Genomic DNA, 72089 nt, shown 5'->3' with positions numbered 1-72089 from the left:
TTCTCACTGTCAACCGTCTGGTGTCAGGTAGGTCTGCACCAGCCCCAGATTGCTGCAATGTGGGCCATTTCCAAACTAAACAGTTTTAAAAGCCCACAGTGACCATTTTGTCACCGTCTGAACTCAAGTGGTTTTCTTTGATCTCTATGGCACTGATGAGGACAACGGGCTGGAGGGTCCATATGCAAGGAGAGTGAGGGTGGCCCTGCATACTCAAGTTGGAACCTGACAGACAGACCCTGCTGTTCTGACTGTGCTGCCCTTGCTGGGACATGACTGCTCCCTAGAGTGGGCAGAGTTTGGAATCAAGGGGCAGGAGGGGGCAGGTTATCCTGCTTGTCTTTCCTGCTATACTTAGCAGTAGCCCATGGATGAGATCTCCTTTATTTATATTCCTTTTCTTTCCTGCCCTCTCTCCTTTCTCTTATTCTTCCAACAAATATTTAAGTGGCTCTAACAGACTAAGTTCTGGTCACTCAGAATATGGAAGATAGCTCTGAACCTTCATCTGGAAGATTCTATTAAAAATAAGTAAGTGAGAATACTTGCCAGATGGTAGTAAGAAAAAGAAGACAAGGGAGGTTAGCACATGCTAGATTGGGAATAGACTCAGGATCGTTGTTATTTCCAAGAAGAAGTCAGGAGACATCAGGGAAGAAGCATTTCAAGTAGAGAAATAGCATGTGCAAAGGCCCTGGGGCAAGTACACACTGTTATGTTTGAACAAGTTCACAAAAGCCAGTGTAGTAGCAACAGCCAGTGGAGTAAGCAGATATCCACAAGGGATTTTATATGGTGGTATCACCTAAAATTCTTTGAAATAATTCTGTGATTTTATTGTATTCTAGAAACCTTACAAACATCCTTGAAAGGACTTGAGGAATAGAATGACCAGACAGTGTGATTTGCCTATGATGGTTCTAGTCTCTACTTATTATCTTCACGGAGAATTAACTAAAGACCCCTCTAAACTCCCAGCACCCTGAGTGGGATGGCAGAGGAAGAAACTGGAGGCATAGAGACCATAAATGACTGACTTACCCAGGCAGTGAGTGAGGGAGCTGAACACTAACTGGAGTCAGCCTGTGAATGCCCAAGTCGTTTCTTCCAGAGTTTTCTGTGTCAAAAATGCTTCCCCTTCACAGTTATACCCTGGGGAACTAAACTCCTTGGGGTGGTTTACTGTCTCTTTGATCACTCTCTAAACTTCCTTCAGAATGGTGCTTAGATAATTTTGTAAACATTGAAGAAAATGATGCTTGGAGATGCGAGTCCTTTAAAGGGAGATTTCAGTTTTTGGCAACAGCCTGCAGGACTTTGGAGTCGTGAGTGAGCTGGGGAGATGTAAGCTGGGGACACTTGTTAGGGCTGAGGTCAGGGTTTGAATTGTTGATTTGTTCCCTGACTGGGCAGCGGAACTTGAAGATGAAAAGCATTCTCAGAGAGCTGTATCATAAATGCTCTGGCAGTGACAGTGTCATTAGAATGGGTCTAACTTCACCACATTATCCATCTTTGTGTCTCATTTTTCCGCTTGGTAGAGATGACATACTGTGTCTAGACTTTCATTGCTAAGCACATTTAGCTTGGAATGAGCGGGTGTCTTTCCTGGCTGGTAGACATGGTTAACTCTGGATGAAGAAAATAAATCAACCCTTCCTCCAAACTCAGGTTGCTGTCAGCTCAGTGTTTTGGCCTCCATCCTGTAGGGTGAGCCCCAGGAGCTTGGTATTTGTAGTTGTAATTCTTTACACTTATCTCTGAAATCATGAGCATTCTCTTGAATGCATTCATTTAAATAGTCGTCATACATTTAGTCTAAAGAGCAGTATTGATTCTATGTTTTCTTTACATAAATTTAAAACAACCCACAGAATATAAAGTAAACCAGATATCACCATTGCATTTTGCAGTAAGGCAAAGGTTCACTGGCTCCGGCTGCCTCTCCCATCACCAAGCATCTCTGTAGCATGGTGGTCTCAGAGGAGCATCAGGCACTAGCCTGCCTGCATTTGAACCATGTAATTAGCCCGTAGATAAGCACAGACAGGCACTTAAACCTCTGGGTTACTCTGTTTTCTGTAGCATTTTAAAATCTCTTTACTCAAATCCATTTTCACATTTTCTTCTATATTGTAGTTATTTTTTCCTCTGACTGCATTCTATTTTTTTTATTTTTGAAAATTATTAGCTTGTTTGCATATTTATCTATTTATTTATGTGTTTGTGTGCTGGCTAGTTTTATGTCAACTTGATACAAGCTAGAGTCATCTGAAAAGAGGGAACCTCAATTGAGAAAAAAATGGCTCCATAAGATCCAGCTGTAGGACATTTTTTCAGTTAATGATTAATGGGAGAGGTCCCAATCCATGGTGGGTGGTGCCACTCCTGGGCTGGTGGTGCTGGGTTCTGTAAGAAAGCAGTGTGAGCAAGCTGTGAGGAGCACTCCAGTAGGGACCACTCCTCCATGGCCTCGCCATCTATTCCTGCCTCTAGGTTTCAGCCCTGCTCCAGTTCCCCATCCTGACTTTCTTCAGTGATGGCCTAGTAAGCCACATTAATCCTTTCCTCCCTAACTTGCTTTTGGCCATGGCGTTTCATCATAGCAATAGTAACCCTAACTTGGATAGAAATTGGTACCAGGAGAGTGGGACATTACTGTCAGCAGATCTGACCATGTGGTTTGGGGGAGGATTGTAGAAGGACTTTGGAACTTTGGGTGAGAAAAGCCCATTGGATGTTAAAAGACTGGTGAGCTGTTCTGTGGGAGCTTGGAAGATAAGAACATTGAGAGACATGCTGTACTGCCATGGCCTGGCTCCTGAAATTCCAGAGGGAATGTTGGGAATCACTTAAAAAAGCCTATAGGACCTCATCCATATTTTGAGTTAGGATTCTTTGGTTCTGGTCAGCTGGAGCTGCAGAATCATCTGTGATTACTAAGAGACTAACACCAATAAATTAAAACTTTTGCTTTACTAGAATAATCGATGCTAGTTAGCTAGAGTTGAGAAATAAATAGCAATTAAGAATAGACTAGCACCATTGAGGCGAAATCTTCTGGGAAGTGTTTTTCTCAGAGTCTTCACACAGGAGCTCTGCTTCAGAGGTGGCCAAGATTGTACCTTACACAGGCAACCGAATTTCATAGTGTAAGAGTCACCCGGGTGGTATTGGTTTTGAAGGCATGAAGGCAGCTGAGGCTTGGCACTGAGAGGCCAGGATAGGCTGCTGGAGATGGTTTAGCCTCAGTAGTAATTGAAGGCCCAGAACTGAAGGAGTCATGGAGAGAAGTTTCGGGTTGGCACCACGAAGAAAGCCGCAGAGAGGTTACTGGGAAAAGTGCAGCTCAGTTGCAACAGAAGGCCCCAGCATTTTGGAGATGCTAGTATGCTGAGATGTCCACCATGGATAGCAGCAGAGGTGGCATGGAGTCAGCTGGAGGCTAGAAGACAAGCAGTGCATGCTGTAGAAGGCAGAGCAAGAGAAGAGAGCCAAGCCCTGTGGATAAGCCCCAAAGATCCTGAGTGGATCCCAGACACTGGACATTGAGTATTTAATACAGTTGCACTTTGGTTTTGATTTGATTTGATTGTGACTGCGCCTGGATCTTTCCCTTCTTGGAGTAAGAAGTTTTATTTTTTTTCTTCTTTTTTGTTTTGTTTGTTGTTGTTTGTTTGTTTGTTTGTTTTTGTGTTTTGTTTTGATTTTACAGGAGCCCACAGTTGAGAAACCCTGAATTTTTAAAGAGATTTTGGAATTTTACAAAGACTTTGGATTTTCAAAGAGACAGTATTTGAAAGGTACTAGATTTTCAAGTGTTTGAATTTTTAAACTGTGGGACTTATACAATTTGGAATGTTTCTATTCTAATGTTGAAATTCATGTACGATCTTGGGGATGGACAAGAAAATAAAATGGCTTAGCAGTGGTCTGTTTGTGTGTCACGTTGATAAGGGGTCAATTACAATACTTGTTCTGTGTGAAGCCAAGCTAGAGTTATCTAGAGGAGGGAACCTTAACTGAGAAAAGGCCTTCATAAGATCCAGCAGTAGGGAAGTTTCTTACTTAGTGATTGATGAATAAGAGCCTATGCCATTGTGGGTGGTGCCATCCCTGGGCTGGCAGTCTTATGTTCTATAAGAAAGCAGGACCTGTAAGCCAGTAAGCAGCACCCCTCCATGGCTTCTGCATCAGCTCCTGCCTTCAAGTTCCAGCACTGCTTGAATTCTTGTCCTGACTTCCTTCATGATGGACTACAGTGTAGAAGTTTAAGCCTAATCAACCCTTTTCTCCCCAGCTTGCTTTGGTCCTGGTGTTTCACACAGCAATAGTAACCCTAACTAGGATAGAAGTAAGTACCAGGATAGGGGGGCATTGCTGTCAGCAGACCTGACCGCATTGTTTTGTGAGGACTATGGAAGGGCTTTGGAACTTTGGGTAAGAAAAGCCCATTGAATATTGAAAAGCTTGATGAGCTGTTCTGTGGGAGCTTGGGTGATAAGAGTGTAGAGAGACATGCAAATAACTAGGGACAAGGTGCATATGTTTGTGTGCACACATGAGAGTACTCTCATGTCATACTGCACCTGTGGAGGTCAAGGCATAAGTGTCAAGAGTTAAGTCCATTATTTCTTTCCACCATGTGGGTCATGGGGATCCAGCTTAAGTTGTCAGGTTTTGGTGGCAGTATCCCTTAGGTGATTACTATATTTGAAAATGGTATACACAACTGCGTTAGAGTCCAGCTAGATAACCTAGGTAATCCCTTTACCTCCAGGTACTTAATTTATCACCCCCTGTTTTCAACATCCCAAACCCAGTCTAACTGGGTATATTTGTGTCTGTTTGTAATTATAGCACTCAGAAGGCAGGGCAAGAAGATCATGGCAGGTTCAAGGCTAGCCTGGGCACTACACAGTGAATTTCAGGTCAGCAGAGGCAACATAGACTCCATCAATCTCAACATCACAAGACACAAAATGATTTTTGGTTCTGAATTTAGGTTATCTGGGAGAGGCATTTTCACTTTACTAGTCTTTAAAGATTTAAACCCATCTAACATATACAGTGTGCTCAAACAACACCCCCAAAGTCTTGGTCACTGCAGTCTTCATTGCAGTTCAAAAATCTTAGCTAAATCTTATCAGCTCGGAGTTCTGAGTCTTGCCTGTCACCTTCAATCTCAGTACCAGAGACTGGAGGAAATAGAGGCTGGAGGATCAGTCCAAATTCACCCTGGCTGAGGTCATCCTGGACTCTATAAAATCTTGTCTCAAAACCCAGCAGATAAAGATGTACAAACACAAGTGGAGACATTTCTTTTCTAAGATGGAGAGGTAGGCAAGTAGGGAAGGAGGCAGTCACTCTAACCAGGTTGGAAATCCAGAATGGCAAGTTCTCTGAGATCTCAAGGTATTAGAGAGATGTGTTCCATCCCACTCTTGATTCTTCCCATTCACACCCAGTCTCCAGCTCTGCATTAGTTAAGTTTCTCATTGTCACTCTAACATAATACCTGACAGAAGAAGCTCACTGATGGAAGGGTTTGTTTTTGATCACCATCTGCAGGGTACAATTTATCCTGCTAAAGAACGTAGGGCAGCTGAGAGTTGGGGCCACAAGAGCTCTAGAAGGCCAGTCATGTTTCACTCTCAGTCAACACGTGACGTGGGATCCCAACACGTGAGATGGTGCTGCTGCCCCTGCCCCTGTTCAGAGTTGGGCCTTTCCTGCCGTGCTGGATAGTTTCATGTTAGGTTGACATAAGCGGTGGTCACTGGAGAGGAAGACGCCTCAAAAGAGAAAGTGCCTCCATGAAATAGGGCTGGAGGCAAGCCTTTAGGGCATTTTCTTAATTAGTGATTGATGTGGGAAGGCTGGCCTGTTGTGGGTGGTGCTATTCCTGGGCTGGTGGTCCTGGGTTCTATAAGAAAGCAGGCTGAGCAGCCATGATGAGTCAGCCAGAAAGCAGCACCCCTCCATGGCCTCTGCATCAGCTCTTGCCTCCAGCCAGGTTCCTTCCCTGTTTGTCTTCCTGTCTGGATTTTCTTCAATGGCAAAGAGTGATATGGAAGTATAAGCCAAATAAACCCTTTCCTTCCCAACTTGCTTTTTGATCATGGTGCCTCATTGCAGTAATAGAAGTCCTAACTAAGGCACCAATGAATTAAGCTTCTCTGGAAACACCCACACAGACAAACCACAGACATAGAACTGAATCTCCAAATGATTCTAAATCCAGTCAAGTTGACCATGAGAATGAGCCATCCCTGCAGCTTTTCAAATAATCAGTATGTTTGAATAGTTGTGTAACCCTGTTTCCCACTGTAGAATTCTGGAAGCTTTATAATTCCTTCACTTGATCATCTTTCTCTTTCTGTCAGACAAAGCCAGCTAAGGTTTTACGGTTTCTTTGAGATAGTTGAGAGAACGAGAATATTACCATGCCGAATTTCTTCAGTGTTATGCAAAGGTTTCCCATCATCCCTTTGGCCTTGTCTGTAAGTCTTGGGTTCACCACAGTCTCTCCTTTTTTAAATCTTCAACAGTCTGGATAAGCTGAGAGATTCCCAAATCATCACATTATCTGTTTGCTTAAAGGAATCATTTGATTTCTTTCCGTTCATGTTTTACTATAAACAATAAGAAAAAGCAGCACTGTGGTTTTGAAATGTTGCTTAGAAATTTCTCTAATTGAACACTGAAGGTCAATATCAAGGAACCATGCTTTCCCAGTAGCTTAGCATTCTGCCATGGTGTAACAAAGGCCACTCTGCTTCAGTTTCCAATGTTGTGCCCCTCTCTTCCTTCTAAGGTTTACCCACAATGTCCACCTCTCTATCAGTAATCTACTTAAGGCAAAGTAAGTTTGTACTGTAACAGTTTCCTGTTTCCTCCAGTCTCTCTACTCACTATCCAATTCCAAAGCCCTTCTCATATGTATGAGTTCCCAAAGGTTGCTATAACAAATGACCTGAAGCAAGATAAATATCTTCACATAAACTTCTGGAAGACAGTTTGCACATACACTCTGCACCAAAATCTAGGGTTGCACGTTCTCTAGAAGGTTGAACCTCTTGAACATGGTGTCTCCTTTGCCACTGTCCTTTCAAGCTTCTGGGACCTGCTGACAGTTCTGGGCTTGTACCTATATCGCTCCAGTCTCTGGGAACCCAAGAAGTGGGAATGTGACTTAGTCCAGCTGTTCTAGAAAACTACCAGGCATCACTACAATCTGCATGCCTTTGTCCTCTCGGAAATTCATGTAGTAACATGGTACTTAGTCCCTCAGTATTGGGAGGCAGGGCCTGCCTAGTGGGGAGCATCCAGGGGTGAGCATCACAAACATGGTGTTGAGATAAAAAGAGCAAGCAGGGAGGAGCACAGGCTGTAAGATTCTGTTTCTATGAAGTTCAGAGACAGAAGAAAAATGATCAGTATTGACAAAGAGCATCTTTCCAGAAGAGCGTATTACTGGTGGGGTCTTGACCAGATGATTCTGGGTATTTGGCCTCCTACTCAAAGTATTGAAATAAAGACAAAGGCATACATAACTAGCAAGGAAACTTTATTCAAAGAAAAGTTATGGTGTGGATTAGAGAGGGCCACACCATCAAGAGCTACAGCAGGCCACAAGAATGAGGGTACTGCAGGGCCCCAGTTAGTGTTTGGTGCTTCCTTTTGTTGGGTTTAAGAGAAAGAGGAGTTTGGTTATTAAGGGATTCAGTAAAAGTAGTGGTTCTCTGTTTTGATTGCTAGAATAGATCATATAGTCATTTTCCTACTTTGCTGCCCTTCCCATCATGCATCTGATTTTGATAATATGCATGCCCAATTTATGCATAGACATAAGAAGGCAAATAGGGAATTCTATCTGAAAGTTCAACCCAGGACACAGGGGTCTTACTGTACCCCAAACCAGATTGGGTTGGATTGGTCTTACTGTTCTTTGTACCAGGATGACCTGGGAATGTGTTTGTACCTAAATCGTCTATGTTTGAGTTCTTTGAAAATTTAATTTATAAACTTTATCATTAAAAAGAACATGCAAAATTGTGGGAGGAAACTTACTTCATTGTTTAGGGAGGGCTACATGTATAGCCCAATGTAGGTTGGGGTCCAAGATTGTGAAGTACATTGTTTGGAGAGGAACCTTATTCAGTGTGTGGGGGAGGGGGAGAGAGTGTGTGTATGAGAGAGACAAAGAGATAGTTTGTGTGTGTGTGTATAGTGTGTGACCTTGTGTGTATGGATATATGTGTGTACCGTATGTAGTATGTGAGTGTGTGTATGCGTGCTTGTATGTATGGTGTGCAGCATGTGAGTGTGTATGTGTGTGGCATGTAATATGTATGTGGAGTATGTGAGGATATATGTGAGTCTGTACATATACATGTGTGTGTATGTATGTGTGTGTATATGTATGTGTGTATATATGTGTGTATATATGTATGTGTGTATGTATGTGTGTGTATATGTATGTGTTTATGTATGTGTATATATGTGTGTGTGTATGTATGTATTTACGTATGTGTGTATGTATGTGTGTGTATGTATGTGTGTATATGTATGTGTGTATGTATGTGTATGTATGTGTGTATATGTATGTGTGTATGTATGTGCATGTATGTGTGTATGTGTGTATGTATGTTTGTGTATGTATGTGTGTATGTGTATGTATATGTATGTGTGTGTATGTATGTGTGTGTATGTATGTGTGTGTGTATGTATGTGTGTGTATATATGTGTGTGTGTATGTATGTGTGTGTATGTATGTATGCACAGTGGTAAAAGAGCTAGGCTTCCAAGTGCATTATTAGAAGAATAGAACATGTATAATGTAAACTAAGTAGAGCTCCATGGTACTTAAATCTTCCCTCTGTTTGTCTACCTTGTGGTAGTGTAGCGGGAAAGAGGGGCCTGAAAGAGGATTCTGGGTGCTGGGATGTGTTCAATTTCTTGATCTCATTGCTGATATATAAGTGCTCACTTTGTGAAACTTCGTGTTTCTACTCTATTCAATCTGCTTGCAGAGTCCATCAAAATTAAATTGGTAAACATTTTATTTGATTTTATTTTTCTTGCTAGGCAGACGTCTGAGTCAGCTCTTTCTGCTCAGTGCTAGTCCCCTCTTTCTCTGATTGAAAATAGACTTTTTTTTCTCATACAATATATCCTGATTATAGTGTCCCCTCCCCCTACTCCTCCCAGCTCCTCCCTCCCTTCTTTCCCCTTCAGATCCAATCCCTTTCTGTCTCTCATTAGAAAAGAACAGGCTTCTGAGAGATAACATTGATAAGCATTAAAAAAGTATTCTATCAAATACATTCTTTGAGAGCAGCTCAGCTTGAGGGGGGGGGTAGGGTTGTGTTACTCAGAGACCTTCTGTGCACTGATCATTTAACTTCTGGTACTAGTTACTTTTTTCACTGCTGTGAGAAAATACCTGGGAGAAATAACTTAAGGGAGAAATGATTTATTTTAGTTTACACTTTGAGGATATAGTTCACCCTGGTGCGAGCAGGGGAGCAAGGGGGTGGGGGAGAGGGGAGCAGGGGAACAGGGGGTGGGAGAAAGAGGGGAGCAGGAGCCCAGGGGTCACAGTAAGTCCACAGCTGAGAATGGTAAATGCTGGTTCTTTGCATGTTTTTTTTTTTTCTTTTGTCTTCAGTCCAGGCTGCCAGTTCACAAAGATGGGCAATGCTCATATTTAGAGTGGATCTCCCCACTTCAGTTAGCACTACCTAAAAACTGCTTCACAGACATGCCCCAAAGTGTGTTTTCTAGGCGATTCCAGATCAGTCTTCACCAACACCCTGATGAAAAACCACATTCAGAAAATCAGAGTGACTTAAGGATGTGTGGGTGTGTCCTGCTCTGCTTTCCCTGCTAGGGACTTTTCCTTTGTACCATGAATAGCAACTGAAATAATCTGGAGCCTTTCAACATCTCTCCCCACCTTTGGGGGAGCCTGACCAGCTCATTTAGGTATAGTTCAGTTCAGAAGACACAAAAGCCAAAGCAGGGGGAGTGAATACCATCAGGGAACAAAGAATACCCCCCCCCCCCCATACAGATGCAATGATGAAGGGAAAGCAGGCACTTGTATTCTCTTTTGCCCTTTCTCAGTTGACAGGAATCTCCATTGTTGAAATTCGACAAGCAGCTCTGAGCTTGTCCCTCCTACCCACCCCCAAAAAAAGTATTTGAGAAAGGGGGGAAGGTATTCATCTTGCCTTTGCCCTTTCATGATCTTTGTGTTAGAAATCTTCTCTGTGGGAGGCTCAGGAGGGGAGAGGGAGTAAGCTCCCTTCTCCTGACCTTCACATTATCACGCTATAAAAGCCCTTCACTCACAGGCATTTGCTTCCCTGTCCTCTTCTTATCAGGGTAGAAAGTAAAGGGAGCTGCTGTTGAAGGTTCAAAGGCTCACACGGAATCTCAATGGGTGGAAGCACAGGATGCATTTAAAGAAGGAGCCTGGCTTAAGAATTGGGCTCCTGTAGTCAACAAGCTGCCATGAAAGACTTCCTCTTGAAATAACCCAGGGTGGGGGGGTAGGGGTACAAGGACAGGTAAGCTGTCCCATACTTTGGGACATAGAAGAGATCTCGCATAACTCAGCTGTATCAGCAGCTTCCCTTTTCCTTCAAGACTAGTAGGTTTTGTGTGTCAAAATCAGCTGCTCCATAGAAAGAGGAATTGTGTGAAACGGTAGTGGCAGCCTGTCATTTTCATGTGCGGATTGTCACTGACCTTATCTATGCCCTAAAGCGATAGATGCATGATCCCACAACACAAATATATTAGCTGTATCACTCTTAGGTATATATTGCACAATACATAATTATAACACTTTAATATTTGAATTAGAAAGGGATCCCTGTGAAGCCAGGACACCATTGTTGATCATTGTGGATTAGGCTCACTTTCTCAGTTACATGATGCCAGTTGTGTACACATCAAAGGCCGCTTGGGCAAGCGAGTGCTTATTAGATGCTAGACATTTTCCCTCTTCTTGTAAATAAATCTTCTTGTAAAGATTGCTTTTGAGCCAATCTTAAACAACTGATGGACATCCCGATTCATGCGTCCCGGCCAGAAGAGTGATTACCCATGCGTCTCTGTCTTTCCAGTGCTTCTAACTCCAGAATAGCAGTCTCCAGAGTCACCCCTTAAAAATGATATATCTGATTTCATTACTCCGAGGCTCACAAACTCTTTGTATGTTTTCTTCCATACTTAAAAGTCCAAGCATGTTCTACTAGGCTCAGTATGATCTGGCTTCTGCCGGCCTTTTCTATCTATAATGGTTTGAACGTTTTTATCTCCTTCAAAATTCATGTTGAAGCTTAGTGATTAATGTATCTGTGCTGGAGATGGGCCCTCAGGAGCAGACTAAGTTATGAGGGTAGAGTTATCCATGACTGGGATTGGTTGTCCTTCTGCTGTCTACCAGGTGAGGACATGTCCTTTCTTCTCTCAGGACAAGGCAGTGTTTAAGGCTCTATCTCAGAGGCGGAAGGCAGACAGTAAGGATGCTGATGCCTTGATCTTAGACTTGGTAGCCTCTAGAACTGTGGGAAATAAGTTCCTGCTCTTTGTATGTTACCCCAGTTATAGTGTTTTATCCTAACAGTCCAAATGGAATAAGGCACTGATTCACTCTCCTGCTTAGTTTTAGTCAATTTGACACAAACTAGAGTGACCTGGGAAATGGGAACTTCAGTTGAGGAAGTGCCTTTGCTTTATTAATGATTCATGTGGAAGGACCCAGTCCATTTTGGGTGGGGCCACCGCTGGAAAGCAGCTCTGAGTCTGGAAATTGTATTGGGCAGAAGTCAGTCTGTAGACATGTTGGTTCTTGCCTCCAGGAGGTCATGGAATGTAGTGGAAAAAGCCTTGGCCAGGTCAGAAAATCCAAAGATGAGAGCAGTTACAGACTCAGAGAGCCTCCAGCCCAGTGGAAGCCAATTAAACCTCCTTCTTACAGTTTTATTTTTCTTATAGAATATACAGAAGTCAAACAGTTAAAACCCAGTGGACCAAAGAAAAATAAAGCTTTGTAAGGAGTGAACTGTGCTTACCAAACCATGAGTTGAAAATGGTTTAGATATTCCTGCATTGAGGAGAGAATTCCTCCCAGGCACTCTGCCTCCTGTTGCCTCACTGTTGAAGGTTTCTGGCTAGAAAGCAGCTTTGTAATATAGACTCCCTACTTTCCCCTCCTGGTTTGGAAGCATTTCTACAGTATTCATTCATTCATTCATTCATTCATTCATTCATTCATTCATTCATCCAAAACAAACCATTCACATACTCAATCATTGGATTTTAACTGTTTTGGGGAGGGAAGGCTGATCAGTAGTTTTGATGGCTTACTAGGGTGTGTTAGTCTAAAAGTGTACTTCGTTTTCAACTAACAAATGAGACATGATGCAGGTAAGATTTGCTTGTAGAGCTGGGGAAGGATTTACTTCTGTGGTTTATAGATGTACACAGACACTACAGTCTATTGTGGGACTGGGAGGAAAAAATAGGAAGGTGCTTTGAGTGTTCTGTGGCCCTCTGGGAGGAGGACTGGGAGGACAAGTGAAATTCATGGTGTTTTTATTTGCTTCCTGCCTTCTTAAATTTTCTGCTCAATACTTGTATTACAGTAGAGGTCAGAAACAAGGCTATTATTAAATGTGCTTTTCTGTAAAACCATTTCAAAGACTAAAGTCAGAAAGAAGGACATTTTTGTGAGTCTAGGTTTTTTTTTATATATATATATATATATATATATATATATATATATATATATGAAAAAAGCACCAACTTAGAGTTTGCAGGGCCCTGGATTTGATCCCCAAGACCACAGAGAAATGGAAATAAAGGAATTCTTTGCAGTAGTCACCAAGTATTGCTTGCCAGGAGCCTTGTAGGAAATCATTTTTTTTCTTAAAATTCTCATTACTCAATACTTGTCCTTGTGGGTGACAATCTGCCAAGTAACTCCTGTTCTTCCTCCCTGTCTTCTTTTCTCTTCTTCTCTGTCCTTTTCCTTTCTCTTTCTCTCCCTCCCCTTTCTTTTTTTTTGATTGATATTATATCATGAGGAATTTCTCATTCTATTAGATCTTCTTGGAAAGTGTTTTAAATGATTAAAACATGTCCCATCATAATCCATTTTGTCACATGGCCCAAGACTGATTTTTGCTACATTAGTGGTTGTGTTTCTCTGACCAGTCCCACTGTGTCTGTTTGGGTTGTTGAGGTAGATAGAGACCGAGGAGCACACCAAGTAAGGACTTTTACATATGAAGGGAGTGCTGGAGGCTGTAAGGACTGCCTCTCCAAATGTTTTTCTTAGCCTTGTTGATAAAATCTCAAAAATCAGGAGCCATTTGGAAGGGATGGATATAAGTAAAATGTCTCAGGCTTCCTGCAGAATTAGTTGTGTGTCATAATGACCACAGCTGAGAGAAACTGCATAGGGAGGACATATTTGTTTTAGCTCACGTTTCAGTCCATCATGGTGGGGAAAGCATTGTCAAATATGAACACTGTGAGGACAGATTGTGGTAGAGGGCACCTTATAGTATCCTGACCAAGAAGTAAGGAACCAGACTACAGTAGCCTACTTCTTCAGGTCATCTCATAAAGGTGTTAATTATTAATACAGCCTTCAGGGGCAGAGACTTGTGCTAATGCACTTTCAAAATATTCTTTCTTTTGCATTTAGTTAAAACATGGTACAAGCTGAGCATGTTCTGAAGCATTTTTGTCCACCACAAACTTTAAATCTCCACGACTTTAACTGAGCATGCTTATAAATGAATATGAATAGGAAGCCTTTATAAATATGTATAGGCTTCCTGAATAAAAAAAAAAATCCCCATGAAGATGTTATTCCAAGAGGACTTTGTTTCAGAATTAGCTTCCAAGCTCATCTTGCCTGCTGCAGGTAGCACATCTTTCTCTCTTCTATCTTAGCTGTGCTTAGAGTTGGCTTTGAACCCTTCACCAAGGTAGGAACCCATTGTGCCCAGGGGCGTAGGTTCAACAACTTCCTCCGATAGCACTACTAGTTGGAGCACAAACATGAGCCTTTAGGGAGGTTTTCAGATATAAACCGAAGCACAGGTCCAAGTCACTGCCCACTCTCACCTTAGATAGGCTTCCTCAGTCATCTATGGAATGAAACAATGACAGTGGCCTTCCAGATTGTTGCTTACCTCAGGAATGACCTCTTAAAGGTCAGTAGTTGTACTATGGGTCTGCACAGGGTCCTTTCCATTGGATCATGAAACAGGTGTGAGATGTGGCATAGAAATTCATATGCATGCGCGCACACACACACACACACACACACACACACACACACACCCATCAGCACTAGAAATATATACATATGAGTAAGACCAAATGGGTGTAGCAGGTTGTATTTATGTATTAATTTGTGTGTATGTATATAAGAATAATAACTAAAGAAAGAGGTATAAGTTTGAGAGTGAGTGTGGATGTGTGAGAGGACTTGGAGGGAGGAGGGGGAGGGGATGATGGAAATACAGTGCACATATTAAGTTAAAAAATCAATACAGTATTTTGTATATAAAATAAAAATGTCTGGCCTTCTGCAAAAGGTATTAAAACATAAGGGCCTTTTCTGGCACAATCTTCAGAGATTTCTTTTGGCTCAAGAAAGTGTCACTGCAGCTTTGGGGACCAGCACACAATACATGGTGTCCCTTAAGGAAAATGGGAAGACATGTGTTTGGAAACAGCCATTAACTTTAGGGCTTCTAGTTTAAAGCAATTAAAGCCTGACTTTAAATCACCCATTAAGACATTACGGATACAAGGCTTGTGATTTTTATTAGGCTTTATGATCTCGCTTTTCCCTTCTGAGGGAGAAAAGTTCAGAACTGTTTCCAGTTCCTTCCTCTACCAAGGGTTCTTTGAGATGACTCAGAGGCCCTGGAGCATTGGACAGAATAGCCACCTGAAAAGAAAAGCTTGCTTTCCTCACTGAAATGAAGTACGCTGATACTGATGTCTCTGTTTCTTCTTTTCCCTGTTTGCTTGGTTAGCAGAGAGTCTCCCGTAATCAGCTAGATTCAGCCACAACTAGTATTTTGCTGTATTTGATTCATGAATTAATTTAGAGTCCTGGGTACAGATACAGAATACATAGTATTGGGTTTCACAGTGTATAATTTAGAACTTCAATTTTTGAAAACGGATTTTATTTTATTTTATGTATAGGTGGGCATGTGTGCAACAGCCTGCATGTGGAGGTCGGAAGACAATCATATAGGCTCAGTTCTCACTCTCTCTCCTTTTCTGTGATTCTGGTATTGATCACAGGTTCCAAGTTTATACAATAAGCATCTTTACTTTCTTTACTTGCTGAGTTCTCATACTGTCCTGGACCTTGGTTTGTTTGTTTGTTTGTTTGTTTGTTTGTTTTCACTAAATTTAAAACTTAAATACTTTGTGGTATTATTAAATATTATTCAATGTAGTTTTCCATAGGTATGGAAGTTTTATTCATTTATATTTATAATCAGTAGAGCATACTATGAATTGACTGTTTGACATTTAATGTTCCAGTCTTTTGCTGACATTAATGCTACAGTGCCTATTCTGATATAGAAACTTCCATAGGTATGTCAACAGAAATGGGAATTGAACAATAAAGATATATTAGCCTGCTATCTCAGTTAGCTTTCATTGTCAAGTGGACACAACCTAGAGTCATGTGAGAGGAATTCCCAGAGTGAGGAGTTGCCTAGATCAGATTGGCCTGTGGGTGTGTCTAAGGTGGGTTGCCTTGATTGTAAATGATGAGAAAGGACCTTCCCCAATGTGGCCTGTACCTTTTCCTATGAGGATGGTCCTGGCTGCTTACAAAAGGAAGCTGCAAATAAGCCAGCAGGCAACATTCCTCCGTAGTAGTTTCTGCTTTGAATCCCTTCCCCAACTTCCCCCAGGGATAATCTATGACTTACAAACTGAAATGAACCCTTTCCTCCCCTAAGTTGTTTTGGGTAGTGGTATTTGTTGCAGCAACAAAAGGAAATTAGAAGCCCCGCCTTACTTCTTACTCCAAGCTCTGTCTGGAAACAATGCCTGAAACAGTTGTCACAGCTACATCTCCATCAAACCCACGTGTACACTCAGTAGCCCTTTAGAAACACCCCTTCTCATTCCATGTGAAAACACTGTCTTCATTTCTCTCTTCTTTTTCCTGCCTGTCTTCTTCCATCCTCTGGGGATGCCCTGAAGACATCAAGGGGCTGCCTGCCTCTTGCTGGATGCTGGGTTTAGCCCATGGGAAGCCTAGACAGAGATGAGAAATAGAGAGGGAGGCTCATGAGACTCAGGTTTCTTTCCTGGTCTCTCCTCTACACTATGTGGTCTCCTGTGAAGAGAGTCCGTGGTCCTTCCCCTTAAGCTCACTTTCCTTAGCTCACATTCCCTTCATTTCTGGGACCTAGCCCTTGCTTTGCTTTGCCTTTCTTTGTTGCTAGGTACCAGGGTAGCTGTGCTGTTTCAGACCAGGTGCCTGCACAATCCTTGAAGGTTTCAAATGGATGTCTTCAGTAAAAACCCATCCTTGAGTTGCCATGAGCATTGCATACATTTCTGGCTGATCAAGATATCAATACTTGGAACAGGCTTCATCTATTTTACATGGCATGGTGTTCAGACCCAGAGAGCTATAACTCTGAACTCTAACAGTTCCTGTGGGTTACGTTGACAGAGGTATAAAGAATGGAGGCTTCACTACTAAGGGTTTTTCTGAAAAGGTCTTTGTTAGCTTTTAAATCTGATTTTCCGCCAAAGAAACACCCATTGCTTTGTTTGGTCATGAGTAACAGAGTCTTCCAAGAGCTGCAATTATTTTGTGTAGCAAATACAAGAAGCAAATACAGTCAGGAAAGAGTCACAGCCCTACCTACCTCTTGGCCCTATGATTCTGAGCAGATTATTTCCTCTCAGCAGGCCTTGTGTATGGATTCATTTCAAATATCAATTTAACTGTCCTTTGGAAATTAAATGTGTAGTGGGTGCGTGTGTGTATGTGTGTGTGTGTGCATGTGTGTGTATGTGTGTGTGTGTGTGCGCGCGCGTGCGCGCGTGTGTGTATTGTTAGGACTTGGACAAGCAACTGTTACCATGGAACTTCTCCATAGTGCTTGTGTTACTATCACCACTGAGAGAGTTGGTAAGCATTTTTTTCACCTGAGGTGAGCATCAGTGGACTCAGTCAACTAAATCTTCCTTCGTAGTGTGGGTAATTATTATGTCTTCCGTGGTGGTCCTCAATAGAATGGAAAGTGCAAAAGAGCAGGAATCTGCCCTCGTCGCTCCCTCCCTACTTGTGGGGCTCTGGACTTCTGCTGTTGGACTTGTACTCACATCTCTGTTTCTTTTGGTTGCCAGGACTTTGGACTTAACAATGCAGTTAAACCAGCAGGTTTCCTAGGTCCCTGGCTTGGACATGGCAAGTCAATGTTATTATATAAGTCAATTTTTAAAGCATAAATCTTTCTGATAAAGAGAAAGGATGGGGGAGAGAGTGCATGTGCATAGACACTCCAACTTATGATAAGGTTTTTATGAAATCAATCTACCCTGAGATGACAGCTATGAGCCAAAGATACTAAGACACCAAATATTAGCCTAACTCATGTTACTGTGTTTAAGAAGCCTATGTAACCTACAGTTTGGCAAAAATCAGTGAACACAACTTGCTTTCTATATAAGGTGTAATGTATTAAATACTGTAATGGCAGCGAAATAGTGAACAGTCCACACCATTGTAAATGGAACCACTCATAAGTTGAGATGTCGTAAGTCAGAAACTCTGTGTTCTGTGAAATGGGAGGAGTAACAGTAGTTGGCTTGGCTATTTTTTATTTGTGTTCCCTTCTCTTGTTTGAGAGGATTCAATTTGGTAAAGCCTGTGAAAGGAAAGCGATCAAACACGGTAGATAGGACGATGATAATGATCACATTGTTTTTATTACCTCTCCTTTGGGCAGGTCATTGTGTCTGCTAAAGGGAGAAGTCAAGTATGAATATTCTTCATTGCAATGCCAGAGTCCACAGCAGGGTGTTCATTTGATCCTGGGACCCATAAGATTTTATGAGTTCATCTAATTCCTTTTTTTTAAAATTTGTACTTTTGTTTTTAAACAATAAGATAAAAATGCTATAGTTTTTAAAGATTTAAAAATTTTTCTTCCAACAAAAACAAGACAATATAAGCCCTCTTTTTAAAAAGAAATATTTATTTATTTATTTATTTATTTATTTATTTATTTATTGTGTGTGTGTGCGTGTGCATGCGCACAGGCATACATGGTGGAATATACATCACAGTGCATGTGTGGAGGAGAGAGGACTTTCTGTAGTTGGTTCCCTCCTTCACTATGTGGGTCCCAGGGATAACTCAGATTGTTAGGCCTGGCAGCAGGCACCACTATCCCCTGAGCCATTTTGCCAGTCGCTCAAGTAAGGCCTCTTGATTGTATTTCTTCCTAAACTAGGTGAAGAGTCGCAAGTTATCCATGTGGCAGCTCATACATATTTAGATGAGTCAATCATTTAGTGTTTGGGACTTCTAATATTCTCAACATGAGACTTAACTTTTGCCTAGAATGTCAAGCGACATACTGTTTCTTTATGGAGCACCTGATTCATTGAGTGGATAGATCTCTGTCTTCTGAGCATCTGGCTCAGAGTTTCTCATCCACAGCAGCATTGCTATGGTGGTCCTTCTCCACAGAGAAGGACTGTTGTGAACACTATAGAATGTCTAACTTTGTATTAATTTTGTACTAGGTGCTTTGGCAAACACCCATGTGTGAAAACTTTATCAAGATATTAGCAAATATCCTCTTAGATATTAATACCACCCTGATGCAAAGACAGCGGCTCTAAATATCTGCATACCTTTTCATTGCTCCCACGGGGCAGGGTCTGAGCCGGGTGAGGACTTGAGTGCTTTTTATTTTGCCAATAGGTTTCTAGTGATGAACAAAGGCTTTTAGAAGCTACTGCAGTTGGGTGCATTTGAGGCATGGACCAATGATCTGAGAAGCAGCATGAATCTGTTCAGCCCATGCTCCAGTCACACTGGGGCTGGATTTTAGTTTGCTTGTTTATTTATTTCTCACTCCATGAACATCTTTGACTCTAATTTTATTCATGGTCTAAAGATTGCTGAGGCCCACAGTAGGGAGTGAATTCATGTGAGCACTCTAATCCCACCCACATTCTTCATGGACAGAGCTAAGGCCAGGAAGGGCAAGCGAGCAGGGGGTTTGTATTTAGCAACTACTTATGGATAATATTGGCACACAGGAGATGCTCAGTAAATATGGATAACTATGGGAAGAGTTTCAAGACCATCATCCTGTTTGATGACTAACTAGAAGGAACTACAACACTCTTAGAAGTTATTATGCTCATGGTTATGGTTTCCTGCATAGAAAATATAAGGAATAAAACATGTAAAAGGAAAAGATGCATAGGACAGAATGCTGGAGAGACTGGGCCAGTTTTCACCACCAAATGGTTTTACAAGGACCACGTTTCATTCTCCTAGTGATAATGTATCACAATATGCATAGATTACTGGCAGCCAAGGAAAACTCACTCAAGCTTTCATGGCTGGGGATTTTTACTGTGGGCCAAACAACTAAGCTTGGGTTGCCTAAGTAACTCATCTTAATTTCTTGGACTGGAGCTTTTGCCTCCATCCCAATATGGCATGGCTTAGAGCTAACAAACAAACAAAAGCAAGCTTTTAGTATGAATTCTACAGTAAACATGAACTATGGAGCATGGCCCAAGACTCCAGTGCTACAAGCAGGAGAATCCAGGAGCATAATGGCTTGTTTTCAGAAGCAACCACAGTCTTGTCTTTGTAATGTGCAGGATTTGAGCATGAGTCTGATGAATCTGTTGTGTAGGCTGAGAGGGCCAGGGTATTTCCATTGTTTGTGCCTTCACGAATCCTAAATTATTAAGATGATACCAGGCACAAACTAAATGTTTGCATTAGAGTTTTCCATATCAACAGATCCGGCAGTATATGTTTGTACGGGTTTATTGCTGCATGCCTACCTGTCCTAGAGAACTTAGTTCTAGAAATAAGACTAGGGCCTCAAGGGAATGAAAAACAAAAAGACAAACAGCCTCACATACAGAAAAGCTGTGACAGGGTGGCCTGTGCATACTCCAATGGAGCAGCACCAAGTACACAACAATACTAACTACACAACAACACTAAACCTCAGCGAGTTTACTATATACAGCACAGGAGGAAAGATTGTGTGTCTCTGTGATAAATCTTTATAGGTGAGAAGTCTCAGGTTGAAATCATATTGGAGGAAAAAGCTCTAGTTGTTAGTTTTTGTGCACACTGTAAAAATTTGCACCTGGACTAGGGAAAGGCTTTGTCAGTTATTAGCCTGTACATCCACTAAGGACTTCATCCATTCTTTATGCATTCAGTCAGAACTTTGTTGGCTCCCCACAAATGCCATTGAAGAGCAGTGTTCTATACTCAGTTGGCCTTAGTGAAAACATGTCAAAGCTGCCAGGAATCAGAAAGAGATACAGCATATGTAGGATGGTATACAGTATCATTTATTGGGGAGATACTAATGTATTATGGCTCTAGGTCACACCAAGACCAGTTAGAAACTCAAAGACAATTTGGGTCATATGGAAGAACATGAATACAGGGCAGTACAAAGATGATCTTATCTTAGTTGGTATACACCTGGTTTGTTTTAAACTCTTGTCACAGTCTCAGGGACATCTCTGGAGGCAGAGTACAGCATAAAGATCCATCTAACACTTTGAGGGTTCTGTCTGTTAGACAAAACTCCAGTTAGATTTTTCTAGAAAACCACAGGATTACTCTGGGGCAATCATGATAGTTATGATTTAAGATGTCCGAAGTCATGTCAACCCATACAGAGCCCATAAATCCAAAAGTTTCAGAATAATGTGAAAGGTTCCCAAACCTGGAAGGACTAGATATATTTTAGTTCCGAAGGTAAGCTGTGGGCAACATACATAAAACATAAATCTTTTTCTTAAGTTTTACTATCTTCTAAATGAGACCAAACTATAGAGGGCAATTTACTTCATTCACCATCTATTAATCAAAATGTTAATCTTATCTAAACAAAGTCTCTACAGAAACAACTAGAACAAGTTTTGACTGAATAAATGTCCAGATCCCCATGGTCACACAATGCCTTATAAAACTAACTATCATAGTGGCTAATAAATATTGTTAATAAGCCAAGCACAGTAGTGCATGTTTTAGTTCCAACGCATGGGAGGCAGAAGCAGGCAGATCTATGCCTATATAGTGTGACGTTGTCTCTTTGAAGGTATCATTAATAAGCTATAGACAGTTAAGACAGTCAGAGGTCAAGCCAAATTCTCAGTAGACGTGCAGTAAACATTGTTGGCTGAAGGAAAGGTTACAGGATCACCCCTGGGATGTAATGATTTGCTAGGAGGAACCTCAGAACACAGGTAAACTATTATGGTCATGGAAATGGGAAAACCAAAGCTCATAATGGTGGCTCCATACTCACTGCCACCTGGATATGGGTGTCAGTCCCAGATTCTCATTTCTAATTCCATTATTCTTATTCCCTCTCAGCTTGATGGCTAGGCCTTCTGCTTCTCCTCACTCTCAGGCCCAAGGTTCATGTACAGCTAACTACTTATTGCTTCTGTTTCACCCCAGCCCCACTGAGCCCCTCTACTTCCTGAATCTTCAGGAGCATGCCCCATCCTAACTCCGAGCAACCCTTTACTGAACTGTGGGATAGATTTTTACAGAAACAATACTTAACTTCTTTTCTTAGAACCAAGTTGATAATGGTGAGAATGTTTTTCTTGTCCCTTAGAAAAAAATAGGAATCAAATAAAAGCAGTAATTTTCTGTATAACTAAATCAGACAGTTTATCCCCCAGGCTATAGATACAGGAGAATCTGGAGGAGAAAAAAATGTAAAAAAATATCTTCAGCTGGGTAACTTGCAGTGAATAAGACAACAACATATTCCAATGGATACCTGAAATTAATTCAATATTTCATGTAAGGCCAGAAGAGTTCAAAGCAAATGTGGTCCCCAGGTCCCGAAATGAAACTGCAACAATTTCCTCTTCCTTTACTGGAGGAAACACTTCACTGTGGAGTTATTGTTATTGCCTCACTGTTGTTTATTTATTTTTTTATAAAAGAATACTTGACTATTTGTGTGTTATTTCTTCTCAAACCTGCGGGTTAAGAATCGCAGAGTTACACAAGCCATTAGAACTTCTCCCAATATCTTTTTAAAAATTGAAGTTGAAAAGTATTTCAGTGATCCAAACAGATGATGCTAAGTGATCCACCAGAGTCATAATTTATGCCAAAAATTCTTTTGGTGGTCAGTCAGCCATGTGAGGGGTTGTGACAGATATAGTGTGGCATGACAGGAAGGCATCTGGGCTTTGGGACTTCAGGGCAGTGGTAACTGACTTTGGAACAGTGGTTGGAAAGATCATGAGAAAGATAGAGACACCTTTCTGCTTCTGCCTGCTTCTTGCATATCTTCTGCAGCATATGGACCATGTTGGATCCCTAAACTATTACTAGTGATGTCTTGACTCAGGGCCTTTATATTTGGATGTGTCCTAGCGTGTGCATGGCTGGCTCTCTTATATCCTTCAAGTCATAGGTCAAGGTGGCATCTCACAGAGGCTTCTCAGCTGTTCCCTGCCTCAGTGATGTTTGAACATAGCTTTGTTCTATTTTGAATTATGATTATTTGTTGATTTTCAGTCCTTCCCCAACCTGGTGTCACTAGCATATGCCAGCTCTCTCTGTGTCTGATATATACAAATAAATAAACCAAAATGGATGTTCTGGGAAGCGCTTCCTGAGGACTTAGCAGAATGTAGTCGTGGTAATGAAACCACGTGGTAATGGTCTGGACTTGGTGACTTATTGGACACCAGGTTGATTTTCCCAGCAGCAAGACGTCCAGTCAGTGATGGCTGAATGGCCATGCATAGACTGAAGGTAAACTCTTTCCTCTGTTTCCTCCATTCATGGTTCCAGACTGTCAGAGGGCTGGCCCATTTTATGCTGTGCCTCCTGCAGACACTGCTATCTAGCAGTGGGAGAGGGAAGAGAGGGTACTTTGGATTGAGTAGGAAGGTTTAGGTCCCAGATCTGGGACTAATGTTTATCACTCTGCTCCACTATTCTAGTTTTTTTTTTTTTTTTTTCCATTTTGAGGCAGAGTGAAATAAACATGACCACACTAGATGCAAAGGTGACTACAAAGGTGAACACCTGCTTCCCAGTGACTGTTTCATGGCAGCAAAGGAGCCACCTACATTATTAACTGAGGAGTTCTGTGAGAACAGAACCTGGCTCTTTTTATTAACCTGAGCTGAAGGTCTGTCATGGTAACTATCTGAATGAATAACCAACCAATCATCTCTTGGTGCCTAAATTGTGTTGGAGGCACCAGTTCAAAGCAGAATGAAGGCAAAGCAGGCACTGCACAAAGACTTAAAACCATCAAGGAATCCCCCTCTTCTGTCTGTCTGTCTGTCTGTCTGTCTGTCTGTGCATATATGTGTATAGAGGTACATGTGTACAGGGGTTCATGTGCACATGTGTGTATTATATGTGGATGTCAGAGGACAATCTTGGGTGTTGTTTCTCAGGAGCTGTCCTCTGATTGAGGCAGAGTCTCTCATCTTCAGAGAGCACTAAGCAGGCCAAGCTTTTTGGCCAGTGGGCTGCAAGGCTCTACCCATCTCTGCTCTTCAGTACTGGAATTACAGTAAGTGCTACCACTTCAGAATGCAATCTTCCATCTTCTCATTTCTTCTCAGAGACAGAAGGTGAATAATTAGTCTGCTTTTCCCTTGATTCAGTGTTCTGCTCTACTGAGTGTGCTCCATGAAGATGGAGAAGCTAGCTGAGCTACTGACATGTTGGAAACTCTCACAGTTCTCCGAGTAGGAAGGCCTTGGATTGAGATTGGTCAATGGAGTCCTCCTCACACCCTTGAGTGAAGATTTGATTCTTTGGTGGACTCTGGTCTTGTGTCCTATCACAGAATGTTAGTCCATAGAGGACAGGCTCATCTTGCTTGTCCTAAAGAGGTTGATATTGTAAGAAGGGCTATGTTGGTTGACCTTTTACCTGGATAGAGCAGGATTGTGGGCAGCATTTGTTCTAGGAGACTGAGTTGTTTTGATCATTTGAGATATTTTAGAAAGTTTCTTTTGAAAGAGAATATCAGATAACATTTGGTAAAATTCCTATGTGTGTGCAAATGTGCACATGTGCACATGTGTATGTATGTATGTGTGTATGTATGTATGTATGTATGTATATATGCATCCTTTTTACTGATGCTCAGGACACATACAAGGGAGAAAAGCATTTCTCACAGCATGCAACACCTTCTTTCATTTCCCTTCCTCTTCTTTTGGTTCCTTGGCCATGACAGATGGATGTTGTTTGGCTTTTACTGTTTCCCTTTAAGTCAACCATGCACAAGCTGTCATTGTGTCCTACTATTTACTGAGTGCTTCCACCCAGTGAGCTGTAGGAACCTTTTGAAACCTTTGAGTGTTATGTGACAGTGTTTTGGGTCAAACAACCTGCCAGATGATGTCATCATTACTTTTAATTTTCATCATTCTTTTTCCTGTCATCACAAAACTTCCAAAGGTAACCTAACCCAAGCATGTACGACACTGTGATATGTCCTGAAGTCTTGGGTGATGGCTGGACACGGGGACCAGGTGAATTACCTGTGCCTCAAAGGTATCATGTGGTAGATAACTTCATCTTTTTTTTATCTTTATTGTATACGGAGGTGTTGGTGGTTGTGCTCTGTGTGAAATATGACAACAGGAAAACTCTTTCTCTGTGACGTATATTTCAAATGGGTTTTATTGAGATGTTGACCCCTTATCTGAAAGTTTAGTTACTCATGGTGCTGTAAGAAATGATCAGTTTAGGATCTTTAGTTACTAGCATATTGTCCTTGTTCCCCCAAGTCCATACATACCTCAAACCCATCCACTCCATTTCTCCATCCCACAAAAACATCTCACTCTGGCATCAACTCTAAATTCTGAAGTTCAAAGTCTCATCTGTTAATAAGTAGCAACCAATTGCATCAGATATATGGGAGAGCATATGAGCCACCCTGAGACAAAACTCCTGGAACATCTGCCTCTTTGAGCAAGTTCTAAAGCTCTCTAAAGGTACCTGTAGGAGCAGCATCTCACCTCTCACTCTCTACTTCTAGATTGGTGGCTTAAACAAAAATACTTACCCAGTTCTGGAGGCTTGAATCTCAAGGTCAGTGTATGGCAGGCCTGCATCAGTGAAGGCTTACTTTCTCACTGCAGATGGGCATCTTTCTTGTGTGAGAGACAAAAAGATCACCTCTCTTGGATCTCTTCATAAGAGGGCACAAATCCCATTGAACAGACCCTGTCTTCTTACTCTAATCTCAAAGACCTTGCATTATTTAGATTAGGCTTAAACACATGGATATCAGGGACAGATATTCAGTGCACAGAGCACACAGTACATACCAATGCAAATTTAACTCAAGCCCCTTTAAATACAACTTTGGGCCAAATTCAAACCCTCCTGATTGCATGAGTGTTATTCACTTTGTAGCTTGCCCTTTCCTTTCGTGCTGTTATGTCATGTGCACACCTGTATTCTTACTGTCTTTAGTTCACAATGTTTGGGTTGTAAGACATTGTGCCTATTCCTTTTGCATTGACAGTGGTAGTTTGTTTATTTCCTGGTTGCATAATAGCTTGCCATTCTTAATCCTAACACTGTATGTCATTTGCAAGTCATTCTCCTGAGCTGTAACTAGTTTTTGGATCTTACATACACAAGGTTTGATGTCCAGTCACATAAAGATGGCCATATTATTATGTAAAAGTTTTATTGTATTACTTTCTCATTTGTATTATGGGGAGTCAGGCAACTATCCCTAGCAAGAAAGACAACGAACTGAACTTTGTAAGTCAAGTTATATTGGAACAGAGCCACAGCCACAGCCAGTCACTTGCATATTAGCTGTTTCATAGTATACCAATGAGACAGTCATTTCACTTCGTCTGGAAGCCTAAGATATTTTCCAATTGGCCCTTTGGAGTAAAAGTTTCTCAGTTCTTAATTTAGACCCACATCATATTTGCTTGAAATGATTGTATTTCCCAGTGTCCAGTGGGGGTTCTCACTTCCAAGTGGGACTCATTTCTTCTTTGCAGAAATATTTATTTAGCAACTCCCACATTTCAGACCTTGTATGATAGAAGGATGCTTCATATTCTATGAAATTTTTAGCATCGTAGCATTGCCCTTGTTGTATGGATTTTGTTCATGCCAGCAAAGCTGAGTGTAAATTATTCAGCAAACATTAACTGGATAGAACCTACAGTATATTATGTGAGAGCACAGACATTATGCGAGAACTAGGAACTCATCCGGAAGGCTTTGAGTGCTCAAGGGTCAAGGGGCCCTTGGTACCGGAGCGTGAACATACAGAGAGAAAGCTTGCTGGCATCCAGAAGACTGAGAGAAATACCATTTTTTGGCTCATGAAATATAACCAAGGCACACATGGCAAAAATATCCTAATTTTCATGTTTAGAAAAGGCTGTGAAGTTGCCTTATTTTTGTTCTCAGCCAGCTTCATCACATACCGACCTGGAAAGGCTGTGAACACTGGTCACTGCTCATTAATTTAGTCATCCTGATAATTATAGGGTCTCAGAAATAATTACTAATTGGTTCAAATAGAGAGCTGATTCTAGGGTTTATTGAAATGCAACTGAAGTAGGGATGTTAATTTTGTACATACATTTAGAGAGCATATATATATGTATATACATATACATGTATAAATATATGTATATACATATATATGTATATACATATATAATTTATCTTATATTTACTTATCTTCTCTCCTTAGAACTCTTAATATCTTTCTATGATACCACAATGGCTGCTCAGTGTCTCTTCCCTGATTGTTTTACAACTCTGTCTTGAAATTTGGTGCTATGATATCTGAAGTATTTATGCATTAATGACAATTCCTCATCCCTAGTGCATTGCAAAGCATGGCATGTTTGGAAGAGGCACTTGTCAGAAGGCTGCAAATACAAAATTAAGGCACTCATAGAGTCAGTGCCATTTAAAAAGAGTGGGTGAGCATGAAATGCTTTCTGAAAGTCTAGCCATTAACAAGTTGGCCAAAGCCTATGCATATAGCACATTGTGGTGATTCACATCATTTTATGTATTAAAGTGAGTTCTGAGTGGCAACATAAATGACACCTGCTGCATTAGAAATGCCAATCTCCTGGGATGCTGGTATTGCTAGTAGTTCATTTTTGCTCTGTGTCTTGGAGTTTCCACAGTTTTGCTTTAAAATATCGAGACTGCCTTTTGTTTTCTTTGTAATGACCATGGCCCCCAAAGAACTGTTTGTTTTTGTTGCAGAATCTTTGTTCTTTATTATTTTCTTCTTTAAAACAAACAAACAAACAAACAAACACACAGAATCTTCACAAATCTAGGATTCTTTTGCATAACTCAGCCATGGGTAGTTTGAGTTCTTAGTCATCTGAGCATCTTAGGGTTTCTTCTTCTGAAGGGTTGGGACAGTGTTGATTTAGAAGATAAGGGATCTTTTTGGATGGTTGGTCTTTAATGTCAACTTGATTAGATTTAAAGCATTGGAAATACACACCTTTGGATGTAAGAGGATTCAAATCCTGTGAGAGGATTTGAAGAGGTGTTTAGCTGAGGAAGGAAGAATTGTTCTGAATATGGGTAGTAGCATACTCCGGGCTTGTGTTCCAGACGGAGAGAGAGAGAGAGAGAGAGAGAGAGAGAGAGAGAGAGAGAGAGAGAGAGAGAGAGAGCTGAGCATCATTTTATTCCTCTCTGCTTCTGGATACAGCATGGCCAGCTCCCTCACAAGCCTACATCTATACCTTAGATGTATAGACTGTGATAGACTATACCCCTTCCTAAATCACAAGTCCAAGTAAACCCCTGCTTCCTTAATTGCTTTGGTGGGTTTATTTTGCCACCACAACAGTAAAGACAACAATACAAAACATTACATGATGGATGGTGTGTGTTCAGAACAATAGTGAAGTATTTGAAATTCATTCCACTGTGTTCTCTATGCCCTTTGGTTCTGTAGTTTGTTGTTGTTGTTTGTTTGTTTATTATTGGGACTGAAGGAAGAGCTCAGCCATTAAGAGCACTGGCTGTTCTTTCAGTGGACTCAGACTTGGTCCACAGAACCCATATGACACATCCATCTAGAACTCCAGTCGAGGGCATTTGATGCCCTCTTCTAGCCTCTTTGGACACTATAGACACATGGTACACAAACATATTTCAGAAAACACACCCACACAAACACACCCACATACAAAATAGCAACAATAATGGTATTAAATAATAATAGCAATAATAATAGTAATTTGAAACCGGTCATCTTTCTAGAGGGAAAGTGTCTTAAACAGTAACTTGGCACTTTGTTTTTGAAAAGTACCAAATTCAGTTCTGGAAAGGATGCTTGTGTTGATTGATTGTCACCTCTAGGGCATGGACTGAGTTATAAGCATTTAGAGCAGAGAGTGGCACCTTTTCTGTCAAGGGACCCGCTCCCCCCACCCCCCAGTAGTTGCTGTGCAGAGACACTCAACAAAAGTGACATCAGGAAAGAAGACCAATGTTCTTGACTCATAGTTCCAACGTACATGTCATAATGTGGGGAGGCATGGTTACGTGGCTTCTGGTCACATCATGTGTTTGGTCAGGAGGCAGAGAGCAATGAATGTGATGCTTAACCATCTTTCTCCTTTTCATTCAGTTTCAGATCCCCCCTTGGTGTGGGGGGCTGCCCTCATTTAGGGTGGGTCTTCCTATCCCAACAAACCCTATCTAGAAAAAAAATCCCTCATAGACAAGTGCAAAGATTCGTCTCCTAGGTGATTCTAGATCTTGTCAAGCTGACAATTGGTATCAACTATCAAAACCATGAAGTAAATGCGTTAAAACTTGTCACTGATCAGCTTTGTCACTGTATCAGTAGAACAGCCAAAGACACGGTCACTATAGAAACAAATGGACATTACTGTGCTTCAGTGAAGCCTTTATTTTTACAGCACCAGAACGCTGCAGTTGGCTGTAGTTTTCCTGGCACAGATGCTCCTTGTCTAGTGAAAAGAGTTCTTGGATGCTACAGTACAGGCAATTGCATGGTCCTCCCTGTGGTAGGGCGTCCTGCCAGAGCCCTTCCTTTTCATCAGACCAACTGGACCTTACCCCTGTTTGTATATTGGGCCTTTGCACGGGATTTGATTCATTTGAGCAAAGCATTTTGCAACTTCTTTAAATGATTGCAAGCCCCTCCAGTTTCCTCCAACTTTGAGAATAAAGGCAATGGAGCATTTTTTTTTTTTTTTTTTTTTTTGCTATAAATTTGCATGTGGGCCTTCTGCTCATTGTGAACTCTCAGACTTTAATTACATTCCTGGGTCTCCTCCGCACCCTCGAAATTCAAAATTCCCACGGGAGGAAAAGCTCAGGGTTTGGTTTTTATACAAATGGCAGTCACTTATCTACATGAGCAATGAGTAAACATAAATCATGATTTCAAGAGATTTTCTATCTTTTAGAGTGGAGGATGGCTCCTGATTTTAAATACAGCATCTTGCAGCAGAGTTTGGATCCATGCTTGATGACTGTGTGTGTGTGTGTGTGTGGTGTTTTGTATGTATCATATCTAACCTGGGATGGTATACAAACAGACCAAATCTGCAGTGTAACATTTCACACCTCTGGATAGCTAGTGTTTCTTTTATTACTTCCTGTAGATCTAACCACCCATTATGTTTCCCTGTAGTCTTTCTTGTCTCAAGTATAAGTGTGATGAATCTTAAGTTATACTTAAAAACCCATGGTGCTTCTAACCTAGGTAGAAGAAATTGCTAAGTTGCCCAGCAGGGAAAACCTGTGAGAGAGAGAGAGCAGAGAATGTATTAGTTGTATGTACCCAGTCTGTTCTCGGAGGGACCTAGCAACCCAAGTCAAAGGTGCTGTCATCAGGGAAAGGTATTCTGTTAGGGAGCCTCTCCTAGGACTCCAGATTCACCATCATCCCAAAGCCCACTATGGAAATTTTTGTTAAACCTTCTAGGGAAGCAAAGACTCAAACTAATTTTCAATTTGCATCTTTTCCCCTGAAGATAGCATAATGAGATCTCAAACAAAGGTCATCTCAAAAAAGGAAGCAGAAGTGTTTTTATTGCTTACAGCAATTAGTCTTCCAAAATTTGAGGCTACTCCCACATGTCATGTTAGTTTGGAGAGAGGAGAGAGGTAAAAAACTCAGTAGGAATTTTTATTCTGAACTGTTATGAACCACCTACCTCTAAAAGACTATTGATTTATATTTATGTATAGAATATTTTCTACTTCTTTGTTTCTGGTGCAGACTATGGTATTTTAATAATCATCTAATGATTGTATTTTGATTTTTAAATATAGTATCTCTTTATATTATTTACATAGAAGACTGCATTCAAGTCAACATGTAAAAAATATTATAATGGAATTCTACTTTGCATATTTGTGTGTGTGTCATACATGTATTTTTTCAATAAAGTTGCAGTCACTTTCATGATCATTGACTTATTCTACTGAGGTTTTGGTACAGTGGATAGAGTAGAACCCTTAACATACATACCTGCTAGAGTCCCAGTTCATTGTTTTCAGAACCAAAGACAAAAGAATTATCAGTTATGATCAGGCAAGAAATGAACTCAGCTTAGCCACGAGGTAGTCACAAAACAACATGTCTGTTCTGTTCCTATTTTAGTGACTTGTCTCCTTGCTGTGATCAAATACCTGACAAGAGTAACTTGAAGAGGGAACAGTTGGAGCGTGTGGTTCATTCTGGTGGGAAAGCTATGGTGGCCAGAGGGAAAGGCAGCTGGCTCATTGAATCCACAGGCAGGAAGCTTTCTTTCACCTTTTTATTCAGATTAGGACCCCAGCCCATGGAATGGCTCTGCCATAATTAGTGTACACCTTCCAAACATGGTTAAGGCAATAGAGGCTCAGACATGCCAAAAGGTTTGTCTTTTCCGTTCTGTCATGTTGACAATCAATTTTAATCCTCACAATTGTGTCACCTGACAGCCTCCTCATCAGTCAAGGGGAGAGCAGGGATGTGATGCCCTGCCATATCCCCACTCTGCAAGATCTTTAGCACTGTGTTAGTCTTCGTTAATGCTGTAGTTTAAGTATGGTTTGTTCTCTAGAGGCTCATACACCAGCAGATTGGTCTCTAGTGTGGTTCTGTTGAGAAGTTATGAAGTGGGAGCCTATGATGCCGTCTCTATGTTGTGATACAGCCAAGGAAATGCTTACTGTACTTCTGAAGGACTATAACTGTGAGCGAAACAAACCCTTTTAAAAATAGGTAATTTAATAACCAGCCTCAGATATCCTGTAATAGCAACAGAAAACTGACTAATAATTAGGGGGAGAGCATAGGAGAAAGTCTATCTAGGATTCAATATGAAATGGATGCTTTCACTCAAACATGACTGAGTCTGAAAGACCAATCTGAAGCTTGTTTATAATCCAAAGTGACTGACAGCTCACACAGACTTCTCTAACCTCAAGAGGATCTTCACCCAGGAAGCAGTTCACAATTCTAGGAATTGTACAGTGGACAGTTGTTGGAGATTTGTGGAAAGGACAAATCTAGTTTATATTTAGGAGCTAATCTTTTCCTAGTTTGGACCCATCTATACTGAGGCATCTTCCTAAATAGGTTAAAGTGAAAGCTAATAAGAAATTTTAACTGTGAAAATAGAAAGGGAATTTATAGGACAGGATAAATGTTTAAATTTCTATATTCTCAGGAAATTACTATGTATGAGAGCTAAATGAAGATTGTTTTTTAAACCTTGAGATAATATGATTACTTATTATTATGTAGAATTTTATGCAGTTGACTCAATTTCATAGTGTAATAATGTGATGTTGTTTTCTTAAGAACTTAATAATTAAAAAATATTCTTTTCCTATCGAGTTGAAATGAATGCTTTTAGTCTTATTAGATTTTCCCATTAAAACTGTTAAGAACTCCTCCATAGATGTCCCCCCACCCCAAACCTGATGAACATTTTGAGAATATCTCTCTGTGGAAAAGCCCGTAATGGCTGTAATCTATCAAGATGTTCATTTGGATTATTACTGAGCAGCATTGTTGATTAATCAAAAAAGAAAGGAGAATAGGATTGAGCAAAGAAGACTGGCAAGCAAAGCCTGTTTTTGTCAAGCTCAGGGTTAAAGTGCCAGGCTAGACTCCGTCAGAATGTGCTCAAAGCGGGGGCTTTAGGAGTGAGGAACAGCCATGCCCTTTGGATGGAACCTTAGATTTGGAGGTGAGGGGATAGTTATAAGCGATCATAAGAGGCTCTTTCAGAGCCTGGCAAATATAGAGACAGATGCTCGCAGCCAACCATTGGACTGAGCATGGGGCCCCCGGAGGAGGAATTAGCGAAAGAATTGAAGGAGCTGAAGAGGTTTGTTTGCAACCCATAGGAAGAACCACAATATGAACCAACCAGAACCCCCTGCCCCCAGAGCTCCCATCAACCAAAGAGCACACATAGAGGGACCCATGGCTCCAGCTGCATATGTAGCAGAGGATGGTCTTGTCGGACATCAATGGGATGAGAGGCCCTTGATCCTGTGAAAGCTTGATGCCCCAGTGTAGGGGAATGCCAGTGCAGGGAGGCAGAAGTGAGTAGGTGGGTGGGGGAGCATCTTCATAGAAGCAGGGGGAAGGAGGATGGGATAAAGGGTGTCTGGAGGGAAAACTGGGAAAGGGGATAATATTTGAAATGTAAATAAATAAAATATCCAATAATAAAAAAAAAGAAACATGAGCAGAAAAAGGGTTAGTGAATTTCAGAGCACTGGGGTGCTAACCTAATTTTTCCACCCCTTCTTCCAACACATTTCTTTCCCTCACTCCCCACTGATATGAGTCGAGCACAGAACCACAGGAGTCCATCTTTCTGCTTTCATGCTTATTTTTTGAATGCCTTATCCTCATAACCCAGTAATATTAATCTATTAAGAACAAAAATGAGACTGCTATTTTCTTATTCACTCATAATGCATTACTAGTTGCATAGAGAAAACCACCTATGAATGTCCAGACTACAAAACCAGTGGCTCCAACTCCTGTTTTTTTTTTTTTTTTTTTTTTTTTTTTGTTGTTTTTTTTGCAAGCAGTACACTTCCATATGGAAAATATACATCATCACAGTAAATGCCATGAACCAAATGGGTAACAGTACCTCGGATCTACTTTATATGAATGTGACTTACATCGGTAAGGGAAGGGGAAGTAGGTGGGGAATTTGTTAGTGTTATGTAGTTATTGAAGGAAAGAAGACCTCAAAGAAAATTAAAAGTAAATATAAACACTCAAGCCCTACTAAGAGAACAGCTTTAATAATATGATAGTTTATCTTATGTTTGTTTTTCAAAAGAGGGTTAATTTTTTAAAAAGTATCAGCATAAATTTTAAAATGTTTGTGCTAATAAGTATATGACTATTTTATTTCCTGTAGTTTAATTCCCCCTTCTGTGTGTGTGTTTGTGTGTGTGTATGTGTGTATGCATGCACATGCACATCAGGAATGGGGAGTGCATGTGTGTTTTCAGAAGAAAGTATGCTAAAATCTTAATAAAAATAAATTTTCTTTCCTCTGGGTGAAAAAAAAGATTGGGGAGATCATATATGAAGGATCCACATGATGTGGGATCTGCATGATGTAGACTTTTATTTTGAGAAGAGGGGGAGAAGAGACAATGAGAGAGGATGGGGAATAAGAGAGAGGAGAAGGAAGGGAAAGAAAGAAGAGAAAGAAAGGAGGAAAGGAGAGAGAGGAAGGGGAGGAAGAAGAAGAGAGAGGAGAAGGAGAGAGAGGAGGAGAGAAAGGGAGGGAGGGAGAGAGGGGGAGGAGGGAGGAAAGAGAAAAGGGAGAAAGGAGGAGGGAGTGAAAGAAAGTAAGGAGGGAGAAAAACAGAGGGAAGTAGGGGGTAGGATGGAGGGATTAGAAAGGGAGAGAGAATTACACAAATTTAGTTTCTTGTTAGAAGATGCATTAGACCTTTATTCAACACAAATGTGCAAGCATACACACTCATTTTTCTTTTCTTTTTTTTTAATGAAAAGGGAGATTTTCTTATACTCACTCATGAAAAATAAAAGGCAGTCCTTCATCTTATATGGACTCTCTGGTGCCTGTGAAAGCCCGTGGCTATTATAATCAAAACCATTCAGGGCGTGTCTTAAATCACAGAAACACAGCCCCCAAGATACAGTCCCAGGAGAGAACTGTTCCCATAATCAGCCATCGCTCGGCTTAACTGCCCCTCCCCCCCCCAAAAAAAAACCTCACACAATATTAATCTCGATTCGGTTGTCATCTAATTTTGAACAAAGGCATTATGACCAAACTGTTAAATGCATCAATCACCACACAGGAAACTGTGCCGACATCCGCTATGCACTTCACAGTTGATTAGCGGCCTTGATTAAACAGTGCTGCAGTGATGGGGAAACAATTCCCAGGGCACAGTCTTTGTAGAGTTGAGAAGGGAGAAACCAGAAGTAATAGGGAGCTGGATGACTCATGGGGGACTCAGGCTTTCTGAAACAGAGATGCTAGGAGGGCATATGCAGACCTGAGGGCTGACTGGAGAAAGGTACTCAGGAAAAGCAGAAAAACAAACAGTCCTGGGTCAGCTCTAGTAGACAAGGTTACCTATACCAGACCTGCATAAAAGCAGGCCAGTATCAGCCCCAGTCCCAGTCCCAGAAGGAACCTGAGGGGCTCCCCAGATCATCCTGATCTGGGGAGCTATTGGGAGTTGGCTGCTGGGGGAAGGAGGGTCATTTTCCTTTGGGTGTGTGGCCATTGGTAGGTTGTCTGTGTTCCATCTGAGGACCCTGGGCAACACTAATTTGATATATCTATATCTATATCTATATCTATATCTATATCTATATCTATATCTATATCTATATCTATATATATCTTGACGTTAGGAGCTGCACATATTAGGGGAGGTTTAGTGAGAGTTCAGGGAAATGGGATGATATGATCAGAGTACATTGCATACATGGGTAAAATTCTCTAAGAGTAAATTTTTAAAAAAATTATTAAAAAAAGAAAAGTAGAAAAGTAAAACTTTTACATTAAAAAAATGCATAAGAAACAACTGACAAAATAAAACAGTGACTGACACCTGAACATTGACATTATCCAACTGCCACCTTTTTGGACAATGACATATAAATAATATCAAAATATTCTGCTTTTTCTAAATTGTGATTTTCCCTAGAGATTGGAAGAATGAGAGGAGGTAAGCAGATGACATTTGGATTGCAGTCCCAACTTGAAAAGGCATTGTGGGACTCTGTGCTTAACAATGTTAGGGAAAGTGCCAAACATATCAGCCACCTCGATCTGCACTTCGAAAAAAGAAAATGCTAAGACTTTGGCTTCTGCTCACACCCTGAGTTTCCAGGAGTGTCTGTAACCCTTGTGCATATTATCCTTAGCTAACCTGCTGGGAGATGGCTGGGTATTTCTTAACTATTGCTTTGCCCTCAGTGCTCCTAGGCCTCCTTAGTACCTTCAGTGTTCTCCATGGTCAGCACCTCCCTCTCACTTAAGGGACTTTCTCTTCCAAGGGTGCATCATATTTTCTACTCAGTGATCTACCTCCACCAGGTTTTGGTTTGCAGGAGACTTTACCAAGCTTTTGTGGGTAACAGTTTTTTTTTTTTTATTTCATATACCGATAAAGCATTTAATAAATGTAATGAATATGTATTAATAGATGGGTGGAAATATGGGTGATAGATGAATGATAAGGATAAATAGATGGATGGATAGGATGATGAATGGATAGTGAGAAAGATGGTAAAATGTATGCATGTGTGTATGTATGTATGTATGTATGATATGCATTGATGGGTGAATAAATGAGTGAGTACCTGGTGAGATGGTGGTAAATATGCAGGCATGAATGAGGATAGGAATAGGTGGGTAAGTAGATAAATAGTGGGAAGGATGGTTGGCTTATATGGGTAGATGAATGGATGAATGACAATATCGATGGATGAATGGACAGATGATGGTGGATGAGTAGGAGAGTGAATGAGTCATTGGAAGGATGGTGAGATGGATGGGTAAATGAATTAGTGGATGGATGAATGAATGATTGGGAAGATGGCTTGATGAATGGATAAATGAGTGGATGGATGGATGTGATGACTGGACAGATGAATATATAGATCAATGAAAAGTTAGAAAAATCTTTATTTATTTTTTTTACAGTATTTGGTTTTTCTATAGACCTATAGAATGGCTCAAAGTTTAATAGTATTGCTAAAAATATAATCTGTTTTCTTTATTGTATATTATCTTTCTTAGAGCTTACCTTCTATTTTCCATCAAGGTTCAGGTACAGTAGTTTGTCACTACTCCATGTGTACAATGATTAGCAGAGCACTGGAGGGGCAGTTTTATTTTAAATGTATGACTCTTAAAAATTATGTCTTGAGCTGTCACATAAAAACTTTTATGGGACAGTATTGATGAACTGCAACAATATAACAGCCAAAGACATTTCTATTTCCTCTATTTCTTTTTTCTTCATCCTCATGACTGTCCTTAAATTTACGCTAGAGTACTAAAAAATTTTTTTCTCAGTTTTCCGGATTCCTTTAATTAGAAAAAAAAAACAAAAAAAATTTTATGGGACTTATTAAAATTTACCCACAAAGCTACAGAAAGAAAAACAATGCCTCTACCAGGCCACCTTTGTAGGTATTCTTTGAAATGAATTGGACTGTCTTAAATACAGAATACTAAACTTTATGCCAAATTCCTATCTATGTACAGATGTGATGTTATTTGTGTCTCTCATTTCTGTTGGAGTTTTCTGTTGCTCTGGAAAACTGCACTTAAAACATATCATCCTTCAGTAGTTTAATACTGTGTCTGTGAGATAAACATCCAGTGGCTGGTTTGGATACAGATGTTAATATCTTGCTTTGAATTTGATGCTTCACATAGGTCAGAAGTGTGTGTGTGTGTGTGTGTGTGTGTGTGTGTGTAAGAAATGAGGCAGGGGAGGGGTGGAAGGAGGAGCAGGAGTGAGAGATGGACTAATAAAACAAAGTGCAGACATGCTTATGTCTGTTGGAAGCAGGAAATGGAAGAATTAAGTGGGAAAGTGAAGCAGTAAGGGGACTACTATCTAGTCCTTTAAAACCACATTTCATACAGATAGCATATGTGACGTGAACTCTGTGATTCATGTCATCCAAGAGCAGAAGGGTGTTAGGCACTGGTCAGAATAGTGCTAGGCTCTGCCACAATAGCAAGCCTTGATATTTGAGTTTCTCATTCTATCATCACTTCCCTGTATCAATGATTGTGCCCAGAATTAGATTTTTAGTCACTTTAGAAGGAGGAAAGAGCTGGAGAAGACTGTTAGGTGCATCTGTGCAGAAGGGCAGTGTGCCATGTCCACTTACAGCTCACGTCTACAAGGTAATCACCTGGCTTTAAAATCCAAGGCCAAAGAGGTCATGGAAGGGCAAGGGAGCCTGTGAAATATTTGGAGACACAGGTTGTTCATACTACTTGTTTTATAGTTTATGTCATGATTCTGCCTTCAACCTGAAGCTTTGCATGACTTGGGGGGGGGGGGTGTCCTTGTCTCTCATAATTCTCAGCTTTGGTCCAGCAACATTTTGAGACTCTTTACCTAGGGAAAATATCTCATTCTAAATATCTCCCACTCATCTCTTACAGGTAAAAGGTGTATATAGAAATGGTTTGTTCATGGTTATCTTTTCTTTATAATAATCAGTTTTTGTATGGTTTTTAATCTTATTTTTAATCTTTTGAAGAGGAAAGACTTGTGGCCAAGAAAGTATCATTTTCATGGGGTATAGAAAGTAGAAGGAACAGGACCAGTCTCTATTTTAGCTAGGTTAGAGAGGAAAAAGATAGTTACAATCTATTAAAATATTCCACACTATTGCCATTAATAAATGAATGTTCCACCTAACTCTGATCCTTTTAATTGATTATTAATTCATATCCATCCATCCATCCATCCATCCATCCATCCATCCATCCATCCATTCATATTTAGTTCTAGACCAAGTTAGAACCCTTCAAGGTCAGAGTCTCTGGGTTACAAGTGTAGCTTAGTACTAAAACATTGGTTGAGCATGTGTGAATTTTCAAGTTTAATCCCCAGAACTGAAGAAACAAGTCTCAGACTGCATTAGTATTTTATGAATTACCTTTTATCATGTATAAATATTTTGATCATGTTTTTGTTAACATTTTTGAAGTACATCTACTCCCTTTATTATGGTTCCTTAAACTTTCATTCTCCATCAGGTATAGGGAGAGGGTAGGTTGGAGGGGGCTGGGGATGAGAACAGAAATCAGTCGGGGGCATCTCTGGGACTAGCTGCAGACATAGGGATGGGGATGGGAGTTAGGAGGAGAAGGAGAGGCTCTGAGAATCTATGGGGATGACCTTAGCTGAGATTCCTACCAGCAGGAGATATGGAGACTGAAGTGGCCACCTCCTGTATTGAGGTGGGACTTCCAGTGGAGGAAGGGGGACATCAACCCTCTCACAAAACCGTCAACCCAAAATTTGTAACTCCTGGCTGCATGCTGCTCAGGGTTAAAAATGAAACAGAGACTGAGGAAGGGCCAACCAATGGCAGCCCCAACGTGAGACCCATCCCATGTAAGACAGCCGATCTCTGATGCTATTAATGATGTTCTGATATGCTTGCAGACTGGAGCCTAGCATAACTGTTACCTGTGAGGCTTCATCTAGCAGAAACAGATGCAGAGACCCATAGCCAGACATCAGGAGTAGCTTGGGGAGTAGCTTATAGAAGCAGGGGAGAGGATAGGACTGAACAAGCAGGAGGGGTCATGGACACCACAGGAAGTCTTACAGAGTCAAATAATCTGAGCCCAAGAGAGTTCTCAGAGTCTGAACCACCAACCAAAGAGCATGCAGGGGCTGGCATAGTCCTGGTACACTTTTGGAGCAGACACGCAGCTTGGTCTTCATGTATGTATGGGAATTCTATCTAGCTTTGTTGCCTGTTATTGGATCCCCTTCCCCTAAGTGAACTGCCTGGTTGGGCCTCAGTGGGAGAGGATATGCTTAGTTTTGCTGGAACTGGATGTCCCAGGGCTAGGTGATACCCAAGGGGTGCTTGCCCTTCACTGAGGAGAAGGGTAAGGGGTACAGGGTAGTAGGGGATATAAGTGTGGAACTGGGAAGAAGAGAGGGAGTGGGGGCTGTAATCAGGATGTAAAGTGAATGGATAAATAATGGGAAAACAAACTCTTTTATTCTTCTCTTGATAGCCACCATTAAGCCAATACCTGACTCAGGACCACCACAAATGTATCTGGGACATGTGAGTGAAATGATGCTGCTGTTTGTATGAACCTGGAAGTCAAGCTGTGGATGGTGTTGAGATTGCATCTGTATATTCTCTTCCCAGCTGTGTCCTGTGCACAGTTACTCTCATCCTGAGGTGTTTGGGCTTAGACAGTGGGTGATCGTGGTGCTCCTATCCACTGTCAGTGTCAAGGTAGTTATAGAAGTTTGCTTTAATAATCCTCTTTCATTGAAAATTATCTCTAATCCTTGATAGGTATCATTGTGTTAGAAGATGTGCCTTTGTTTCTGCTTGCTTCATGGGCCCTTATTCCTTTGGGGCACTTCTTAAACACAAGCTTGGCTTTTGGCTACCCCATGTCTGCCCTTCTCAGCCATGTCAAGATCCTTGTTTACCACAACTGAAACACTACCCTCCACTTTATGCTCTCATATCCTAGGACACCTCAGCAAGGTATGCTGCCAGCATCCTTAGCTCAGCGGGCTCTAAAGTGAACCACACCACCTTCTCTGTTCACTGTCTTCTCACACCAAACTCAAGAGTCCCACAACCTGCTGTTGCTTCTTTTCCATCCCTTGGTCCCAGGGCTGTTCTTTCATGTCTTCTGTTCCTTCTTCCCTCTGATGGTTGTTCATTACTGATCACTGGATCATTGTTAGACTGTCCAACCTCTCTCCCTTGTGTATCTATATGATTTAACTTGCCTTAGGATTTGCATGTGCTTTTGACTCCCCCCCCCCCGCTGCTTCCTAGGGAGTCTACCTAATAACATTTTTGAAACACATAACTTCACTGACACAGTACTGTTGACATGCCATGTGGCCTCTAAACAACCTCCGTTGTCTTACCATTTCCAAGGTCCTTCCACCCTCCTTCCTCCCTCACCTCTACTCATGCAGGTTTCAGGCAAACCAGGTGACCCCTTTCTTGTTCCAGTCATGGCACCATTGCTTTCATGTACAGAATGTTCTCCAGAGATTTCTAACTGCTCTTCATATAGAAATTCAATTGCTTTGTCTTATTTCTGAAGTGGTGGTCATTTTCTCCTTCAGAAACCCCAACTCAGGGATGGCAATTGGGGCATAGCCAGTAACATAAACACACAAACACCGGCCCCCCCCCCCCACGAGTAAACATTGCCATGGCCATTACTGATACCTGCCTACAGTGTGGGGAAGTAGAGTGGAGCTTTTATGTTGTTTAGCTATGTTTTATGACATGCTTTGTTGCATGCATGGCTTTTCTCCAGATCTAACTGGTGAGTTTTCAAAGGCAGAAGTTGTATCTTGCTGAATTCTATACTCAGCACCACAAATTTACCCACTCAGTGCCCTGAAATCACCAGACACTCCAAAAAATGTTTGTTAAATAAATCCTCGAATGCTTAACTGTGCTGTTTAGTTATCCAAGATTGAAGACCTCTGGGCTTGGCTGTGATCACATTGATCGGGACCTTGAGTGTTACATCTCCAAATCTACTTTAAGTATCAGTTTGTTAAGGAATCTGACTGTACCAGCATGAGAACTTCTTCTACACTAGTCACCTTTAGTGATGAATGAGACCAGGCACCCCTGCTGAATGGATAGCAACCTGAGCCTCCCGATTGCCTGTAACAGAATTAGCTTTCAAACAGCATTGATGAATTTTTCTCCTAAGCTTGCTTTCACAGGCCAGCAAAGCAACTTGTCAGACGTTAAATCCTTTAGCCAAAGTCAAAATCTGAAGGCTGGCTTAAAACACATTCCCAATAATGCCAGAGGCTGGCCTTATTGATTCGGTGGTCTTTGAAATGTCCCAAACATTTAGACAATTAAAGATTGTTCAACTAAGTATAAAACTCCACCTACTCTGCCTGTTTGTCCTCACACAAAAACATCTCAGGTAATTCAATTATTTTTATGAGTCGATTTTCAGAAGCTTTCCCATCCTTCTGGACCATCTCTGAATCCCTTCCATTTGGTAAAGAATCCAGAACTAAAGAATATTCTAGATGAGCTCTAATTAGTCTAGACCAAGATCAAGGATCACACCCCTGAGACTCTACAATCCATGTTTTTGTGATATCATAAGAATTTGTTTGATCTCCTAGCTGCATCATGATATAATTGTCTCATGGGATTGATGGACCTTGAAATTTCCTACAGTAAAATCATATTGTATTATCTGGGATTGTGTAAATCTCTTTCTGTCAGAAATGTTGCCCCTACTAGTCACAAGAGGAAACTTAAAAGGACCATGTTATGGTTTGGGTGTTAATTGTTTCCTATGGCACATGTGTTTGAATACGTTCCTCAGCTGGTTGTGTTCTTATTGGGAGTTTGTGGAACCTTCAGGTAGGGCCTATGGGAGAAAAAGTGGGTCCATGGGGCTGGGCTTGTGCATGATGTCCAGCCCAGTTCTGGCCTAACTCTTCTTTTCTTTCTGTCCACAAAGAAATGTGCTATACTCTCCCAGCATCACGACTCTGTCTGATATTACACATTCCCTGCCATGGCCTTCCCCAAATGCTGAGTCAAAATAAAAGAAAATTTTTTATAAGCTGCTTTTGTCAGGTGTTATCTCACAGAAACTAGAAAAGTAACAGGATCATCGCAGGTCTAGAGAGAATTCTGGTCCAGAGTAGCAAATCATATGCTCCTAGTTCCATTTCTCATTCTTCATCTTTCCATTCGGTGTCTTCTGTTTTAGCTGCATTTTCAGAGTTCCCTCCCTTGGAAGGAAGATGGCTGTAGCATCTCCAACCTAAACCAATCTAAAGGCAGAATTTCCTGAAAGGTCCCATGTAAGTTCTGCAGTTCATTTTTTATCATGGATGAGCTTGGTTGTTTATCTCTCCAGAAATCACTGTGTTAGAAGTTTTGGGGAAGCCATATGTTTCAATGCTGGAAATGTGACAATGACCATATTTACTAGTAACAGGCCCTAGACCTTAACACAGCTTGATGCTATGATGGAAGTGCTACTTGGGCCTTGGAACCCTGCATAGAGGGAGCAATACCTGCCAAAACAGGAACAGAAACCCAATCCATCCAAGTTCATAGTTCTGGGAAAGTTCCTGACATACTAACTTTGTTTTTTTGGCTTCTGTAATTCTGATTTTGGCTAACTGTTCCTGTTACCTAGGTGCATCAATCCAGGATGTGGTTTTTGTGCTTGAAATCTCAACCCAAGAAAGGATCAGGACTGCACTCAGGTTTCCAGCATCCAGTGTTCTGGCCTGCTAATAAAGACTTTCTATTGGGTTGAACCTGAGTCTGAGTGGTCTTCTCTGGGGGATACCTCATAACATATGGGGTGGGGGGATGAAATAGTTCCCTTAAAAAATATAGGTGGGAACATGGGCCAGTAGGCAAAAGTGCTTATTGTGTAAGTATGAGTACCCGAGTTCAGATTGCCAGCATCCACATAAAAGTTGGGTGTAGTAAACAGTAGCCTTTGACTTCCACATGCCCACATATAGATAAGCATTCCTTCTTTCCCCAAGATAAAGATCAACCAGTATCCATTACCAAAATAGTAAGAAATTTCTTTTTTTCTGTATTAGCATTGGAATTAGAATGGGGCTTGTATTGGATGTGTAGGCTGCTTGGGATAGGATGTCCATGTTTACATCCATAGACAGTATTAGTTCTATCAATCTGTGACTGTGGGGGCTTATTTCTATCTCCTAGTATTCTTTTCTGTTTCCTTCTTCAGTATTCAAAGGTTTTCATTGTAGAGGTTTTTTCAACTCTTTGGTCAGCTTTACTTCTAGGATTTTTTTTTTTTTTTTTGAGCCTATTGTGAATGGGGTTGTTCTTCAAAAAGCTGAGAGTATAGCTGCAACCTGATCCAGTGATACCACACCTGGGCCAAAGAACTCTGAGTCTGCATACCACAGAGATACCTGCACATCTGTGGACTGCTGCAAACACCATAGTATCCAAGCCATGGGATCAGCCTAGGTGGTCCTCAACAGATGAATGAATAAATAAAACATGGTACACAATACAATGCAGCTTTTATTCAATCCAGAGAACAAAGTTATGCCATTTATATGAAAATGGTAAGAGGACTTGACATCATAATACTATGCAAATTATACAAAGCTCAGGCAAATGCCATGTGTTCTCTTACATTTCACCTAGATTCTATACACATGTGTGGACACACAAACAATATGAAAATAGAAGGGAGGCTGTTTGGAAAGATGGGGGCTCATGAGGGGAGAATGCACATACATTGAAAGTGACTATGCACTAAGTACATGACATACTTAAATGAGAATGTCATTGTAAAAGCCATCCATTTGTATGTGAATATATAATCTTTTCTGGATGGAATAGGAAGGATACTGGGCAGACACAAATTAATGATTGCTCTTGGTAACACAATTATACTTTAAACTTCCCAAAGGCAGGCACTCTGGCTTATTAACTTTTGCACACTCCCATCCAGTCTTTAACAAATGACACACCAAATATTTAAGAGCCAGTTGTTGATTGAATTGGTCCATGAACAAAAGGCAGCAAGAGGAGCAAATTTTCAGTGATTCAATATTAAAAATATCTTGTTTTGCACTTGATGGGTTATAAAATTCAGACCAGACTTGCTTAGCATGTCATCTGTGTTCACATGAGGGCAAAGGAAAATATTAAAAACGTGATGTGTTTTTACAAGGACAGCTTTGCTATGCAGCCAAAATGTAGAGAGGAGATGTGTCTAAAGTGCAGACAAAGGAGAGTGTGTTCTTCCAGGACAAATGCAATGAAAACGGAGCTTGATTGACAGCCTGGTAACAGAACTAACATCTTGGAGGTTGAGAGGCGTGCTTATTTCATATATCCTGGGGCAGTGTCATCAGAAGAATAAATACTTTCTGTTCCCAATTCAATCACTTTGAGTCAGTGAGGTGATTGTTTTCAGTCACAGGGGGAACCCTAACAAGCATGGTTCAGTTTCTACATAAGATCACAATCTCCTCTAACCCCAATCATAAGGCTTCCCTCCACTGGGATTCTTTAGCTAATACCAGTATTTAATGGTGTCAGTGTCTTGTCTCTTGCCTCTTCACTATCTCACTATTTTCTGGCTTGTCTCCCTTCTTTTTTTCCCTCCCTTCTTTGCTGTGTGTTTATATGTGTGTGTTTGTGTAGAGGGCAGGTATCTACATTGGATGTCTTCTTCCTTTGCTTCTCTAACTTGGTTTGTGAGACAAGGTCTCTCACTGACTCTGGTGCATACCAGTTCCCTAAATTGGTAGATTGATGAGCTCTAGGAAGAGCTTGTCTTTGCCTCCCCAGCTCTGGGAATCACAGATGCATACTCCTGTACCTGGCTTTTTACAAGGGTACTGGGATACGAATTCGAGTTTTCACCTTTAACTGAGCCATCTGTCTAGGCTCAGGGTCCCTTGGCCTGACTTCTGAGCTCCATCTCCACCATTCTACTCAGGGCTCAGCCTTGGCTACAGGATATATATGTGTGCATAGCAGGCTGGAAGTGTAAGATAATTACACTGCTAGAGACAGTCCCTCAGCTCGTGCCTGATTAGTATTGATAAAGAGAACTTTGAGAAAACTCTCTCGCTCTTGATGGGAAGACTAAGAAATGCATGTTCCATATGTATGCCAAAGACCCATCAGAATCATCCTCAGTGCCCATTCTGGTAATTGGCTTGATAGTATAATGCCTTTTCTCCTTTCCCTGATCACCAGTGTTATATGAGAAGAGCTTACATGTAAATTGCTTACCCTTAAGATGTTTTCAGTTGCCACTGGTTGGAGATCATGAACTACGGCAGCTCTTTGCAGAGTGGGAAAGCTACTTTCGGTCCTCAGCCTGGTGACTACCACAGACCCTCAAATCATAAAGGGCAGCCTGGGTAGTGAAGATCAGGGGCACAAACTGCATCTTCCTTGTGGTTGGAGCTTGGCTGCTGTGACAGTGGTCTGTGAGGTCTCAATGAAGGTTTGATGGTAACTTAAAGGACTGGTTTCCTACCTAGTACAAGGACATATAACAACCATAGCTATCAGTCAGCACCCCAAATATGGTGTTTCAATGTTGGGAAGAAAGCAAAGCATTTCAATTCTCCAGACATGGTTGTGTCTCCATAAAATTCCTCTTCCCTTTGAAGTGCCAGATATAATATGTTAGATTTATGGGACATAAAGGCTCCATTATAACTATTGGACTTGATTTTTATAACCTAGAAGAAACTTAAGACAATACCTAAACACATAAGCATGCCCAAGTTCCAATAAAACTATCTTATGAAGCAAAACACGAGGGCATGTATGGCCTTGAGCTCTAGGACACTGACTATTATTTAATAAGTAAACATAAAAGGCCAACTTGTGTCATCTCCCCAGTTCACAGTCCTGTGGCTTTTGTATGCACCTTTATTTGGCATGAATGTTTTTGACAGAATATGAGGAAGAGGAGTGGGAAGATGAGGCTAATTAAGGCAGAACCTCGGCTGAGCTGGAGAGAGAAGAAAGAGACAGGATGAGGAAACACAAGTTCCAGCATGATCTTTGCTTTATAGATAAAGGCAGGAGAGAGAAACACTAAATTCTAACCAATATTGTGGGGCAACTATAAATGGAAGGAATGGGTTTAAGAAATGCCATAAAATTCAGCTTTATAAGGTTTGGGCTTTATAGCCTATGTTGTAGGAGTCTCATTGAATAAATGTATGTTTTTCATTATGTTTTTATGATACATTTAAAGCACATTAAGTCAGCAACAGCTATCAGAGAAGAAGAAAACAGCAGAGAAGCTTTGGCTTTGCAAGTAAGCACATCCATTTTAAGGAAGGCTGCATTTCATCAAGACAGGAAAAGATATACAGCCGTTGTCCTTCCCAGCTCTTGTCTAACTTATTGTTCCTCAAAGAACAGCATTAATAGATGTTTTACTGCATTTATCTCTGATTGAAGGGATCTCCTCCATCTTCACTTTACTTTGTATTCATTTGTTTTGAGTTTCAGGTGGTTGGCATTTCTAGTCTTTAAGAAAGAATATCTGTTTTATTGAAGGTGAGAAAAAGTGAAGCTCATTTCAAGAAAGTATAGCTTGATTTTATGTTTTTGGCTTGGAAACTGTGGAATATTTATGATATTTGATGGTATTTTAACTTTTAGTTTGTGGGGCTGAGATGGTTGGCAGAGAGTCGTGGGGAATAGGCTTTCTGGGACTCACTGTTGTAAGGTTTTGTGTTGTAAAAACCTACCGGGGATGGCTTCAAACCTTGTGTCTTGTGACTTCCAAAAGGGAGAAATCTTCACACCATCCACTGACCAGTCAAGGTCTTTGGGATTACCTCTACCCAGAGATTGGTAACCTGATTTTTTCCCCCAATCTGGCATGAGGGTAAGATGTGAGACTCTCCAAATTTTATATTATCACATATAAGGCTACTGTTGTGAGATGAACCATAGTTTTATTAACAGATGAAAAGACAAGATGCTGCCAATCGAAACCTGGCACACTGTTTCATTATAAATGCTCCCCCCCCCCCCCCCCCGAGCCTGCAGGACATTAAGCAGGAAAAAAGCCACAGTGAAGCCATTGCTTCTCATACCTGTTCCTTCTTTCCTTTCTCCCCTCCTTCTTTCCTTCCTTCTTTCTTTACTTTCTTCCTCCCTCCTTCCCTTCATTCCTTCATTCCTTCATTCCTTCATTCATTCCTTCCTTCCTTCCTCCCCCCTTCCTCCCTCCCTCCCTCCCTCCCTCCCATTTACAGTCTAACCAACTACATGAGACTCCCAGGCCCCCTACAGTCTTGTCAATACTTACTATAGTCAGTCTTTCAATTTTTTCCTTTCCACTACCTGTGCCAAGGTGTATTACTGTGATTTTAACCTTCATTTCTTTAATGGCTAATGATACTTAACATCTTTCCACGAACGTATTTAGCATTCATATATTTTTCTAAAATATTTGCTTAAAGTTATTTATTTATTTATGAACTTTTTTTTTAAATTAAGAAGGGTCAAATATAGTTCAGGATGGCCTCAAACTCACTGTGTTGAAGGATGACCTTGAACTTCTTACCCTCCTGTGTGTCCACCATTTTTGTGCTGGTGTTATAGGCATGTGGTACCATGCTTAGTGTATATTATATTGTGAAATAAATCAAATGCTTGGCAAGAGATTAAGGTACATATTTAGTTTCCCCCCTCTTTTGAAACAGGGATTCATATAGCTCAGGCTGGCTCAGACTTAACATGCAGCAGAGGATGACACTGAACTTCATAGTGTATTTTATTTTCTTATAACTGGATTTTGAGATTTTAAAAACTATATTCTGGTATTGTGTCTTTTATCATTTGCATAATTTATAAATGTTTCCCCCAGTCTATATCTTATGTTTTCCTTGTAAGTCCTTTTAATTTTGATAAAGCCGAGTTTATTTATTTGCTTATTCTAGTTTTTCTTATTTTATGCATGCATGCATGTATTGCCTCTTGTGTCTGTGTACCTCTTGTGTGTCTGGTGTCTGCAGAGGCAATGATAGGGTGTCAGACTTTCTTGAAATAAGAGTTCAAACAATGAGCATGTGGGTGCTAGGAAATGAATCTGGGTCCTTTAAAGAGCAACCAGTGCTCTTTACTGCTGAGCAATCTCTCCAACTACTTGGATTATCTTTATGTCATGAATATTTTTTATGTCAAATATAAGCAATTTTGTTTTCAAAGGATTTCTACTATTTTATTCTAGAATCTTGATAACTTTAAATTTTATATCTAGGTCTATGATAGATGCATATTGAAAATGTAATTGAATGTATAAATGATGGTATTTTCAGCAAATGGTGTTGGAAAAATTGGATATTCCTACATAAGAGAAAATGAGAGGACTTTTCTCCATAATTTTTGGATGTTGGGTGGAATGCTTCATACATAGAAATACCATTTAGAAAAAATCAGTTGCCATTATTTTTCAATTCTTCTGTATGTCATACTGACATTCTAACTAGATATTTTATCAATTATTGAGAAATATTAAGACATCTGAGTATGTCACTAGATTGCTCTATTTCTCCTTGTGATTCTATCAGTTTTGATTTGTGTTTGTTTCTCTTATTGGGTGTATAAACACAAAGAATTGCTATATCTTCTTCAAGAAATTGCTTTTACCATCATCAGTCATGACAGGATGGGGTTCGTTCCCATAGTAAGTATTTTTCTACTCTAACCTAACTTTCTGATAGCAATAGAGATGTACCATATTTTTTTTTCAAGTGGGATTTTGTACATTGTTTTTATCTTTCAATTTCAATATGTTTTTAGCATCATATAAAAATTTGGCAAGATCATATCTTTATCATAGGTAATAAATGGCTTTAACTTTACTTTGGGTTTAAATTTGATAATGTATACATGAAAACTCAGAGGTTAGGGAATTTACATTTATTGTAATTATTGACTTAGGTTTGAATTATCATTTTGCTATTTGCTTTCTATTCATCCCATATTGTCCTTTCTTCTGTCGAACAGCTTTCTTTGAAACTCATTGTAGTGTTTAATTGCCAGTGGTAAATTCTCTCAGTTCTTAAAAAAAAAAAAAAAAAAAAAAAAACAACTTGAAATATGACTTTGTTTCATTTTCATCTTCAACACAAACATTTTCAGTTGATAGATCTTTTAGGGTTATAAAGATGTCCTCTCATGTTCTTGACTGTGGTCCTTCCAAGACAGACTTCCTTATCATCCTTGCTTTTATTCCACTGGGTAACAAGTCTTTTCTTTCCTTGCCTTTAGTAGTCTCCTTTTCACTAACTATGGGTAATCTGACAATGATGTGACTTGCATTTTCCTTGGATTTCCTTGAATTTTCTCATGATGTTTTACTGATTTTCTCAAACCTGTGTGTATGAATTTGTCATCAAAGTTAGATGAATTTCAGTCATTATTTTCTCTTTTAATTTCTCTATAGCTCTCATTTCAGAGCTATCCTAAAAATTGCCTCACAATTCAAGAGTCTTTGTTCTTTGTCTAGACTCTGTGTGTGTTTTCTTAATTTTTTGCTGCTATGTCTCTAGGGTGTTAGTGTTTACCCAAGTAAAGGCTAGCTGGCTGCCAGTCTCTGCCAATGCATGCTTCAACTCGGATACAGCTTTACTGAGCATGCAGGATAAGGTTATGTAATTATCTTACATCTTCTATTGGACAATGCTAACAGCTACATCAGCACTAGGACAGTGTTGAGTGATTTATTTTTTCTTCCTTATAGTTTTTTTTTTTTTTAAAGTTTTAATATTGTCTGCTAGAAGTCAGCTACTGTGAACTTTATGTTGCTGGGTGCTAGATTTTTTTTTCTATTCTTACTTATATAGCTACAGGTTATGTTGTTTGGGGACAGATTTGGGGTTAGGCGTTTTACATTGCTTGTTTTTAAGAATTATTAGTCTACAAACTCTCTCAGAACAGGCACCAAGAACAATTCTGGGGTTTCCACATTTATTCCCAGTTTTTAAAATGCTCATTCTTCATTTTTCCACACTTTCTGAAAAGCCCTTGACTGTAATTTTCTGCTCTGCCCCGGCCTTCTGGCTAATTCAGGTAGAAAGGAATCTAGCTCTTATCAACTCAGCGGGAAACACAATTGTGGTCCTTATTTTTAAATATTTTTTACTCTTATTATTCAACACTGTGATTGCTATTCCCATTTACCAATGATGAGATTTTATTACTTTCTTCCATATGCTGTCCCCCCTCCACCCTCCCCAGAGGTCAATACAATCAGGGAACAGAGTTTACAAAGGAGAGATGACCACAAAGCCAGCTGCTGGTGACCTGCCAGCCATGTGTCTTTTCCTTATAAAGATGGTAATTCTTGATCAAAGCAGAACAACACCCATCTTCCACATGTTTCTAGGTCTTCCTTATTTAATTCTTTTTGAAATCATACATTTTCAATTAAAATAGGAATATTTCAATTTTAACATCTTGGGAGATTACACTGCAGAAAATTTAATAATTGGAAAAGTAAGATGGATTTCTATCCTGTAAGATATATCATGGGGGGAAAAATTCTCTTTGGAATTGTTTGTATATTTGATGGCCCAGAATCTGCTGCCATCTCACAGTAAGATTCAAAGAACTGCCTGGAACTCTAAACAGGAGCATGAACCTCCTAATTCCAAGTCAATCATAAAGCTCTTGTCTGGAGATCCTCACAGTGTTGGCTACAATGTGAAAATACAAGTACTCTTCCTGGGAAAAAAATCAGTCAGAAATCACAGAGATGGGCTCAGTAGACAAAGCGAAATCCAAGAGGAAAGGACTGGAGGGTCTTGTCCTTGGATCAGCTGAGTTACAAATGTCATTTTATTTTTATAGGGACCAAAGGACAGCTTTGGGTGAGGGTGGCAGATAATCTCTCTTTTTCTGTCTACCTGTCTTTCTCTGTCTGTCTTTCTTTATCTATTTCTGTCTCTGTCTCTCTGTCTCTCTGTCTCTCTGTCTCTCTGTCTCTCTTTCTCCCCCAGCTCCCCAAGTGTAAATATATGTTTGCCACAGTGTAAATATGGAGGTCAGAAGACAACATTTAGCTGTTGCTTCCTGCATTTCACCTGGATTCATGCAAGAGCTATTACTTGTTTCTCTGCTACATATGCCAGGCCATCTGGCCCACGAGTATCTCCCATCGCCCTCGCCTGTCTCCTTGTACTACTATCTCAGTTTTTATGTGGGTTCTGAAGTCTTGAATTCAGTTCCTCCTGCTTGGTTAACAAGTACGTTTGCCTACTGAGCCAGCGAAAGTTCAGAGCTATTTTAGCAGGAGGAAGGCTGGGAACATAATGGATGGACTAAATTCTATAAGACATCGGCATATATTTAATCATCTTTTATCCAAAAGCTCATCTCTGATCCAGCCTTCTGACACCAACCACAAAGGAGTCTTTAGCTACTTAGTTAACCTAAGCAACGGCCTAATTTCTTTATGAAATAGCTTGGCCCAGGTCTCTGAGACCCTCCAGTGCTAGTTCAGGTATTTCCTGGGAAAAGCTTCCTGGTCCTTAGATGTTATCTGTAGGACTCCTGGATCTTGTCCTGTTGATAAGCAGCCTATCATCTTGTGGGCCAGTTATTCCTTAATACTTCTGAGTGCATGCCTTCAAACCTCTCAGAAGGCTAGGAAGAAATTGATTCTATCTTAACATCTCAAACCATCTGATGCGGAGACCATTTGAAAAATTTAAAACAGGTTTTACTTCATGAAAATCCTGATAGATAACTCTACTTATTGCAAGGAATCTTAAAAAGAGTGCTAAAGGGACTGGAGAGATAGCTCAGCAGTTAAGAATGCTTGCTGCCCTTGCCGAGGACCGACCCCACCTCTGGGGGCTCTTAAATGCCTGCAGTTTCAGCTCCTGGGAAGATCTGACACCCTCTTCTGGCCTCCACAGGGACCTGCAGACACACAAATAACAAAATAAAAAGTCTCCAAGTTTCTCAAAAATTCTCTCAGTTGCTTATTCTTTTTTTTATTAATCGTGATAATTTCCTGAGGAAAGCATCCTTCTAGCCTGGCTGTTCAAGAGAGTACTCAAAGACGCACATTTTTTTCCATCCTAAAAAACGGATTAATTGGGTCTTAGATTTGCTTATTCCACAAGCTGCTTTCTTTGCCATTTTAAATATTTTACATTTTTTTATGTCTCAGTTATCATCCTCATCCGTATTACTTGCTACTCTGACAAAACAACTTAAGAAAGGAAAGAAGGGTTTGTTTGACGATACAGCCCATGGTATAAGGGAAGGCCTGATAAAGCATGGGGCCACACACGGTGTACACAGGAAGCAGAGACATGAGTGCCCATGAGTGTTTCTTTCTTCTTATTATTAAGTTTGGGACTCTGGCCTGTGGAATGGTACCAGCCACAAATAAGGTAGATTTTCCCTTTACAGTTAGCCCAATCTAGAAAGTTCTTCACAGACTGCCCATCCATGAGAACATTTTCAAATTTTTACTATTCAGTACAAAACGGCGAGTAAGTACTGTAGCGGGAGGTATTAGAAAAGAACGAATTTGCAGCTTCTTGCGACCACTGCCAGCCGAACTCCGGAGCTCCACAATCTCTCCACCCGACTCTCTAAGTTCTCACTGGCCAGTCACTACCACGCCATTTCTGTGCTTCAAACCCTCACAGCCTTTGAGGGGCATCTCACGCAAACCTAGGCTTTGCTGCCCCTTTCTCTCTTGAACTCGGTTGAGAGAGAAACTCTTCTCTACTTGCTCCGAGAAGAAAAACACCACACAGAGTTTAGGAACAATGGCAACTCAATCTCCGGGACTAACAACTAAAACCTAATCTTGTAAGCCTTATTAAATCTAGCCCTCCAGTGGCAGATCCTTGTGGATCCACCATGATACCGGGAAACTACCACTACACCTTGGTACCCTTAGGTAACCCTGTTCCAAAAGCCTCTAACTCTGTCTTTCTTCTCCTCTTTCTTGGTCCAACCCAGAAGTCCCGCCTCCTACTCGCCCAGTGATTGGCTACTTTATTCATTGGGGGATGGTTCACAAGAAGTCTGAGAGTAAGTGACTCATTCCTTGTTTGCAGCCCCTCCAAGGAGAATGGAATTAACCTTAGAATACAAAATACCAGGGCCATCCACAACAAAGTACCCTGGAAAAAAGTAAATCCTAAAAAAAAAAAAAAAAAAAAAAAAAGTACTGTTTTATATGTTATTGGAAACACTTTATTCCCTCCTTTTATCAATATGAAACAAACTTTAAATTTCAAAATAATATATTTGGAGACATTTGGCTTTCATCACAGTTTCAAACAACCTTCCCCTCAGTTAAAACCAAGTATCTTAAAAGCACAAACTGAAAACATTTTAGGTATTAAACTAGTTTATTTTCTTAACTTGCTGATGAGTTACAAAAATTTTGAGCAAAGATTTTGTAACAGTTTGAAGCATTTCAAAATAAATTCCAACTATTTTGAAGTACTGGAAAATGTATTAAGCTTTAAAAAGCATTTGTAAAACATTTAAATAAAAGTGATTACAAATTGCAGACAACCTGTATTATATTCATTAAATAGCTACAATATTGCAAATGCTTCTCCTGTCTAATCTTATCTTTTAAGTTTAGAAGATGCTTTGGAATTATGTTCAATTTTTAATCAAAGGAATATAAATTCTTTTCATTATGCCATTTTCTCAGCCCTTTCCCTATCTCAAACTAAAATTCCCATTCTTTCATTCACTGAATAGCTATTTATTAAGTGCCTACTGTGTAGAAATAACAATTTCTCATCCTGGAAGTATAGCAAGAAACAGGAGCCCAAACTATTTGTAGTTGAGGAGGTTACATTCTCCTGGGGAAGGCAGTCAAGCTGCGATGCTAATGTGGTAAAAGTGTGGTCTTCAGCTGTGATGGTTAGCTTTCATTGCCATTTTGACATAATACAGAATCATCTGGAAAGTATCTCAGTGAGGGATTGCTTGTGGACCAGTCTGGGAAGAACGATCTGAATTAATTTAACTGATGAGGGAAGAGTCAGCTCACTATGGGTAACCAGAAGGCCCTGAACTGTATCAGAGGAGAGAAACTGAGCTGAATCTATGTATGTATTCATCTCTCTTCTTGACTATGGATGTAATAAGACCAGCTATTTGAGGTTTGTGTCTTGAGTGTTCCACAATGAGTAACTGAAATCTAGAATTATAAGCTAAAATAAATGATTTCCTCCCTAAGTTGTTTTATGTCAGGTTTATTATCATAGCAACATAAACACTAGCTGCTAGTGATTCTGGGATATGGGAGAATCTTTAAGATGTACAAGCTAGTGGGAAGAAGTTAGGTTATTGGGTAGTGTCTTTCTAAAGGATATGAGGATTTTAGCCACTCCTTCATGATTTTTTTTTTTTTTTTTTTTTTTTTTTTTTGGAAGTTATGAGGTGAATGGTTTCCCTCCATCAGTTGTTCTTCACCATTCTAGTCCCTTTTACCACAGGCCCAAAGCAAGGAGATCACAGACTAAAACCTCTGAATTCCAGCCAGAATGAAACTTTCTACTTTCCTGGATAACTTGGGCATTTTGTCACTGTATGAAAAACTGACATAGAGATAGTGATAATTTCTAAAGAGAGATATCCTAAAGCAAAGGAAAATAAACTATAAAAAGTATCAGGGACAAAACTTTTAACTTGAGATAGGGTGGCCTGAAAAGGACTTTGAAGGCTCGAGTTTTGAGTAGAAAGTTACTTGCTGAAAAGGAATCCTAGATTAAGAAGTAGCAGCTGCAAAAGTCCAAAGGAACCAATTTGGACATGCCTGAGTATTTCAGGCCTTCCTAGGGGACACTACCATGAGGTGACACTACTTCACCGGTGACTGAAATACTGTGAAGAAGAGAGAGAGAGAGTAGTTAGTTGGGAGGTCAGGATATACTGGGGGTGGAATAAATCATGTAGAACCTTCCAGGCCATCGAAAGAGGTGAGGCTCACTCTCTAAGTGAAACAGGAGGCTGGTGGTCCCTTTGGACATGGGCTGAATTGTCTGACTTATGTTTTAACAGGTTCACTCTGGATGTTGTTCTTGGGAATGCAGGTGGTTGAGGGCCAGATCCCAGGAATCAACTGGGGTTACATGACAATAGTACAGTTGAAAGTTGAGGTAGAGAGTAAGGTTCCATTCTGAATCAAGTGAGGAAATAGCCAGAGTCTTGGCTGTTCAACTCATGTTGGAGTCGTGAATGAAGGGAAGGAGTCAAGGGCTTTAGCCATGCAGCCCAATGGGTGCTCTGCTCCAGAGTGCATTAGGAGATAACATACTGAAGAGTCCCCTGGATGACTAGATTTAGAAGGGGATGTTGGAAGTGGCTTGGGGCATTCTATATCTGCAATGTCTCTGGATATCCAAGTGGAGATGTTAGGCAGATAACTGGATATACAAGTCTGAGTTCAGAAGCCAGGCCAACACTGGAGATGTCAATCTGGCAGCTGTTGACCCATGGATTAGATTTGACGCCATCAGGCTGTTTTAGATCATCAGGCATGAGTGCTAATATAAAGTCCCAGTGCTTTGGGGTACTTCACCATTATGAATTTAGAAAAGGAGGCAGAACCTCATTAAAGAAGGGGGATGTTAGGTTTTGTCAGTTACCCAAGGAAGTGTTCTTAGGTGAAAAGAGGGGTTCTCTCTCTCTCTCTCTCTCTCTCTCTCTCTCTCTCTCTCTTTCTCTCAACACTTTTTATTGCTCTTATATTAGTAGCAATCTACATTTAGCAAGATATATTGGCTTTTATCTCTGTGTTGGAAGTTAGAAACTCAGATTTGTTTTTGCGATGGCTTACAGTTAGCAGCCATGTCTGGAGAAAGCAAAAGACCAATTGCTGTTTGCAGTGTGGAAATTATTTGAAAATAAGCAATTTCAGTTTCAGAAGGAATTTGTATTGAAGCTAGGCACTGTATAAGCATCTTTCAGTGATGCAGGGCTTTCTCTGATGGATGCACTCCTAATAGAAACCAGTGCAGTGTTCCTGCCCATTGTTCAGTAAATGGACCTTCTGAAATCATTATGTATTTCTGTATATTAAGAGGAACCCCGAGAAAGTAAATAATTGAATGCTTATAATCTTTAGCCCCAAGCCCGACTGCCTTCTGTATGGTTTGGTAAAGGTCATCAGATCCAATCACAATTGCCTTTCATGCCCATTAAATATTTCACCATCAATCAGTCTGTCATTCTGTAAACACTGATACATGTCCTAGCCTGTATTTAGAGTGGACAGATATGCTGTGGAGAGTTGGCAGTGAATTGCCACTCTCAGTGAGCTATTTGATAGCATGGCATATTCTATACTATCACATCTATAGACACTCCCCTTGTCCTCCCAGTGGTTGACACCACTAATTGATTTTATTCTGCCCTGTGAATTCTGGATGTGAACTCTGTGGATAACTGGAGTTCACACATGACATGAGAACTATTTCCTAGTCCATCTTCAGGGTTATTCAAAATGGGTACAAAGAGTCAGCTTGAGCAAAATGAAGCCCAGCTGTGAGAAGTGAAAACCAGTTGCCTTTCCTGGTAGGTAGGAGACTAGAGAAGAAGTGAGGAGACCTGGGGTCAAGTGTTTTGCAGTGATAATATGATGTGTGTCAGGTCACTTTAATCTTAGGGCACTTTTCTTTTGGAGAGTCTTTTGTGGACATAACATTTTACAGCAGCCTTCTCTCTATATGTCAAGGGTTACTCTACATCCAGAAGTAAGCGCTTCCTCTATTCAAACATCTGCTGCTAATCCTCTATTGAATACTTATTATATGACTGGTTGGTGCACTGCTGTGACATCAAGCAAACGAATCTTCCAAAAACAAGTATGTTAAGATATGTTCATAGCCTTATTTTGACAGGTGTGGTAGATCATGCCTGTAATCCCAGTATCCAGAAGGCTTAAAGGAGTCATGAGTTTGAGAAAAATCTGTGAATAAATAGTGATTCCTGTTTAGTCTATTCTGGGCTACAGAGAAAAAGCTTATCTTAACTCCCCCACATCTGAATCTTCAATGTAATAAAAAAGGAAACTAAGGTACACAGAAATAATTCGTTCAAAGTTCCATAGCTAGTGAATAATGTCAGCTTTTGAACTTGACCCTAGATACTCTGCTGCTTAGATGACTCCAAAGCCTACTTACAAAGTTGCTACATTATATAGAGACTATTGCAGCTTCTCCCTTGCCTGATGTGTGTGTGTGTGTGTTCATGTACATATATGTGGATATTTATTTATGTGTGTGCGTGTACATGTGGAGCAACCTGGCTGCCATTCCTTGGACTATATTTATAGACATGCACTCTTACTGTCATGGCTAATTCAGTTAGTCTGTCTGGCCAGAAAGCTACAGGAATCTGTCTATATCTGTCTTTCCAGTGCTGGAATTACAAGTGTGTACCACCCTGCCTGACATTTAAAATGTGACTTTCTGAGGCTAGGTCCCAGTCTCTCATGCTTGTACAGCAAGTACTTTACTGGCAGATTCATATCCTGAGTCTTAGTTTTTAAGTTCTTTTAAAGAAATCCCATTTCTTTAAAAGAAAGAAACCATGGGGTGTCTCATTGGCTCTGTTACCTTTGAGGTATCTCCATCAGCATAGAGGGACCCAAGACATAGCCAAGATCTCTGGGCTTGGACCAGTCTGTCTTTTTATTTTTCTCTTTTCCTTGCATGTGACTAAGAAGGTTCTTTGAAATATCAGCATCAAGTCCTCAACCCCCAAGGAGACCACTTAAATTATAGATGATGCCAACTCAAATCCTGGCTTTATAAAACATAGCAATTAGGAAGCAATTCTTCAAGGCTGCTTTGGAAGCTGACAAGGATGTGTTTGTGAAGTTATTCAGAATCCTTGCTCTAAAGCCCAGGGGAGGCATCTTTCTCTGGCCTGTGTGTTAAGGGCTTCTCTGGAGCACTGGTGTATGTTAACCTGATGGGCCTCATACATCTCAAAAGTCTCTGTGGATTTCATGACATACTGACTCTTAGAAAACCCAGGGCAAAGTTAGCAGCACTGTCCTAGGCTATTCACAGATAGCTTACAGAGCCAAATTACTTTCTTTTCCCTGTTTCTTACACTTTTTCTAGTCTTTTTACTTTTGACTTTTTTTTTCTTTTACATGAGTACTTTTGGAAGCCATCTTATATGCCTTTCAGAAGAGGGTGGCCCATCAGTAAAGACAAATGAGTCTCTTTTAAAAAGCACTCCATACAAATGACTATAATGATCCTGAACTGCCTTAAAGGGCTTTAAGACTCAAAGCAATGAGATTAACACTGCCTAGGATAGGACTTTCAAGGTCAGTGTAAATGGGAACCTTAGTCTTGCTAGAGGTAGAAGGAAGTGACATCTAACGACTTCCAGGTCAGTACCCTATAGAGTGGCCAAAGTAGATTGTGAGAGTCAACATTTCAAGATGACTGCATGACTATGAGGCAGGATGAACATATAATCTCAAGGAGAGAATTCATTGGGGATACATCTTTTTTAATGTCAAGAGACAGTGATGGGTTTGTCATAGCTTTTCATCATTAAATATTCTTATTATGTGTAAGTATATATGGGTGTGTGTATATGTATATGGGGGCAAGTTGTGTGTGCTTATGTGTCTATGAGAGTAGACACATAAGTGTTTATTCATGTAGAGATAAGAGGACATTTTTGGGTGTTGTTTCTCAGAGCACTGGCCATCTTGTTTTTGAGACAGGGTCTTGTATTGGGCTAAAGCTTAATTATTAGTAGGCCCCACTGGTCTGCCTGTCTCTTTTTCTCCAGTGTTTGGATTCTAAAAATGTTCCACATTGCCTGACTATTGAGAAAAATTCTTCAAAATTTCATATACGCATGTGATACATTTGATCATACTCCTTCTTACCTCCTATCCCTAATTCCGCTCAGAGGCACCCACACTCTACTTCCAACTTCATATCCTCTTTTAAAATATTATATTCCACTCAGCCCAAATTTGTGCTTCCCATATACTCATGGGTATGGGAATAACCACTGGAGCATACCAGGGGCCATACGGTGATTCACTACCATCCAGGAACCACCAACTGTCAAGAGATTCTGATCAAGGGGTAAGGGCTTATGAGGCATGTTAGCTGGATTTATTTTTTTCAAGACAAAGTTTATATGTGTAGCTCAGGCTGTCCCGTAACTCACTCTGTAGGGATCTACTAGCCTCTGCCTCCTGAGTGCTGGGATTGGAGGTGTATACTGCCTGGCAAGGATTGATCTTATGCAGCCATGTAATTTTGTGAGTGTTGCTGCTTTTTTCTCTGTTCAGAAGATACTGCTGTGCCCCAGTCTTCCCCAGTCTCTGGATCTTATAGTCTTTCTGCCCCTCTTTCATAATAATTTCTAAGCCTTGAGAGGAGGTGAAGTAGGAGAAGTGTCCCATTTATTTTCGAACATTTCACTCAGACTTACTTTCTGCAGTTTGATCAGTTGTGAGTTTCTGTTAACAGCTGTCCATTGCATAAAGAAACTTCCCAGATAAAGCTTAATAACTGTGCTAATCTCTGGCTTGGAGATATGAACTTAGAGGGAAGTTTGACAGTAGTAGTAGGTTTATTTCTGGAACCCATGATTAGCCAGATTTACCATTAACATAAATAGATGCATGAAGCTGACCTTAAATCCAATAAGATAGTAATTGGTTACTCTCATAAAGCTTGTGCCAATACTGCTGCAACGAGTGTTTATTGCCAGGCTGATCATTATTGCTCAGTTGTTTTTTTTTTTTTTTTTTTTTTTTTTTTTAATGTGGGTTCTGGAGAATCAATTAAACTCAGGTCCTTATGCTTGCATGGCAAGGGTTTTTATCAATAGAGCATATAAGCACACACAACTTGCCCCCATATACATACATCCCATATACATACATCCAAGTTCTATATTTTATTTTTGAATATTTATCATGAGTGTGTGTTGGGCCCTATTTCAGCACTGGTTTGGGCCTTGTGGACAAACCTGAGCCTGGCTCGAGTTTCTGTGGCTTTGTGGGAGAGCCTAAGCCTGGCTTGAGTTTTGAGACCTATTTCAGTCACTTCTGTACCAGGGTGACTCAGCAAGACCCGTTTGGCCCTGCCTCTGCCCTGCTGTTGCTGATGTAGAGCTTTGCCATTGACCCTGTTAGTCACCACATATCCTCCATCACCCTTCCCTGCACCCTATGTCATCTCACCCCACCAAAACTCCTCCTCCCTATGCTCTGAGTTTATAGAAGTAAGAGGCTGATGCAATAAAGTTAAGTTCCTGCTTCGACAAGACTCTTGGCCTGGTGTGTTTCCTTTGGGCCATCAACACTCACCATCCCGCTCAGCCCTAAAGAGACCTGGTGGGACTGGGACTGCCCTCCTCTCACCTGGACCTGTGGGCAAAGAGCCGACAAATGTGGGGGGATATTATCCTTATTTTACTGATAAGGAAACTGATGTTCAAAGAGCTTGGAGAAGAAACACAGAACATGGTTGATAGATATTTTGGTTGGCTTTCTGATCCCATCATTATGGATAACTATTTGAATCATCTTCAGTTTTCAAACTCTTAACATCCCTCTTAAAGTCTGAATGTTGTATTAGTCATTTTTCTACGGCTGTGATAAAACACCATGACCAAGGCAACTTATAAAAGAGAAAACAAGAGTGCTTACTTGGGCTTATAGTTTCAGAGAGAATACAGAGAATGTAGAGCAAAGGCATTGAAGTAGCAGTCTGGAGCAAAGCTCCCATCTTAATTCACAAGCAGGAGGCAGAGAGTATACACTTGGAATGGCTTGAGTCTTTTGGAACCTCAAAGCCTGCCCCTAGTGACACACCACCTCCAATGAAGCCATACTTCCTAATCCTTCCCAAATAGGTCTACTAACTGGGGACCAAGTATTCAAACATATGAGCTTCTGGGGGGCTGTTCTCATTCAAATCCCCACAGATGTAAAATGTCCCCTGTGGGCACATGTGTTTTAACACTTGGTCCCCAGCTGCAATGCTGTTTTGGGTGGTTAGAGAAACTTCCAAAGGTAGAGTCTAGCTAGAGAAATGGCTTTCTCGGTGATATGCCTTGGGGATTATAGCCTAGGCACAATTCCTGTTCTCTCTCTCTCTCTCTCTCTCTCTCTCTCTCTCTCTCTCTCTCTCTTTCTCTTTCTCTCTCTCTCTTTCCCTCTCCTTCTCCCCTCTCCCCTCTCTGTATGTGTCTGTCTTTATCTCTCTGTCCTCTATCTGCGGAGATTTGAGCAAACAGCTGTCCTGCTTCTACTGCTCCCGAGCTGCCATGTTTATCCTTCTATGATGGACTGTAACCCCATTAGGGTATAAGGTGAAATAAAAATCTTTTCCTCAAGTGGCTTCTGACGAGTTCTATGGTAACAGCAATGCAATTCACATTCAGGAAGCTATAGCTTTCTGGCTGATCTTTCTGTCTTGCTCTAGCACTTCCTTCAGCTTATTCTTCACACCAGGGCAGGAGGGACAGTAAACTTAATTTTGTGCACATGAGTTGCTTACATAAGGCACTTCACAACAGCATACTTTATATTTTATGAATAACTGGAAGGGAGACACTCAAAGAATGCTCACACAAAATAACAATAAAGAGATGGGGATGCTAATTCCCCTGATTGTGTAGATTATACTCATGTATTAAAATATAACACTCAACCCTATAAATATTTATAATGATTTGGTGTTAATAAAAGTTATCAGAAGGCTTGGGAGATGTAAATATTAACTACATTAATGATCATTATACATTACATGAATGGTTTTGAATTATCTTTGCCATTTATAATCTCAGAATTTAGGATGCTAAGACAGGAGGATTGGTACAAGTTTCAGGCCACTCTATGCTACATAGTAATTATAAACTAGGTAAGAATACAGAGTGAGATTCTGTCTTAATAAAATCTCCAAATAGTCCTCCAAATCATCATCTTAGTATTCTCTCTCTCTCTCTCTCTCTCTCTCTCTCTCTCTCTCTCTCTCTCTCTCTCTCTCTCATATATATATATATATATAGAGAGAGAGAGAGAGAGAGACAGTGTTGTGTGACTCTCAATGTAGTCTTGATCTGGTTAGGTAGCTAAGAATGACACTAAATTTGCCTCTAGATTCTGTGTGCTGGGATTACACTTGTGCACTGCCACACCCAGTTGATTAAAAAATGAAAAATTATAAAAAACATAGAGTGATTTGATGGATGGTTTCTGTATGTGTTTGAAGGTGGCCTTTTGCTGACAACTTCTCCAATCTCATTGCTGGTTACATTTCTTTTTTTTCTCTTACCCTTTACTATGGTGAATAATATGCACTAGAATTTTCTAGAGAGTTTGTCAAAATACAAAATATTACAATTCTGTACCTCACAGATTCCAACTTAGGGGGTTTTCCCAGGTTGAATGTTTCATGACAACGCTGGCCAAATGCTCCTCATCCTAACAAGACAACAGCCTGGAGGAGATTTCCATAACTGAAATTCAGATTTAATGAGTCATCCAATGTTGTGGTTTGAGTTAGAATGATTGCTATAGGCTCATATATTTGAATTCTTGGTTCCCAATTGGCAGTAATGTTTAGAAATGATTAGAAGGCATTGCCTTGTTGGAGGAGGTATATCACTGGGCATGGGCTTTGAGGTTTCAAACACTCCTGCCATTCCCAGTTAGATCACTGCCTCTCCCTGCCTCCTGCTTGTGGATCAGACATAGCTATCAGCCACTGCTATGCCTGCCTGCCTACAACTGTGCTCCCTGTTATGATGATCTGAAACTCTACATCCCAATAAGCACTTTCTTTTATAAATTGCCTCGGTCATAGTTTCTCTTACCAACAACAGAAAAGTAACCAAGGTACCTTTAGAGCTGTTAGTTTTATTTTTCATAAATCATTTTGTCTGCACCTATATTCTCTGTGAGAAGTGCTGATGTTTAAGTTTGTTTGCTTATTAATTCATTGCATCACTGTTTATTGAATTCCTGTTTTATAGTAGGCTATACTCTAAATCGAGGGGTGCAAAGATTGTTGAAAGCAAAGAAAGATCACAGACTTCTTGATTTTTCATTTTCTAGTTGAGGGTAGGCACAGGGAGTAGGCACTTGAAACAGGTATGGCATTAGACACAAATTAATGTAAATGACAAAAATAAATTAGAAGCTGGGAGGTAAAGATAACTATGTAGATTGCAGGCAACTGCAACTTTCAGTAGACTGGGCTACAAAGACTTTGATACTGACATCATATTTAAGTGAAGAGCTAAAGGAGGTAGAAGAATGAATTAGTAAGTTAAGTAAACATCTATGTGTTTAAACAGGGGCAAACAAGTTTAAAGCATTGAGCTGCCTGTTCCCTGTAGAACACACAAGAGGTCACAGTGGCTTTACCAGGGGATGATGAGAGCCCTTTTCTGTTGTGGAAGCCAGCAACATTTCTGAGGTTAGGTCTTGGATGAGACCCAAACAATGAATACAGCAGGTTCTCTGGGTAATTTAATTTCTACATGATCTGATATTCAGTTTCTCTAAAGCATGATTCTTTAAAACATGATAATGAAGGAAAAGTAAAGGTTTTCCAAGTCCTTCTCCACTTGAACATTTTTTTTTTCTGGCCATAGTTACATTTATACTCAAACTTCTTAACAACAACAACAATGCCGATTTAGTGGTATAAGATTAGTGAAAATATCAAGTTACTCAATTATTAGGAAATAGTTCCAGATGTTTTCTTATCTGGAGTGGTTTATCTAGAGGAGTTACTAGGTGGAGTTGAACTAGCTTATGCCTTCCCTATGACATAGCATATATCCCCATAGTCACGTATATTCTTCTACTTAATAGAAGTCACATTTTTAGTTCAATATACAAACTGCTCCTAGCACATGACACTATCTTCCACCCTCACTTGTAGCTATGTGAGAGTCTTGTGGTTAAGAGTTATCTTGTGGCCAGAATTAAAGCAAAAGTGGCACATGGGGTCTTTTCCTTTTCCTTTTCTCCCACCTACTGACTAGATTAAGGACTTAATGAACAAGACTTCAAAAATGACATCAGACTTTAAAGAGTAGTAGGACATGTGCCAACAAACTGAATTGGAAGGCTGGACAGTGTCAAAGTTCCTTGGATCATAAAGAGTCCCATTGGCTCTGCACTGCTTGCCTCCAGAAATGCTAGGGAGAAAATGAAACCTTATTTTAGTCCTGAACCTTTCTTAATCTGAGTGTGAGGTCACATACAGGAAGACCTAGTTATAACGAACACATTTGGATTTAATTGAGCTACAGAGGTCTGGGAAACTGAGAGCAATTGCAGGTGTTTATTTTATTTTATTGTATTTTTTGAGCTTGAAAACTAAATGCAGTTAGAATGAGAGTTATATATGTACTTCAAAATGAATTTTATTTTATTGCTTGTTTTTATTACAAAGCAGTGCATGATCATTTTGGAAAGAACACACAGGTAAAACAGAAAATGAAAGAATGACCATATTATTACTAGCTGGAAGGATCAGTTCCAGGCATATTAACATTCATAATCTAGAACTATTTCAGAATACCTTGCAAAGAGTTTAATAACTTGATTTCCTAGTGTTTATTAAAGAATATATATTTGGGAAAGGATTTATTTATTTTAGGCATATATGTGAATGCTTGTATGTATGTCTATATACCACACATGCGTGTTGTACAACACTATTCCTGTGGACGTGTGAACAAATATTAACCCTAGATAGGGAAGCAATGACAGAAGAAGAGTCCTGATTCTACCAAAGTCTAAATTAGTGAACTAATGATTTTTCTTGGAGACAGTTGCAGGAACATAGATGAGTGGTTACCTACAGGAACAGAAATGACTGAACATCAATAAAGTTTCCTTCGGCATGTGCCACAACTCATGATAGCTGGAACACTAGAGCACACTGCACAGCTACAGGCAGCTCAGTACTTCACAGAGTAGGCTTTCCAAGTAGGTCCATTGGTCTGAGCCTTTTCCAGGCAGCTGAGACTATCTTTGTTTCTTCTTGGGAGCAAAGCCTGGTCCAAGCCTCTTTTAGACAGCTCATCTTATCTGAAAGTATCTCTCAGTAGCCCTTACAGCTTATATATAATTGGGGAGGGAGGGACCTTGTGAATCTGGTCATTTGTAGGGACTTCCTGATATCTTTGAGTTGTTTACTTCCTAAGCTTAAGAAGCTTTCCTGTGGCATAGAATATGCCACCTTCTTTAGAACATCCTGTGTCTTGATGAGATTTTCTCCAAAATAGATTCCCCTCATCTCAGAGGAAATTGCTACACAACAGTGTGCAGTGCCTTTAAGTACCAGAAGAGGGTGTTGGATCCCCTAGAACTGAAATTATAGATGATTGTAAGTCATCATGATGGTACTGGAAATGAACTCAGGTACTCTGCAGGAGCAGGAAGAACTTCCAGCCTCTAGTACATTTTTTTTTTGCATTAAAGTTTTAACATGTGCATACCATTCTATGATTGTGTCATACTTTATTTTATTAAACCTCTATAATTGAACATTTGCATAGTTAGTAATGCCGCTGCTGTGATGTATTTTTTGTTACTATGTCTTAGTGTGGCACTTTAATTCTCTCCTGAAGATAAATTTCTAGAATAAACGAGGCTATATGTATGCATATGAGAATTGGGCTGGTTTCCAGAAGAGAGGATCAGGGAGATGGGATGTCTGAAATCAGGGCAACGTCAGTTGGCATTGATAGAGAGCAGCCCTGGAGAACTCAGTAGAGTGGATGATGATGCTTGGTCAGGCCTGCACTCTGGACCCAACGTTGACATACAGGAGTTGAGAGCATGGCAATAGTCATAGAATTGAAAGTTAGAAAAGGTATAGCTTTTCAAACTGAGGTTCCTAGGCAACTACAGCATCAATATCATCTGTGGAGCTACTAGAAATGATGGCTATCACCAGAGGGGATTCCTCCTGCAGAAGATGGGAACAAATACAGATATCCACCGCCAGACATGAGAGAGAGAGAGAGAGAGAGAGAGAGAGAGAGAGAGAGAGAGAGAGAGAGAGAGAGAGAGCTTGGAATGCACAGTTCTAAGTGAGATGTCTCCATCAAGTCCCTTTCCTCAGAGGTCAGGGTACCCCACAGAAGATGTAGAAAGAATTTAAGATCCAGAGGAGATGGAGGATATCAGAATAAGTGTCTCTGAATCAACTGAGTAAGGCTTATATAAATGCATAGAAATGGAAGCAGCAAGAATAGAGGTTACACAGGTCTCCACCAGGCTCTCTCTCTCTGTCTCTGTCTCTCTCTCTGTCTCTCTCTCTCTCTCTCTCTCGCTCTCTCTCTCTGTGTGTACATGTATGTATATATGCATATATATGTATATAAAAAATAGCTTCAAGTTTAATATTTTTATGGGACTCTTGTGCTACCAATGGGGATCTTTTCCTTCTGTTGGGTTACCTTGTCCAGCGTCAATGGTTAGGGTTTTCTATTCTTATATTTTATTTTATCATGTTTGGTTGTTATTCTCTAGAAGTCTGTTCTTTTCTAATAAGAGACAGAAAAGGAATAGATCCAAAAATGAGGGAAGATGGGGAAGAACTTGAAAAAATAGTGGTAGGAGAACCTGTAATTAAGAATTTTTCAATAAATGAAAAATAATAAAAAAGGAAATAATGTCTAATTCTACAAGTCTGTGTTTGTAAAGGGTTTTTTTTTGAATTACTTATGTGCTCAAGTCTAAGAACCACTACCATAAGAGAAGGACTCTCACATAGGCATGAAAGGATGCTAATGTAACAATTGCCTTCATTTATAATCCTTTGGTGAAAATAGAAAAATCATTCGTATTTCATTTATATTTTTGTGTATGTGTGTATACATACATACATGCAATTGGCTATAAATGCTATAAGTTGTTATCAGGGGTCCATCTTATACTTTGAAACAGGGTCTCTCATTGGAACAAGGGTCTACCAGAGTCTCTCATTGGAACAAGGGTCTACCTTTCTGTAAGACTAGCTGGCAGTCAAGCCCCAGGGATCAACTTCTCTGCCTTTCCAGACCTGGAATTACAGGTCCATGGTGTCTGTATTTTTTTAACACAGATATTGGGGATTTTAAATTAGGTTTCATGCTTATGTGGTGAGCACTTAATTGACAGAACTTTCTTCTCAGACTCTATGTTTCAGATATTTAAATTTCAGTAATCTTTCAAAAGTAGAGTGTAGTCTTTCTAAGGAGAGACTGGAGCATTAGCCATCTTTGTGTCCTCATACAATACCAAGAACAGTACCTTGAATTTGGTAGGTGAGCTGACATCATCCACCTGCCCTTTCTAATCCATTAGTCATCTTTCTCCACTCTACTGCCTGTCTCCAAAGACCAAACACTATACATCATATTAATAAGCTGTCACCTTCTTTGGATCCCTGTTTGAATAGCCTAAATTCCTGAACAAAAATTAAAATAAGATAAATGAAAAAAAAGAAAGAAATGAATAAGAAGGCAAAGGAGCAAGACCAAGATTTTATTCTCTTGCCCTTCCATGATGATGAGTCAATCTTCCATAATTCACTGACCCTGGAAGAACTCTTACTAGGGGATTCTTTCCTTCCAGGATTTGAAACAGTCTCCTTGGTCTCCGTATCTCAGTTGTTTTTTTTGGTTCTTGCACTGTCTCTGAGCATACCTGTCTTACTTTGTAAGCTGTACAGACTTTCCAAGGAATGAACGAATATATATGTGTATATGCGTGCATATGCACTTTCTGTTGAGATACGGACTGATAGACTCAACATCTAACCTATATATACTAATGAAGTCAGTACTCTTCCAAAGGTTTTATTTGTTTGAAAACAAAGTATGCCTAAAATGTCCATCACATTAAACCCTCTGGCAAATTCTCTTAAGATAAATAACTTAAACCTGTCCTTAGAACTTTTAACAAAAATAAGTCCAAAACATTATTTAAACAATTCAGAGAAATAGCTTTTTATTTGTATTTTAAATCTGTAGGGAGAGTAGGGTAGGATCTCCTCCATTCAGAGTTTATGGTAATAACTAAAGCCCTTCATTTGCAGAATTTCCCCAAGCCTAATGTGTATTTGTGAAGATAGACAATGGCTTAATCTATTTTCAAAGATAATTTTTCAAAATTATAATGACATAAATTAGAGGTGCTTTGAGTTATATTGTAAGCCAAATAAATCAATTTCTGTCTTGACATATGTAAATTAAACCTTGATATTTAAGAAGAGAAATGTCCCCCATGGCCATTGATGAGCCATCACTCTGGTTTATAAATCAAGGGTACGTACAATTTGAGAATAAAATACTTCTTATAAAATAGGATGTCAAGAGCTTCTTGTTAAATTCACTGCAGCAATTAAACTCTCAGGTGAGAAAATGCCTCTTGCCCAGTGGTTTATTAACTCTGACACTCAGCCCACCATTTATAGGAGTTACTCTTCATGCTAAGGACACATTAGGATAACTTTTCATCCCATTGCAATGACAAGTTTGAGAAGAGGGATGGCTTGCCATCCACCTCTTTCAATCGCATCGGAGACTAGGTCTGTACCAGTTTATGTGGCAGGATTTTTTCCTGCTCATTGTATTTGCAATGGAGCTTGGTGATTGGGCAGTAGAAGAGGTAGGTGGAGGTGGGAGTTGGGAGGAAGAAAGAATGAGAGAGAAGGAGAGAAAAAATGGCGGCAGACATTTGTGTCACTAGCAGTCTTGGTTAGTTATTCATATCAAAAGGTTAGATATTGGGATAACAATTTTATTTTTGTGGGCAACTTGTGTATTGAGTATTTGCTGATATATAAATCTATTGGATAATCTTTAAGCATCAAGAGTCTTCTTTCTACCGGGTACCACGAAGATGGCAGTTATTGTCTGCTCTGAGCCGAGAACCATGAGGGTAGCAGAGTTGGACCAAGGGCCATGCTTAGAGCCATGGGGTCCACGGAGCTGACTGGAGGAGGCAGCAGCCACTCTGTCTCGTGGGTCCTGGGCTGGCGCTCCCGGCTAGCCAGTGCCGTGGTCAGAGTGGGAACATGGCGGTGGCCCAGGAGCTACCCGTAGCCGCGCCATTTTTTAAAAAAAGATCTCCCACTACAAGTTTACATATGAAAAGAAGAGGGGAAGGATGAGGAATGAATAGTCCTGCCAGGTCATTGGCGTGGGCGTAATTTACCCTTTGGGACTGTATGTTATGTGGGGCAAGTGACTCCCACAGGCCATGGTAGTTTTGTCTTGCAAGTTCTTAAGAGAACTTAAATTCCACTCTAGTTTTATTCTTTCACTGTTCACAATTTTGCACTAAAATGCATAATCGGTTTTATATTATTACTTTGAATTTTGAAATAATAATAATAAAATAATGATGATGAAAAAGAGGAAGGAGAAGGCAAGAAGGGAGAGAGAGGAGGAGGAGGATTGAGGATTTTGATTTGTTTGTTCCAGAATTCAGAGGAAGAATTCAGTGTCCATGTAAGTCATGGTAGGTTTATCAGACTGAACAAGCATAGCGAGTAGAAGATGCCACTCATAAAAACGGACATTAGTCTAGTACATATATGGCCCTAGTTGCTCTGAGTAGCTCTTTCTATAAACAAAAACCCTTACCAGCTTTACTACCACTCTTCAGATGTGGGACTTGCCACTGTTCACTCTTCTGCCAGGCATTGGTGTAAGAACCCAAGGGACTTGGAAGTAGGAGAGATGTACAGAGTGGAAGTCAACTTTGCTCACACTTAGCTGTTTTACCCAGGACCAACTTTTCATGCCCAGGAACATTCAGATAAAGGGCATGCTCTCCATCTCACCGTGAGTGCAATTCTTCTCTGTCTGACTTAATGTCAGCAGCCTGATTAGCACCGGAGTCTGGGAAATCACCTGCTTGTCATGCATCCACCTCCCCCATTCATCTCTGTCTCTGTGGGCAGCAGAGGCCAGAGAACATCCCTGGTGCTGGTAGCCCTCATGGGGCTGGCTGCACCTGCAGGTCAGCAGAGCTAGGGGTCTTAGTTGCTATACTTTCTGCAGAGCAACCTGTGAAGTTTGTTTGAAAGATTTTTTTCAGAAGCTTGGGCAATGTAAACTTCAATTACTTTCTAGAAGACCTGTTCAAAGCAGTGGAGTCTGGGTGTGTGGAATTTGGCTGTTACTTTAGCATAGAGTGAGGAACAGCTGAATTTGGGAGGCAGGCTGGTTGCTGAAGACAGGCGTTTCATCCAGCCTGACAGTTGCACTCTTGTAGGGAGAAGGCTATCTTTTAATAAAGCAGGGCTTTAAGAAATCAACTACGTGAACTGAATGATGGGATTTTTCAAGTTTTCCCCAGTTTGGAAAGTCACCCTAGGCATGCTTTTAAAGCTGTCACGCTTAAGATATTTATTTTGATCAAACTATTTTCATTTGATGTGAAATTTACTTAAGGGAAAATAATGGCTCGTTTGAATTTTCATGCCAGACCTTGCTTAAGGCCATCAGGACTTAATTAAAACAAATTTTGGGTCATTTCTTCCTGGGTCAAGTGCCTGGATCTTCTTATATCCACTGCTGCTTTTACAAATAAAAGACATAAATTCATCTACAGTTGGATATACATTTTATATTCATAATACTTAAGTGTGAATTTTAGTCTGTGTAAAAGCATAACTACAAAGAATCACATTCAAGGTGGGGGCAGTGCATGCTTATTTGCATGTATTCTAGACTGATCAAGACAGTCCAATGACATTGATGCATTCAGAGTCATGTAGTATTTTGGACCAATGGAGTAGCTTCCCTGAGGACTTAAATTGGATCCCAGAACTTCATGTGGAACCAATACCTGAGATTTATCCTGTGACACTTGTGGCAAGGCACACCTGCACCCTCAATATACAATAATGATAAATAAAATTAAAGCCTGGGGGGTACTTTAAAGATGAAAACCATTCTAAGAATAATTTTTTTTTAGAAAAAAATGTTATTTGAAAAAATTACAACTAATTTTGTCTGAGAGAATCAGCTTCCTCAATTCTTTAAAGATGCTGTTCTGATGTTTACAAAAATTTACTGCTTTTTTTTTTTTTTTTATAGATGTGGGGTATATGAATTAGTGTATTTCTGCCAGAGGTCAAAAGTGGCTTGAGCGTTTTTGAACTGACTTCACTATCCTATCAGAACTTGGTCTGCAGAGACACATTTAACACAAACAATTCAACTCTCTTTTCCTGGTTTGCAGTCACTAATCTTTGTTTCACAAAATGAAGCCGGACAATTGCATGGTATCTTTGTGATATTAACAGAATAGATTCCCCCCAGTAGCTTGCTTTGGTTCTGTCTTTTAAACGAGTCTCTTTGTCTTGCCAACATGGCCTTCGTTTCAGCCTGTGATTATGTGAGAAATAGCCTTTGTTATTCTTTGAAACTTTTCCACTCTCTGTGGCTTCCAGTGAATTCATCATTGTTCAGACATTTAGTGTTGCTCTCTTGGAGGTATAGAAGGATTTTATTTTATTTTCTTTAGCAAAGGTTCAATGTACTTGCCAAAATACAATAGCAATTGTTAGCTAATCATTACTGTGTGTGAAGCAGACAAAACCTCTTTAAAATGAATGTAGGTTTGTTCTGCAGCGACAGCAATTCTGACTCACTTTTCCCTATCGCTTTATGGCAGTGGCTGAAGCTAAAGCTTGACTTAAACCTTTGTTAAGAGGTAAGAGAAAAGCAACCACATCCTAAGAACCTCTTCCCTAGCTGGCATGAGTGTGAGATCTACGAAGCTTGGTGTCTCATCTATGCCATGGTTAGTTCTAATCCTTCCTTACCACAAGCATCTAGACACAATGTTGGACGCAGCTGGTCGAGATGAGTGTAGATTTTTATTTTGTATGTTTTAAAGACGAGTTCTCATGTAGAATATGCTGGTCTTAA

This window comes from Arvicanthis niloticus, chromosome 9 (assembly GCF_011762505.2).
Source record: "Arvicanthis niloticus isolate mArvNil1 chromosome 9, mArvNil1.pat.X, whole genome shotgun sequence".
NCBI lineage: Eukaryota > Metazoa > Chordata > Mammalia > Rodentia > Muridae > Arvicanthis > Arvicanthis niloticus.
Note: the sequence above shows the minus strand (reverse complement) of the source record.